The sequence below is a fragment of the Suricata suricatta genome, chromosome 10 (genome assembly GCF_006229205.1).
Source record: "Suricata suricatta isolate VVHF042 chromosome 10, meerkat_22Aug2017_6uvM2_HiC, whole genome shotgun sequence".
NCBI lineage: Eukaryota > Metazoa > Chordata > Mammalia > Carnivora > Herpestidae > Suricata > Suricata suricatta.
In genome coordinates, this window is record NC_043709.1 from 95,196,579 (window position 1) to 95,251,033 (window position 54,455).

Below are 54,455 nucleotides of genomic sequence, written 5' to 3' on the forward strand. Positions count from 1 at the left end.
AATTCAAGTTACGTCTTACGGGGGTTATATGTGCCTCTTGAATTTGAATGTCTATTTCTTTTCCCAGATTTGGGAAATTCTCAGTTATAATTTGGTCTAGTATCCCTTCAGGCCCTTTCTCTCTGTCTTCCTCTTCAGGAATTCCTATGATACGGATGTTGTTCCACTTGATTGTGTCACTCAGGTCTTGAATTTTCTTTTCCTACTCCTGGATTAATTTCTCTCTCTCTTTTTTTCAGCTTCTTCTTTTGCTATAACTGTATCTTCTAATTCACCTATTCTTCTCTCTGCCTTGTCAATCCTTGAGGTGGCTGCCTCCAGTTTGTTATTCACCTCACCTATAGCCTTTTTTAACTCATTATATTGCCTAGTCATTGTCTCAGTTGATTCTTTGATGCTTTTTTCAACCCCAGCGATTAATTTTATGACAAGTTTTTTAAATTCTTGATCCAGTATGTTGTCTAGATCTGTCTTGAGCAGTTCTGTGACTGTGACGTCCTCTTGGAGGTTCTTCTGGGGAGAGTTCCTTCGTTTTGTCATTTTTGCTAGTTTTCTGTCTCTTGTCACCTTTAGAAAGCTCATTGTGCACTGTGCACCTATTAATATTTCTTTGTTAAAGGAGGCTTATTGACTGTCTATGGCCTGTCGTTTCAGGAAATATTCTCTTAATGGTGTCTCTCGGTTTCTCTTGTTGTGCCTGTGAGTATTTTATTTCCCTACATTGCAATATTTGGGACTCGCCTTCTTGCACACTTTGGCTTGTTTCTTGGTGTAGTCCTAAGAAGGAAAACAGACAGACACACACAGAGGGAACAGTAACACACAAACACACAGACAATTCAAACAAACAAACACATTAACAGGGGGAAAGAAAATAAAGAGAATGGAGAAGAAAGAGACAAAAAGAGGAGAAGAAGAAAAGAAAAAGTAAAAGAAAGAAAAAAAGAAAAAAAATAAATTAAGGGGGTCAGAGACAACAAAGGACAGTGGACAGTCTAAAAATGTATGACCAGTTGAGGGGAGAGGTAGGGATGAGATATAGGAGAATATATCTGGATTGCAAGAAGGTAAAGAAGAAAAAAAGAAAAAAAAGGGGAGAAGGAGAAAGGAAAATGAGGAGTAAAAACCTTAAAACATTTAAGTAAAAAAAAAGTAATAATAATAAAAAATACTTACAGAAAAAGACAAAAGGAAAAAAAATGAAGAAAAAAAGAAAAAATTATAAAAAAAGCAAAACAACAACAACAACAACAAAAACAGCAGCTCCCCCTCGTGGATAGGCGTGGTTTGATGTGATAGGTCTCGGAGGCTGCTCTTAGAGCCTCCGCCTTGGTGTCTGCAGAGATTAGATCATTGGCAGGCCAAACTCTGCTGAACTACAGAACTGTAGGCCACTCTAATGAGTCTGATCTCTTTTTTGCCGCGGTTGAGCGTGGTTGAGTTATATTTTCCAGGCCTGCCTTGGTTCAAAGTTCCAGTCCATGCACTTTTTATGCTACCACAGATGAGATGTTTTTGTTTTGGTTGCTGGCTTCTTAAGGTGAGTAATTGGTTTGTCTTGGCTCAGGCTGGGATTCGGCTGCCCAGGCCTGAGGCGAGATGCACAGCAGGAAGTGAAGTATGTGCGCACTGTCACAGACCCAACCCCCAGCGGGGACCACGTTAGCATTGAGGGAGGAATGAGGGCATAGCTGTTGCCAGAGGCGGCGCCGGGAGCTGCTGGAAATGAGCTGAGAGCTCCTGCAGCCTGAGTGCGCACCCGTGTCTCCACCGCCGCCAACTCTCTGCTGGGATCACGCAGAGGTGGGAGCTATTTTTTCCCTGTTGGCACCCGGGATTCAGGGTTGGCACGGCCAATGCTGGGGGAAAGATGCTCCGTGGAAATGAGGTGCGTGTTCCCACTCCCAAAACCGAGGTTGAAGTGAGCACCCCTGACACCACCACTGCAGCAGTTGCCGACTCCTTGCCAAGATGGCGCTGGGCTGGAAGCTGTTCCTTTCCTTGGACCACCTGGGTTAGGGATTTAGGCTACCCAGCAGTTATCTATGGAGTGAGCTTCTCTCTCCAAGCGCGGTTAAGCGTTCTTTACCTCTTCCCCAGAGACAGTACTATGAGCGTGTTCAGTCTCTCTGTCTCTTCCCTTTGTCTCTTGGGCTCCACGCGCTTGCCCCATGTTGGGCTGGGGCTGCCACCTCCCCTGCCCATCTCGGGCTGGCCCATTTTCCAATCTCCCCAGTTCGCACTCACTCACTCAGGTATCTTTCAGGTTCTCTTCCTTCTGGAGTCCGTGTTTTCTCCTTTGGCTCTTGCAGATGAGAGTAATGTCCTTCTCAGTTCAATCGATGGGGCAGACGAAGTTTACAGGGCTCCCTTCCTCTCCGCCATCTTGGCTCCTCCTCCTGTCTCTTGTAAGTTTTAAAAGCTTGTCATGTGCTCTGCACCTGTGAGTTCTGCTATATTAAAAGAGGCCCATTGACTGTCCAGGGCCTATCCATTCAGAAAGTATTCTTTTCATGGTGTCCTTTGGTCTCTCTTGTTGTGCCTTTGGTTATTTTATTTTCCTACTGGTAGTGATATTTGGAACTCTCCATCATGTTTACTTTGGCTTGTTTCTTGATATAGTCCTGGAATGAAAAAATCAGGTAGACAAACAAACAGGGAACAAAATCACGCAAATGCCCAGACAAATCAAGCAAACAAGCAACCAGAGTAAAGAGAAAAAAAAAAAAAAGAAACCAAAACAAAAACAACAAAAGACAAAGGTGAGTCTAAAAGCGTGAAACCAGAAGCTACAAATAAAAAGGAGGGTGGAGACAGTGCTGATGGAAGAGTATATACAGAGATAAATGACAGGGGTAGTGAGAAAGAGAAATTGAACATTGACCAGGAAGAGAGACTAAAAGGCTTAATTCAGAGACAGAAAAAGGAGAATATGGTAGGAGGTGAAGAGAAATCAATGAAGATAATGCTACCCAAGGAAATTATTTAGTCTGATAATTCCAGAGAGAGAGGAAGGTAAAGACAGAGGTATAGAATATGTATCAAGAGAGTGGATGAAATGTGACTGTTTAAGTAAACCTATAACCAGAGTACCCAGTCTAGGAGGGGAGAGATAAAAATGAGATAAGGGAGAATTTATCTGAATAGGAAGAATTGATCTAGGGTTAATCACGGCATTGCATCAATGCAGGTCTTGCCCTGGGGGCTGGTAAGAAAAAAGCAGCTCTCCAGTGGGGATGAGCATGGTTTGGTGTAGGCAGTTCTTGCCTCCACTGTGGGTCCCATGCTTTGGTGGCTGTGGGGAGAAAAATGGCTTCTTGAACCAAGCATTACAAATCACTCTTTTGGGCCCAATCTCCCTGTACCATGGGCACAGCCAGGTGGGCTGTGTTCTATGATCCATACACAGCCTCATTTCCAGATCTTAGTCCATGGGCTTTAATGATACCACCAGAAATTTAATCCCACAGGCCAGGGCGCTTCCTAGCCAGGGATGGAGTAGGGGAGCAGTTCCTCCTAATGCTGACTGTGTCCTTCAGGTACTGTCTAGCCTGGAGGGAATTTCTGGGACTGGGGCACCCAGCCCAAAGAAACTTCCTTAGTTAGAGATAGGATCTCCCTCCAAATGCCCTGTGGTTAGAGATGGGATAATAGGATCTCTCTGTGTCCCGGGATGAGGTTTTTCTCTTCTCTAGGGACAGTTCTGTGAGCAGTTTCAGCCACTCTTGCTTTTACTCTTGTCTCTCCACAGAAGGGGCTCCCTCCCCTCCATGCCTCCAGGTCCTGGCCTGTTTTTATCTTCCCCAGATGGCAATTACGCACCGATGAGACTGTCTTCTTAGTGGACTATGTCTCTTTTCATCCCAGACTCTTGTGGTTCAGCATCCTCTGGTTTCAGCCCTCTTTGAGAGGTGCAGGTGGGAAGTACGGAGCTCCCTATTTCTCCACCATCTTGCCCCTTTTGTAGATTGCTTGGGTAATATGGACACTTTGACAATATTAATTCTGCAAATCCATGAGCATGGAATATCTTTCCATTTGTCTCATCTTCAACTTTTTTCATCAGTGTTTTTTTTTAATGTTTTCTATTTATTTTTGATAGAGAGAGAGAGAGACAGAGCATGAGAGGGGGAAGGTCAGAGAGAGGGAGACACAGAACCAGAAGCAGGCTCCAGGCTCTGAGCTAGCTGTCAGCACAGAGCCTGATGCGGGGCTCAAACCCACGAACGTGAGATCTGACCTGAGCCGAAGTCGGAGGCTCAACCGACTGAGCCACCCAGGCGCCCCTCATCAGTGTTTTTATAGTTTTCAGAGTACAGGTCTTTTTCCTCTTTATTTAAATTTATTTTTAGATATTTTATTCTTTTGTTGCAATTGTAAATGGAGGTTTTGTGTGTTTTAAAATTTCTCTTTCTGGGACTTTGTGGTTAATGTATAGGAATGCTACCAATTTCAAGGTATTAACTTTGTATCCTACCACTTTACCAAATTCATTTATTATTTCTAGCAGTTTTTTGGTGGAATCTTTAGAATTTTTCTATGTATAGTATCATGTCATCTATAAATAATGATAGTTTAACTTCTTTGCCAATATGGATGCCTCTTATTTCTTTTTTTTCCTGATTACTGAGGCTAGCATATCAGTACTGAGTCGAAAAAAAGGTGTTGAGAATGTACATCTTTGTCTGTCCCTAGCCTTAGAGGGAAAACTCTGTTTTTCACCATTAAGGATGATGTTAGCTGTGGGTTTTTATAAATGGTCTTTATTATTTTGAGGTTTGTTTCCTTTAAATCTAGTTGGCTGAGAGTCTTTACCATGAATGGATGTTGAATCTTGTCAAATGTTTTTTCTACATTTATTGAGATCATCATATAATTTTTATTCTTTGTTTCATTGATGCTGTGTATGATGTTGATTTATTTGCAAATATTAAAACTTCCCTGCAGCCTGGGAATAAATCTCATCTGATTATGGGGAATGATCTTTTTCATGGACTATTGTAAGTGTTTGTTGTCATTTGTTTTCCAATATCTGTCTGGTTTTGGTATCAGAATAATGCTGGCCTTGTAGAATACATTTGGAAGCTTTTCTTCTGCTTCTATTTTTTGCAATAGCTTGAGGATAATAGGTATTAATTCTTCTTTAAATGTCTGGTATAATTCACTGTGGGTCCAGTCTAGCCCTGGACTTCAAGTTTTTTGATAGTTTTTTTTTTATTACCATTCAATTTTGTTATTTGTAATCGGTCTGTTCATATTTTCTTTTCTTTCTAGTTCAGTTTTAGAAGATTGTATGTTTTTTAAGGGATGTATCCATTTCTTCTAGGTTGTTTATTTTGTTCACATATAATTTTTCATTGTATTTCTTATAATCCTTTGTACTTCTGTCATGTCAATTGTTACTTCTCTCTTGTTTCTGACTTTATTTATTTGGGTCCTTTCTCTCTTTTTTCCTAATGAGTCTGACTAAGGTTTTGTAAATTTTGTTTATTGTGGGCAATAAGTTTAAGAATTCTTTATGCTTATGCAAATGGGTTAACAAGGCCAAAAGCCGGCAAAGTGCCCAAGGTTAGCTTATGAGAAGAGTAACTTGTTATCCTTAAAGCTTCATGCTCCATCAATCTTAAACTTTAGAAATAATAGCCAATTAGTTGTATCACCTACTGAAAAACACTTTCCATCTGAAGCCAGTATATCATTTTTGTGTGTGTGCAATAGTAAATTGCTTTGATCACAACTTCATATGCCACTTGCCCCTCAAACCTTTTGCTTCTTATACAAACAAGTTAATGGTTATTATCTGATTGTTTTTTACTGTAAGTTCACCATGTATGTAAGCTTTCAAGATTGTAATAAATATGGAGAAAGGACCCTTCCTCAAGGCTCTTGCCTCCCCACAGACTTTAACCTCTTTAATTTTCATTTTTGTGTCTGCTCCCTTGCTAGACAAGAAAGAACTCTAGACTCAAAGCCTGTGACAGTTTATGTTTTCAAAGAAAACATGCTTTCATTGATTTACTTTTTAGTCTCTACATTATTTATTTCTGCTCTGATCTTTATTTCTTTTCTTCTACTCACCTGTGGTTTTGTTTGTTCTTATGATGGTTCTTTTAGGAGTAAGGTTAGATTGTATATTTGATTTTTTTCTTCTTTCTTAAGGTAGACCTGCATATACTTCTTTCTTAGAACTGCTTTCACCATGTTCCAGTAATTTTGGACCATTGAGTTTTCATTTTTACTTGTCCCGTATGTATTTTTATTTCTTCTTTGATTGCTTCATCGACTTATTGGTTGTTTAATAGCATGTTGTTTAGTCTCCCTGTGTTTGTGTTTTTTCCCCCAGTTTTGTTCTTGGGATTTATTTCTAGTTTCATACTGTTATGATCAGACAAGATGCATGGTGTGACTTCAGTCTTCTTAAATTTATTGAGGTTTGTTTTATGGCCTAATATGTGATCTATTCTGGAGAATGTTCCATGTGTACTTGAGAAGAATGCATATTTATCATTTGGAGATGGAATATCCTGTGTATATTTATTATGTCCCTATTTGTCAATGTGTCATTCAAAGACATTGTCCCTTCTACATGGCAAAGGCAGAAGCAATAAAGTGAAGCAAAATATGCAAGGACATATAAAATTTCTGATTGAAGTGGCATATACTACATCTGTTCACAGCATATACTACAACAGTTTCACAGTTCATGGCCAAAAGTGACAATGAGCTGGGAAAGTGTACTCTTATTAAGTAAACACAGCAAAGGAAGGGATATATAATATTCATAAAAGGAAGGAGCAGAGAGATGGGAACAATATAATCTCAACTGATGGAAGTTCTCAAATGATGTGATTAAATTTAGGACCTATGTAGATATCTAGAATAATATCCACGTGCCAAGATCTTTAACTGAGTCACATCTCCATAGATCTTTTTTTTTTCCTTACAAACTAGCATTTGCAGGTTCTAGGGATTAGCTCCTATTATCCTAAATTTGCCATTCTTCAGTCTACCACAATCTGGAAGGGGTAAAATTCCAAGTGGTCAAGTTCATCTGTATTCCAGATTGGGACTATAAAATGGAAACTTTAGGAGAAGACTATGGAAGCTACTCCTTTGAGGGAGTAATTGTCTCTGTGGAAAAAGGTTTCTCCACAAACGGCACTGTCTCTCAGGAATCACTGTGTCTGCAGAAGCTGCTTTGTGAGACTGAAGCCACATACCTGATAACAGACCTTGAGGTACTATGGGTTGGCAGAGTAAGAATTGAGAAAGATGAGGTGACTGGGTGTGGAGAAGGAGGAGATAGATGATGATCTGGGGCCTACCAAACACTTCAGCATCCACCTGCCATTCTGTTTGACTTCAACATCCTTTAGAGATTAATGATCTCTGCCTCAGTTTTATCTTCCAGTTATCCCTGGAGCTCCTCTCATTGCCCAGCTCTGACAATAACCTAACAGGGGAAGGGATTCTGGGAAATGCATTTCCCAGACAGGAATTTTGATGCTAATTTGACCACAGAAAATCCAGCATGTTGCACATTTCTGTTGATATTTAGTGTTGCCAGCTTTCAATGTCAGCCATTTTGGTAGGTGTACTGGTACCTCACTGTAGTTTCATTTTCTTTTTTTTCCCCTGGTGAATAATGATGTTGATCACCTTTCCCCCCCACATATTTTCATGGTCATTTGAATGTCTTCTTTCAGGAAGTGACTCGATGTCTTTCTGCCCATTTAAAGAAATATTTATTTTGATAGAGAGAGCATGAGCAGGGAAGAGGCAGAGAGACAGGGAGAGAAAGAAGCCCAAGCAGTCTCCACACTGTCAGTGTAGAGCCCAAGTGGGGCTCAATCCCATGAAACAGGAGGTCAGGACCTGAGCAGAAATCCAGAGTCAGATGCTTAACCTACTGAGCAACCCAGGTGCCCCATTTCTGCCTGTTAAAAAATATTTTGTAATGTTTATTTATTTTTGTGAGAGAGAGAGTGTGAGAGAGACAGAGCATGAGTGAGGAAGGGGCAGAGAGAGAGAGAGGGAGACAGAATCTGAAGCAGGTTCCAGTCTTTGAGCTGTCAGCCTGATGTGGGGGTTTGAACTCATGAGCTGTGAGATCATGACCTGAACAGAAGTCAGACGCTTAACAGACTGAGCCACTCCAGCACCCATGCCCACTTTTTAATTAGCGTTTTAAAAAAAATTACTGATTTGAAATTCTATCCTGACTACAAATCCTATCTAAATTTGGATATGCATTAATTCAACCCAGCATATGGCTTTCCAAGGGTAACTTGCATCTTCACTTTCTTAACATTATTCTTATTTTTAATGAAGTATAATTTTTGTTTATTTTTATTGTTAGTGTTTATTTCATCCTGTTTGAGAAGTCTTTGTTGTAAACCATAAAGATATTCTCTTATGTTTTAGCTACAAGCTTTATATTTTGAACTTTCAGATTTAGTTCTATGATCATTTTGAATTAGTATTTATGTATGATATAGGGTAGATAGAAAATTTCATTTATTTCCATGCTGATATTCAATTGATTCAGCTCCATTTACTGAAAAGACAACCATTCTCTACTCTGATGTAAGGGACAACTATTTTTATATATAAATAAGTCAATTTTATGCACATGAGCCTATTTTTTTTGGATTCTTTATCTAGGCTTGTGGATGTATATTTTTCTTTTTTTTTCCTGTGGATGCATATCTATCCTGGTATTAAATCATTCTGTTTTATTACCATGGCATTAAAATAAGTATTGGTATTCAATACTATAATTTCTCCAAACATTCTTCTTTCCAATGTTATCTTAGCTATTCTAAATCTTATGCATTTTATGTTAGTTTTAGAACTAGCATGTCACATTCTAAAAAAAAAATCTATATGAAATGTTCAGGGATTGTATTGACTCTATAGGTAATTTGGGGAGACTTTCCATCCCAAGAATATATAGAAGGTTCTCTATACAAGGTTACCTCTGCCCTTACTAAGGTTGTCTTTTATTTTGTCAGCAACACTTGCAAGCTTGATTTCCCAGAAAGCAGATTCTGAAATCAAGATCAGTGAGCTCAAGATCAGGTTTATTACAGAGCACCCTCAATGTTACCACCTGTGTGAGAGAGGGAAAGGAACCAGGATTGGGCAGAAAGTTTTCCACATTTGATTGCATTTACTACTATTTTATTTGTGAACGCTGTTATAAACAGTTTTGCTTTTTAAATATTTTTCCCATTGTTTACTGCTAACCTACAGAAATATAATTGATGTTACACATTAAGATGATATTTTGAGCCTTTATCCAACAAGTCTGATAAGTTATGTATTCTAATATTTGTAAACTATTAGTGAGCTAGCGGTTTATTAGGGTAACTTATAAGTTATATCATTTTTACACACACATATACACAAATATATTCACTACAAATAAAAATGTTTTATTTCTTCCTTTCTCATTTTTTATATATTTAAATGTATTTTTCTTGCCTTAGTTTACTGTGAGGGCCTCCAATAATAGACAGTATAGATTACTGAATAATATGATTGATAAAGGCCATTGTGATCTTATTTCTGAATTCAAAAGCAAAACATTCACTTTTACCAGAAGCACGATGTTAGGTTTACAGTTGGTTGTTGTTAGTTTTTGGTTCCATTTGTTTTTCTTTTCCGTCTTTTGATGTCAACATTCTTTACCAGATTAGGAAAATCTTCTGCTTCTAGTTTCTTGAGAGATTAGGTATAAAATTTTCTCAAATGCTTTTCTACATCTACATAATAGATTTTTTCTTTTTCTTTCTCTTTCTTATTTTTTTCCCTAAAATGTAAATCCACCTGTATTGTAGCAGAATTCTCTCAGAGAGAGTTGTGACACCTAGGTTTTTTAACTTCCAGGAAGCAACTTTATTCATGCCAGCACTGATCAGTTGGGTTAGTACTCAAAGAACTGAGCACCAAACATCACGTGGCATAGTTTTTTATACGTTTTCTATTTTTTGTCTCCCATATATGGTAACATACACAACATGTAGTCTGATTAAGTAGTCTCAGTTTACAAGGTCATGAGGGATGTTGTCACATGGGTGCATAGCTAGGTTACCTTGAAGTTTTCTCTCCCTTTTTTTTCTCTCTCCTTAGGGAGGAGACCCTACTGCAATATTACCAAAATAAATCCCAGTTGGTTGTGATGTATTGCCCTTTCTATATAATTAATTTCTAGATTTCATTTTCCCTGATGTCCTATAAGGTTGACATTTGCCTTGTTTATTTCTGGAAAAGCAGGAAAAGTGAGTTTCAGTTTTCTGTATGTGCACCCAATACACTGAATTTATGCTCAACAATATCTGGCATGTATTGAGACAATAAGGTATGACTGTAGGCTCCTTTTACATAGCAAATGAAGAGAGAGAAGGTTGAAAAATGTACATGGTAAGGCAAAGATTTAGTCTCCAAGCATCTGTATTCCATTTGTGTCATCTCCAAGATGTATGCTCCATACAGTTGCCTAGATGGCAGAATAATAGCAAACTACATGCACTAATTATATTTTCTATCTGATGTTTCACTCATTAGTGTGTTCTCAATCTTTACTGGGTTAGCCAGCTTCTCACATATAATATTCTTTGTGTTAGTGCAGTATGTATAGTAAATATATGTTGTGTCTAAATATCCACAAAGCTTCCTATTATCTACCTCATTTGCATTTCGTATAAACCTAAAAGAGAAAATAAAGAATTACGCTTAGCAAGTCCAAAGTTTGAAACATATTCACAGAAAACAAAATTACTTTTCCAACACATTATTGTTCCTGGGTCTACACTGTCTAAAATAAATTTTAATTATTTGGAGTATGAAGAGTGTCCCATTTACTCATGTTTCTCAACAAATATGCAATATCTAATGATGTCTTATTTCAGAGCAGTTTTTCCACATTTTTACATCTAGAATATTTGCTGTCTTTACTTCTAGATGTACCACCTTTCTCCTCCAATACTTAATGTAATTCACAGTAATACATTTCTATTAGATTCTCTAGTCTGGCCTTAGTAGTAAATCTTCAACAGTGTCCCTTCAAGTATTTTTCATAATCACTCAAGTCAAGAATTAACCTAATATATGACACCCTCAGTTCAATGTTACCTCCAAATGACATTTCCCTCAAGCCATTTTTCAGAGATTTTATTCTGAAGTTCTGAATAATTAGAAGCTCCTAATCCAAGATTACTGAGCAAGGACTATGCATCAAAGACAAACTTATAAAATGAAAATATGATCTTTTGGAAAAAATGTAGTATCAATACTTGGGTCCACAAATAATGATCATCAATAACCATTATTAATGATTAATAAGTTCACCAACTAGTAACAATAAATAAGTTCATCAATTAAATTTTCAAAAGTGAAATTTCCTATTTGAAGTGACATAATACAGATGTCATTGATGACAGCCTCTTTCCAGAAATAAATCCCAAAATAACATTATTAATTAAAAACAAAAGGAAATATATTACTTCATATATAATTATATTTTATATACATATATAATGTACTACATATGCATATATGTTATTATATACTTTTTAATTTTGGTATTATTTATTTTTAACTTTTTAAATGTTTTTATCCATTTCTAAGAGACAAATACAGTGCGCTAATGGGGGAGAGGCAGAGAGACAGAGGGGACACACAGAATCTGAAGCAGGTTCCAGGCTCTGAGCTGTCAGCACAGAGCCTGACACAGGGTTTAAACCCATCAATCGTGATATCATGACCTGAACCGAAGTCAGACACTTAACCAACTGAGCCACCCAGGTGCCCCATATTTTGGTATTATTTCTTAATAATTAGAAATATATACTGTTTTCTATTTCACCATAGATTATCTTCCCATTAACAATAAAAACAAATAAATACATGGAAATTCTTTCTTTTCAAAACAAGATCATCTGTACTCTCTTGTGATATATGCACCTATCTTTACCAATAGTCCTTTGACGCCAATGAGATCTTTAAAATATATATCCTTGGTCCTCCAGTTGTACACATAGTACCCCCCGCCTTGTCATGTCATTGCCAACTCCTAAAGACATAGCTGCCTTGTCTTTCTGACCCATATTCTAACATCTACTATTCCTATCTGAAGGGAAAAGAAAACAAAACAAATCAATCAACACTTGTATTTGCTTCTGGCTCACTGTGGGGAGTGTTCAGGAATCTAAGGGTATTTAGTGTGGCTGGTCCCCAACATAACTGCCCTGCATTCACACCTGTCTGATGTGTCCTCAGCCTACAAAAATGTATAAATTTGTGGGCTTGTGGCAGTATCCAGCAGGTTGAGGCTCTGGCTTCTTTTCTTTAGTTTAATCCTATCTGTTTCCCAACTTTAAGGTATAAAATACAAATGGAAATTTTGACATTATTTTTATGTATGTCTTGTCTGTCTTCCCATCCCGGATTATAAGTAGAACAAATATAACATATGAATCGAGTTATAATGGTATATTTATAAGCACATTTCTTAATATATTACATAAAAATATTTTAGATAAGTTATATGTGTAATTTACCATGCTCATGCTCATTTTATTCACTCTACTGGAAATGTTTTAGTCTATTTCTAAATTTTTCATTTAAAATTGCCATATTAAATGTCAATTACAGCAGAAATTTCAGAGCTAAAATTTATCTTTGGTTATTCTATGTATTCTTAATGAAGAATTTATCACATAATATCTTTTTTATGTATAGAATCATTTAATTAGTCTGTGCCTATAATCAATGGTTAAGTAACAAAGGGAAGAATCAGTCTTTCTTTCATCTTTGAATCTCAGCACTTGGTAAAATTTTAATCACATGATTAGGGCTCAGTGAATTTTGTTGGCTTCTATAATTTTCTTAGAGAAAAGTCTCACAGATATTTCCCTTTATTTTACTACTATAAATAAGTTCATTAGTGACTTGTCAAGATAATGAGAAGACATCTGTGGCAACTTTTTTGAATCATTAAGTGCATTAAAGAAGCTGAGGGTGCAATTTCAACCAAAGCTAGTTTTTTGTTTTGTTTTGTTTTTTTAATTTACATCCAAGTTAGTTAGCTCATAGTGCAACAATGATTTCAGGAGAAGATTCCTTAATGCCCCTTGCCCATGTAGCCCATTTCCCCTCCCACAGTCCCTCCAGCAACTCTCTGTTTGTTCTCCATATTTAAGAGTCTCTTATGCTTTGTTCCCTTCCCTGTTTTTGTATGATTTTTGCTTCCCTTCCCTTATGTTCATCTGTTTTGCATCTTAGTCCTCATATGAGTGAAGTCAGATGATATTTGTCTTTCTCTAATTTTCCTTAGCATAATACCCTCTAACAACCAAAGCTACTTTTAGTTCAAATCTACAATGCTTCTGGGGAAAACACCTTTACTCAAACCAACTATAAAAGTTTAATAAGAATAAAGACTTACCAGTTGGAGGATAAAATTTTCTCATCCAATATCACAGAATTATAATCTTCTCTGGGAGGTAATCCCAGCCAGTAGTTACGTAACCTCCTGGATTTTACAAATTCCTACAGGAAATATAGAGGTTAACAACAACAACAACAACAACAAAAACAATGGTCTCCCATTTCTGTGTATTACTTCACAATATAATTGCTTACAAATTAGTATTGTTTTAAGATAATAGTTTTGACATGATACTACTACTTTTTGATGTCATTAGAAAAAAATGAAACAAAGTGCTCTTTACTATAAGATTTCCTCCAACATTTATATATCGGTTACTGCTTCACATGGAAAAGTAGCTACCAGTCCATCCAGTCTTACTTTAACTTACGGCCCGTGAAGTTCACAAACTTCACAATTCAAATATAGAGCAGTAGTCTAGGGGCAAAGGAGGTGGTTAATCACTAAAATGCCAGTTAAGAGAAACAGAAAAAGTAGGACAAAAACATAGAAAAGTCAGATGAGAAGTGGTTATAGACTAGAATTTAGATCCAGTCCAGAAATTTGTAGCCAAAGTAAGTTTTTTTCCCTCATATTCCAGACATTTTTTTATTATTATTTTTTTTTTTAGTAAATAACTATGAGTGGATCATTTGAGAAGGATAGGATGAGGAAGAGACTATGGTTTCATTTCCCCCACTGCTATAAAGATAGACAAAGATTCTCACAGTAGGGAAGCTGAGACTTTTAGGAAGATTCATGTTTTCCTTAAATAATACATGAATACTCTCTGAGAGAACATAAATGCTGAGAAATAAGTAAAATATGGAGATAACATTTAGATAATAGAGAAAATGAAAATACATTAACATAAATACGTATATGTATACATAAATATTCTAGAGAATTCATTTTTTTGGAACCCAGGGAGTCAGTACAATATATTTGCTTGGCACTTGCCTTTGACATCCCATCTTGACTCCTACTTTTTAGACATATTTTATCCAACCTATCTTCTTATTCTGGTATATGTTGGATTTTTCTCTTAGTTAAAAAAAAATACAAAATGTTAGAAACAAAGAATCTTTTCCTACGTACATTTTATGGAATTGATAACTCAAGAATGATTTCCAGGTCTTCAATTTTTAGATAAACTCTCAGAAATTGTGTTCTGAGAAATGCTCACAGCCCAAAAGATTCTGGGTACCCCATATCCACCCATCTGCCCAGCCTCTGAGGTTCCTTGGATGTTAAGGTCTTAAGCTACTGTTTTGGATGAAACCTTGGCTATACTACCCTGCAATAAAGGTAACTAAGTCTCAGTCACCTCATACTCTAACTAAAATAAGCAAGAATCATGTCTAGATCAGTACAAATTTTCTCCAACATGCCTAAATCCTCTCTATTCTCTGATGGAAAATGAGACTTCCTTTCTCACATGCAGAGACACAAGGGATCTTACCAATACATGTTTATTCTTAATCATCAACAGGCTGGCATTCTGAGCAGAGCAGAACATGGCACTCTCTTGCCATGTTACATAATCCATAGATACTAGGTAACAGTTGTCTTCATGCCATATCCATGTCTTTGGACAAGGTTTACATTTGTGCTCTGAAAGAAGAGCATACTTTCATTTGGATTGTGTTAATAATCTTCATTATTGTCATTATTCCAATGGTCCTCCATGCTGAATTTACCAAATTTACTTGTCTTGCTTTTACATGAAATGTGAAAAAAATGAATCTTGCCTTCCAGGTCCCAGTATACTTCCGCTATATGTCCAAAACATAATCTGAACAATACACTTCAAATTAAATGTCCAGGGTATTCTAGTGTGTTTTCTTAACTTGGGAGCCCTGAATAATGATTAATGAATTTACTTTTCTCTCTTTGTTGTTTTTTTTTTAATTACTAGATGGCAATAAAAGCTAATCACAAAAATTGTGTGGTAAGAACCAACCCCATAAACCTACACCAACCTATCTCCAACTACGGCATTTCTGGCTGTCTGACATTAAATATTTGAGAGCGTTCTCAAAAGCACAAAGGACATGGTTCAGTTATAATACCTATAGGAACTCTGAAGATATTGAAGACCAATTTCTCCCAAACCTAATGGCAAGACCTAACTACTTCTTTTCTGTTGACTCTCATCAAACATTGACTGAAATTTAGGAACAAGGTCACTGATAAAGTGGTGACCTATCTTCTCTTCTTATGCTTTAAAAAGGATATAAAGAGGTGACCTGCCCTCTCCTTATTTTCTATTGACCTCAGTGCCAAAAATAATCATAAATTTCAGATTAGAGAAATTCTATACTGTCTAATGTTTTATTGTCATCCTCTGATAATTTGGGAACCTACAGTTATTATTACTTTTCTTATTTTTCTTCTAATTGCACAGTGAGTCTTCTGTCAACCACATTTAATTCCTTTCTCCAAATAATGGCATCCTAGGGAAAGGCTGCTGGCTATTGATGAAATAATTCTGTGACTCCAAGGTTTTGTTCTAATAAAGAGCTTACAGAGGAATATAGGATTACCTGGTTGTCTTTTATAGAGCTCATAACATAATTTGGTGGCTATTTCTTGCAGAGTGAGAGATAGGTCCCTGATCATCTTGGAACTATTCATGCTATGCATCAATTGTAGAGAAACATTTCTCTGAAGTTCTTCTTTGAAATTTTGTAGGTTATTCAATTTTCTCATTTCTTTCTTCAAAGTCATATAAACTTGAGATAAAAAAAAGAAATGACAAAATATTTTAATCTCTCAACCCAACCATCACCTTCTTTCTGTTGTACTACTATTATGCATGTTAGAGATCTAGGAAGTCACTTCACGGAAGTAAAGGAAACAGACTACTATATTTAAGTTCCTAGTTATCAATACCTTTTGCAGATATATCACCTATAATCATTCCAAAGCTTCAATTCAAGAGTACGCTGTCTTTCAAAAACTCATATAATTCTAGGTGTTTTCCCTTTCGGTAAAAACACAGGTAATACGTACATATGCTGCCTAAGACTCCCAGTCCAATCAGCAGCAGAAGGCAAAGAAGAGTCAAAGCCAAGGCTCTCTGATGCCATACATGGGAAGTAGCAGGAGGTGCTGTGGAAAGCAAAATTAGTGAACAGACCAGAAATGGTATGCGTCTTCATTTGAATCATTCACTCATTCATTCATTCATTTTGCCTTTATTTCTTGCCTAATATGTCTCTGGTAATACAATGGTTCTTCAAGAAACTCAAGGGCATTTTGGGGCACCTGGGTGGCTCAGTCGGTTAAACGTCTCGCTTCAGCTCAGGTCATGATCTCACAGTTTGTGGACTGAGCCCCGTGTTGGGCTCTGTGCTGACAGCTAGCTCAGAGCCTGGAGCCTGCTTCAGATTCTGTGTCTCCCTCTCTCTCTAATCCTCCCCTGATCGCGCTGTCTCTGTCTCTCAAAAATAAATAAAAAACATTAAAAAAAATTTTTAAAGAAACTCAAGGACATTTAAAAATACCTTTTTAAAGAATAAGTAAAAAACACTTTGTTAGTTGTTTGGCCTACAAACTAGTTCTTACAGGAGAGACTATTAATTGGCAGGCCAATTCCAGAAACAAAGAGGCAAAAATGGGATTTAAAAAGGAGACTTGAGAAAACCAATATAAAATATGTAATATATAATATATCTTTTCTGTAAAAATTTGGGGGAAATGGGTAGCTAGGTGACTAATAGATCAATTAGGGCAATCCTCTTGAGTGGACAATTGTGATTGTCAAAGAAAATAATTTGTTATTTAAGTTCTTCCTTTCCAGATCCTGAGACTTTGGCTGTGGGACAAAATTGATAGGCTGCCTCTGGTAATGTCTCCATGTGTCTGTCCTTCCTTCAGACAAACCTTAGGCCAGATCTGCATCATTTCTACATCTGAATTTCTTCATATTTTAGCAACAAACTTCTGTTGAATGTTTCTCTTTTTCTAAACACAGAAACCCTCAAATAAATCATTTCCCTTTTATTAAAAAAAAAAGGAATGACAAATGTTATAAGTTAATCATTACTAAGTCACTACCTGATTTAAATTATCATCATTCGTAAATATGGATACTAGATGTTTCAAAAAATGTAATTCAGGAATAACATGATAACTTATATTTCTGATCTGTCTTGTGTCCTACATCTCTTAGTTGGTGATATAATAATATTGTAAAGTACAGAGAGAATTGAAAGTATAATGTAAAACAAATTTTTAGACTTTGAATAATAGTTAATAGTGGAAGAACTATAAAGTCAAGATCTTATCTAAGGTTAGAAATATAACTTCAAGTGCTGTCTTTCATAAGAATTGTGTTCTCATCTATTTATGTATTCGGTTAGTCAAAAGTTATCTGTTCAGTACCTTCTATATTAGACATTATTTGGGGTGTATCCTTGCTCTCATAAAAGATACATTTTAATTGTGAGAAAAAATAAGTGGATAGATAGATAGATAGATAGATAGACAGACAGATAGATAGATAGATAGATAGATAGATAGATAGCTGATAGGGATCTCAAATTGCCCTGTAGTATGGACAGTTTTGAAAGAGTAGCTTTGATCTTATGTCCAGTGGGAATCAGCATGCACAATCAATGGAAAGAACATTATAAGCAGTAAGAATATCTAGTTCAAAGAACTGAATTTGGGAATTTGGGAAAGATCTTTACCTGTTTGAAAAACAGAAAAAATTCAGGGGCTAAAGAACTGTGGCCAAAGTGAGAAATGATGTTGAGGAGCTCAAAGAGAAGGCTGGAGACAAATTATTTGCAGGCTTTGTTAAACCAGAATAAGGAGACTGGAGTTCTTTTGGAAAACCATTGGAAGACAGGAAAGACAGGAAAATAATTGAGTTGTGTTTTGTTTGTTTGTTTTGTTTTGTTGGAAAGACTACTGTTACTGCATATGGACAACAAAATAATCGTGGGGCTGCGGTGTTGGAAGCAGGGAGGAAAGCGAGAAAACTATTGTAGCATGCCATTTGAGAGAGAATAGTAGTTTGTTTTACTAGGATTAGAGAATGTGATGACCCATGAATTGATTAAGAATACATTTTGAAGTTAGAATCTATAGTACAAATTTCTGAAATGTTTCTGAGAGATTTTTTTATAGAGGTGGTGAATAATAATCATGTGCACTTATAGCCAGTATAGCAAAGTGCCAAAAACATGTGCACATTCCTAGGGCTTGGACAATGTGAGCAGCACATTCCTGGGACCTTGGACATGTCATTGACTGTCCCTGGGCTTAGTTTCTGCATTGGTTAAAAAAGAAAGCCCTAAAATATCAGAGATTAAGTGATCTAGTATTGGCAATACAATTAGAACAGTGCTGGCATATAAGAAACACTTGGTGATTGTACTAAATATGTATTTGTATTTTTATGTAATGTGATGAGGATGATTGGGAAAAGGAAACAGGTTTAGGGGAAAATTTAAAAAAAAACAAAAATTTCAGGTACAATGTGGTTTTGAATGTTATATTTTTGAATATTTCTTTACCTTTTTTCTCTCTTTAGTCCTCTATGTGTCTTTTCATTTAATTTAACCTCCAAAAGAAATAAAATTTTGAGGATGATAAACGCTTACTTGGTAGAAAATCATATGACATTTTTTAAAGACCTCTCTGTCTGTCTTTTTGTCTGTTTCTGTCTTTCAAACAGACAGACTCACACACACACACACACACACACACACACACACACGCACACACACACACTATTATGTGACCATTATCTGACCATTCAAAGAATGAATAGATCTAACAGTAAGCTAAAGAGCAGTGATAAAATCTGATTTTATGAATAGTATATCTAACAGAATAGTAATATGTTCATACACAAAATTCCAGTTAGTAGATCTGAATACTATTATCGCACTCTTTATCTACAGTTGTAGTTTAATTTTAAAGTAAATTTTCTCACCTTTCAGTTCAAAGTTCATGTTCTCCTACTTAGTTACATATTGCTACAGAGGACTGTTTGGCAGACTTCTCTGAACAAAATTTGATTTCTCAGATGGAAATGGTCAAATTGAAGCAACTGTTAAAAGTAATAGAACTTAAATTCCTTCTAATATGCCTTTCCGAAAAATATTCTTGACCTTATCTATTATTGTCATTCTTTTTGAGAGCCTTTCATTTTCATTTGTGGCATCTGGAACTGAAAAGTATGGTCAACTTTAAACATTAAAGAAATACGTTCTAGGTTAAATGAATAAACAAAAAATGATGAGTGACATTCTGGCCAAGAAGAAAACATTTTAGGGGCACTTGGGTGGCTCAGTTAGCTCAGGTTCTGACTCTTGGTTGCAGCTCAGGTCATGAACTTGCAGTTTGTGGGTTCAAGCCCCATGTCAGGCTCTGTACTGGCAGCGTGGAACCTGCTTGGGATTCTCTCTCTCTTTGTCCCTTCCCCCTTCTCTCTCTCTCAAAAATAAATAAACATTAAAAAAAGAAAATATTTTATTGATGTATTTCTCATCTTTATTTTTCATTTAAATCTCTCCAAATAATCGCTAAACATGTTAGCCTTTTTCAAAATGGCACAATTGGCATACTCTAAATTATGGCTGCAAACTCATAACTGAGCAGGTATTGTTATCCCATTTAATAGATGAGAGCACAGAGCTTCAAAAGATCAAATGATTTATTCACATCTGATCATTTCCAGACCCTCTCCTCCATAATTCTGGCAGGTCAATGAAGTAGAGAGTCTTCCCCTATCCACAGACATCCATGTGACACTTAAGCATACCATGCTCTCATTGAAGCCTTGTTTCTCTGCTGAAAATATGGAAACGCCCATGACTAGGTCATAAGACTATTAGGATAGTGCTTGTCAGAGGGGGGGAAATGAGAGCCAGTTTTATTATTGTATTTGTGACTTGCATTTTCTTATAAAAACAAAGAATATACAAAACCATGACTTTCCTGGACAACATGTGCTTCTTGTTCTAAGGCTTTGTTTCACTGAGGGCAAAAAAGTTTCACAATCCAGTAAAATCAAAATATTCTATCCCAATTATTTTGAGTATGACATTAAAAAACATAGACAATGTGTAAAAGATTGAGTGTTCAATGCACTAATCAGCACCATTAAGAAAAATCCTTTATAATCATTTTGTACATTAGTAGCTTTGGTAACAGTGAGAGGCTTAATTTAAAATTCATGGAGGGGCCTAAGTGAAATAAGTCAGGCAGAGAAGGACAGAAACCATATGTTTGCACTCATAGGTCTAACAGGAGAACAGGAGAAACCTAATGGAGGACCAGGGGGAGGGGAAGAGGGAAAGAGAGTTGGGGAGAGAGAGGGACGCAAAACCTGAGAGACTCTTGAATACTGAAAATGAACTGAAGATTGAAGGGGAAGGGGGAGGGGGGAAAAGAGGTGGTGGTGATGGAGGAGGGCGCTTGTGGGGAAGAGCACTGGGTGTGTATGGAAACCAATTTGACAATAAACTATTTAAAAAATAAAATAAAATAATAAAAATTAAAAAAATAAAACACAAAAAAATTCATGGAGGGGCACCTGCGTGGCTCAGTTGGTAAAGTGTCCGACCCGTGATCTCGGCTCAGGTCATGATCTCACAGTTTGTGAGTTCGAGCCCCAATTTGGGCTCTGCACGGACAGTGCAAACTTGCTTGGGATTATCTGTCTTCCCTCTCTTTGCCCCTGCCCCATTCATGTGCACGCTCTCTCTCGCACGTGTGCTCGCACAGAATAAATAAATAAATAAACATTAAAGTAAATAAAATTCACACTGAAGGAGCATGGCTAATTCATTAATACCTAAGGCCTTCAACCCTTCCATCTCTATCTACCTACAGGGCTTCCAAAGCTCAGAGTCTTACCTTTTATCCCAACTGTGCCAGAACCCTGGATACTTTTCCTTTTACTGGAGTCCTGAAAATTTAGATCTGCGTAAGTAACTTCTTCAGACATTGAAGCTATGAAAAGAAATCCCCCCAAAATTATTATTATTTTTTTAAGATAAAGGTGAACTAAAAGAGCTGAACGTAAAATAAGAGTTGTGGCTTTAAACTTCTGTTTGTGGACCAAAACTTAACATTTATAAGCTCACACTTCTCCTTTCACTGTACCAATCCCGGGCATCTATGATTGAGCTGCAGCCTATGAGAGGCCTTACATGAGTACAGACACAGTGGCAAGAGTGACAGTCTTTTTTTTTCACTTATCTCTTCCTTTTTTTCATTTCTCAATACCTACCAACTACCAACAGTTTTAAAAACTGTGTTGGATGTTATTTAGTGTCATGCAAGGGGGCACAGATCACGAGCAACACATGTGCAGATAAAACATATAATTTATTGGAGAAAAACCTTACAGAAGAAAAAGAACAAAAGGACAACTCACTATTCTATAGCAATGGTTTTTTTGTTTTTTTTTTTTGTTTTTCTACAGCAATGGTTTGGCACAGACATCTCTCTCTGTCTTGGCAAAGGTCCCGATACAGAGGATTTGCCATTTTGGGAGACCGTACATACCCAGACCTCTCCCAGGGAGACACAGAGGATAAGCCCCACTCTGTAACTCTGTTACGTAGGGATAAGTTAGCCCTAGAGGAGCTAGGGGATGTCTAGTTTCTCTAGTAGCAAAAAATATATTAAGGGATCTGTGGCCCAGGAATCACACCAGGGAGTACGCCTGCTAACGGCCAAGGTGGGTATACCAATGGCCCCAGAAATTGCTTTGTAGTCCGGGAAAGCTGAGGTCAGTCTTGCTGTTTCTCTACAGCCTGGCTCAATCTTTTTCGAGCCAGCTCTCAGCTAAGGTCTACTAAAAAGGAGTAAATGTCTCCTGGGTCTTGGAAGTCAGAATCTCAGAAGGTTGACACAGCCTTCTTAGGAGGCAGGGGTCCATTCATTCATGGATCAAGTGTACAAAGTGAAGGTGGGGGTTGGGGAATGATTACTTTGGGGTCAGTTTTTTCCTCATTCTTATTAATAAATTGAATGTTTTCAGTCACATCATTGAAGAGTTGAGAGACCATGGTGATAGTGACACACTCAGGTTCAAAAAAGAGACTTAGAGTCAGGATCCAAAGAGAAAAAACAAGTATCTGCATTAAAAAGGGAGTTTGAAGAGGATAAAATAAAAGTACAATTTGTAAGATGTGGGTAGGATCAAAGAATATAATAATAATAATAATAATAACAACAATAATATTTATATATTACATAATATATAAATATACTATAATATATTTACCATTATGGAACATATAAAATTATTATTATTATTTTCCCTTGAGCCTATACACATCTTGCAAATTGTCCCTTTAGTTGTAGTTGATATTTGAATCTATCACTGTGAATAATACTACCTGTTGCTTTAGGGATATGGGAAACACTATTGCCAATAGTGACCTGTCTCAGTTTCCAGTTTAACAGAAGCATCATTGTATTCCTGGTAGAAGCAATACAACCTTTGGCTCTGGTATGCCCAAGCACACCAAAATTTAGTCTGGCAAACCAGCTGCAAAAATTTGTCACGTGAGCTCTTGCATATAATACACAGAACTGCTATTTCCGCTTCCACATCAGTTCCCAGGCAACACGTGAATATAGGGAGCTGCCCATATTCTGACAGGTGTTTTCAAGCATGTACAATAGGTTATAAGGGAGCACTACAACACCCTAAATGACCATCTCCCAGGTTATTGTCTTAAAAAGCATTCTGGTTATTTCTCAGTTCTACCAAGCTACCTGCTTCGAAGTAGTGTGCCATGTATTAAATCCAATGAGTTGTCATTCATGGATCCCTTCCTTTGCCTTGAAATAAATTTCTTTGTCAGGAGGCATGTTATAAGAAATGCCATGAAGATTAAGGAATCTATCTGACTAGTGGTGTTGACTGATGCATTGACAATAAGGAAGACAAATCTGTGTCTGAATCTGTCCCAGTTTTTGAAACTCAATTTTCTCCTGTTTCTCAAGAACCCCCCCCCCACACACATATACACACCTTCCCTTTACCTAGAGTCTCATCAATCCAGTCCAATCTGAATTCTTCTCTTTCATTTAACACAACAGCAAAATGGATCCCATTAAGATTATACTTTCACTATATCCATTGAATATTTCTCATATATTAACTTACATGCAAGTAGGTTATCTGGCACAACATTTCCTAGGGAACAGCATCACAGATGAAAAGGCCAAAGCAGTCCCTTAACTTTCCTTTGTTAAGAAGTATTCAAAGCCAATGGCTGGCTGCTCCTTCCTCTTTAAACGCTTTTATTTCTTGAATTCCATCTTGCTCTCACTTAATCTTTGATTAAATTATTCTTCATTTATTATTATTTATTTCTGTTCTAGGGTTTTCATCTGACCCTTGAATTATTTCCGTGCTGTTGAAATTCTTTATACTTTTTTCTCTTCACTTAAACACAATAACCATTTTTCTTTTAAATTTCCTGTCCAATAGCATCACTATCTGAAAGTATTTGCAGATCATTTTTTTAAAAATATAATTTTTTGTCAAATTGGCTTAGTACAACAAACACCCAGTGCTCATCCCAACAGGAAGCTGATTTTTTTCTTAATTTGGCTTGTCAATTGGTGTTTTGCCAGTTAGTCTTTTTTGTAGGAGGCCTCAGGTCTCATTTTTTTAATTAAATGCCAGACATTGTATGTAAAAACAACAGAGACTATGAATATTTTTTCTATCAAAAGGTTGTTTTTGCTTTCTGTTTTCCTGGCAGACAGGTACAATAGAAGCAGTAAGCCTTGATCAGTTGGAGTCCCTCAAGTTTTGTCTTATTGGTTCCTTTTTTGTACATTTTGTCCAAGGTTTACACTGATCTTTTTGTAGGAGCCTTCATGTGATACTAGCCACAGTTCTAGGGACAGAACTTGAGATCTCCTGGGTACTCACTGTTATACAGTGTATACAGTGTTATACACTGTTATACCTGCTGAACACATGTATGAGAGCTAATGGTGAAGCAATACATCTATGCCACTGTTTTCTGAAACAGCACATACTAAAGACAGTATCACAGATGCAGAAGCAATAGCGGTTGCTGTACTCTCCTCCCACCTATTACACTATGGGGTGATGCACAGGAATCTGGCAGGTCTGGGTGTATCAGACTCCAGGTAGGGAATTGTGATGCTGAGCACAACTGTTAGAGGTGCAAGCCTGGCAGATCATCAGCTCCTCCACAGGATCTAATGAAATCTGCCAGGAAATTTGGTCACAACATTACGGCATCATGGTCGAGACGCCTCTTGGGCTGCTGCCTCAGTACTTTCACCACAGAAACCACCAGCCCACTCCTTACATTTGTTTCTGGAAGATGTGTCAGAACCTATCATGTGAGTCCTCACACTATCCAAATGCAGTCTTAAGCACTTAACCTTAGCTAGTTTGCAGAATTACGAGAGCTGATGTGGAAGCATATCAGTATTGGAGGAGTTAATGCTTTCCTCTCCCTCTTGCCTTGGCTCTAAAGTGTGGCTGATGTTCATTCCACTGCAGCTGAGCAAACACTTCAACCTGTAAAGGGTGTAAGACTGGATCACTGGAACAGACACCAGAGGGGAAGACTCAATTCCAGTTAGCAGGTAGAAAGCTGGAAAGTACGTCACGCTTGCTTTTACAACAGAGTCCATCTGGATATGCATAATTTCTCTTAAACCCCTCAATGATCTGAAGTCAAGGGCAGAGAGGTAAGCTAAAATCTAAGGAAAGTGACAGGGCTTACTTACTTGGGGTAAATACTCAACTCTCAACTTGTATAAGCTGTTGTAATGAATTAGGCAAAAGTTTTTAACAAGCTGCTAAAGATAAGAGTGTGGGTTTCTATGATTACTGCAGACACAAGGGTCTATCATACTCATATGCAGGCATTTTACAGACCTTACCAAATGCTGAAAGTTTGAGGACAATTTGGGAAACATTAGAAAAGTTTCCTTTATGTTGAAGGATTCTGGGGAGATGAACAGCAGTCACTGTATGAATGACGTGAAGTCTCATCTGGAAATGTCTCCCCTGTGGAACAAATGTGTCTCTCTCAGGCCACAGGTGGTCTCAGTATAGCTCAAAATGAAGCAGATGTGTTTATACTGCTGGGGAAAGAACTGGAATGAATCCTGATAGTATTTACACTGGCTTCTAGACTGGCTCTGCTAAATGAAGTTCTAGTTATTCACAGTGGCTACTTGACACCCAACCTGCCTCACTTCCCATTTCTTCATTGTTTCTCTCACCTTTCAAATAAACAGCCTACACCAGATTCTTGGGTCTCCTATTGCCTTTTTCTGTTTCCTTTTTCTCTAGCCCTTTCTACCCTTAAAGGGGCAACAACCTATCTTTCCTTTCTTGCATAGTCCTCGGTCCCTGGGTTGTGTCGCTATTTAAGGTTCCCAGAGAGCTGTAAGAAGGGAATCAAGAAGAACCCCAGACCAAGCCCTGGAGCACTTATCAATGTAAAATATAAGAAAAATTGTTGTGACCTAAGTAGGGTTGTCCAATAAAGTACAAGACCTCTAGTTAAATTTGAAATTCAGCTTAAAAATGATTTATTTCTGTCACATGCGATGTTTTCATTTATTGTGTTTGCCATGTTTGTTATTCATCTGAAACTCAAATTTGACTGGGAATTCTATATTGTAATTTGCTAAGTCTGGTCACCCCATCCATAAGCCCAAGGAGTGGAGTGGCTAGAAAAAGAGAGACAAGTATGTATCGGTTGTAAACATTCTTTCAGCGGAAGGAAGGTTTATTCTGACCACCTATCCTAAAGCATGTTCTCTCTACACCCCACACGCTTACCAGTTGGCCTATCCATTACCCAATCTGCATCTTTCCCTAGTATTTATCAAGTACTTAGGTGTCTAATTAATATTTTCTGAGTGACTTAAAGGCATCCAGAAATTATTGGTCTGTTGTTTTTTTTTAATGGAATGGCTTCCTGTTACTTTAGGCTCTGGCCTTCACAAGTCACAGAAAGCTTACTGAATGAAGGAGCCCTGCTACTGAGGTACCTGCCAAGTCAGTCAGCTAAGAAAAGAAACTACATAGCATGACCCTCTAAACCCAGCCTGTCACAACAAGTGGAATAAAACAGTGCAAAATTGAAGCTTGTGTACTTCTATACCATAAGGTTATATCCAGTAGTGAACATCTCTACCTTTACTTACATCTCAAGGTAACTGGGGGTCTGGTGGGGAGCCAGCACTCCACAACTTTAGTGCAGGGGTTGCAGGAGAAGAGATTGGCCGAGGGAATTTTGCCAGGAAACAGACTCAAGCCTAGACCATATTTTGATCATTACTCATGAGACACTGGTCAAGCTTGTTGTCTGGACACATTCTCTTTACCAATCTCACTCTAGCACCTGTTGCAATGCCATATTCTTGGTTATTGAATTCCACATTTCACAAAATATTGCCATGTATAATTGTTTTATCCTTTCCACTTTGTATCTGAAATGTTTAAACACTCACCCTAAAATAACTCAGCTCAACACCCAGTACTATAAACATGAGCAAACATGAGGGAAAAGGTTTAGAAGATACGGTAAATTCTGAAAAATCTGAAAACATTTCCTTAAGGAACAGTTAATGAAATAAATAAAAGAAAACCTCAGCCATGAGACTCCAGGAAAACACTGTTTATTTCGAAAGTAATTTGTACAGCTAGGATATTTCTTAAGGATCCCTCTCCCTTCCCTCCTGCCTAACTAGGAACTGATCACCAAGTTTATTGTCAAGAAAGAACCATTAACCTTCAACCTTGAGCTATGTTCATGAAAACGGGAAGAATGTACAGACGGGAATCAGAGGCTAGGAAAACAGACGGATCTGGTGGTTTGTAAGGACTGTAGCTCTGCATATGCAAACAGAAATGAATTTCAGTCTTTCATTGCATAAAATTCTTGGGACTTTTTTCCCCACATTTGGACAGTTTGGGAAACTTCTGCAGTTCTTTTCAGTAATCAAAAGAGTCTCATTTCAGAAATTACTCTGTACAGCAGAATCTCAAAACTCCAAGCTCTTCTATTCAAACTTAAACTTAAACCTCACTTTAAAAACATTATTCTCCTCCTCTGCCTGGGTGGCTCAGTCAGCTAAGCATCCAACTTCAGTTCAGGTCGTGATGTCATGGTTCATGGATTTGAGCCTGGTATTGGGCTCTGTGCTGTCAGCTCAGAGCTTGGAGTCTGCTTTGGATTCTGTGTTTCCCTGTCTCTTTGCCCCTTCCCTCCTCACACTCCGTCCCTCTCTGTTTCTCAAAAATAAATACATATTAATTTTTTTTTAAGCACTACCTTTTCTAGCCTTTACTATTTCAGACGTGGTAGCCCACAGAAAATGGGATGTGCTGTTTTTTTTCTGACCCCACATGATGGAAGAGAAAACTGGAGGAGAAGCACAGATGTATGCTGCTGATAGCTTTCTTATTGAGTGATTTTTGTGGGTTTTTCAGAAATCACCTGATCTGTTGCTCACTTCCTGTCAGAGATCTTTCTCTTGAAATGGAAGATACTTTTTTTCTGCTTCATCTTTTGGAGTTCTATGAATTCTCTTTTATTAGGATCTCATTGTCTAGTCTTCTTAGATACTATTCTAAAAATATTTGTGGCCAAATATGCATAATATAAAATTTCCCATCTTAACTGTGTAGTTTAGTACTGGGAAGTACACTCACACCATTGTGCAACCAGTCTGCAGAACATTTTTCATATTGCAAAACAGAAACTTTAAACCTTTAAACGACAACTTTGCACTTTCTCTTCCCCTCTCCCCTCCAGTCCCAGGCAACTTCCATTATACTTTTGTCTCTATGAATTAGACTAGTCTGCATACCTCATGTAAGTGGATTCATACAGTGTTTGTTTTTCTGTGAATGACTAATTTCACTTAGCATTATGCCCTCAAGTAATATAGCCAGAAATAGAATTACTAAATTGTATAATATTTCAATGTTTAATTTTTTGAGGAACCACCATATTGTTTTGCCTAGTAGCTGCACCATTTTACATTCCCACCAATACTTACCTTTGTGCATACATTGTTGTAATGAGTCTTTAATGTTTCCCAATCATCAGATGAATAGACAAAAATAAGCATAAGTAAGAAGTACACACACACACACACACACACACACACACTCCATTACGGGAGCTCCATCCCCATTATCTCATCTAAACCCAATTACCTCTCAAAGGCCTCATCTCCTAAAGCCATCACATTGAGAGGGTAGGGTTTCACCATATAAATTTTGTAAGTATACAGACATTTAGTCCTTAACATAAGTGTAAAGTTTATAGGAATATAATGTATGTTTATACACACACACACACACACACACACACACATATATATACATATGTAGGTGTGTATGTGTATATACTTTTGTTTTTATATGTACCCTTCCAGAGAATGAATGTATGTTTTGGGGTTGATTGCATTATTTTTTAGGGTCTGATATGCACAAATTTCATTTATCATGGTTTAGTTAAATAATACCATGCTCTAGTTACATGTCTCAAATTTTAGTTTTTCAGTGTAGTTATGCATATTAATTATATATTTATAGTATATTTACTCTAATTGCATAAAGTACAAACTTCATGGCTAGTTTTTCAGCCTACAAATCATTATGTATAAAATAGATATGCACTGTGATCAAAGACCAAACAAGTCATGTCCTGGTAAGTCTGTCAGTGACTAATTAATGTGCATCTGTCTTCAGTTAACACTTAGACAATTAAATGTAAAGTTATGTTACCTCTGCATCTCACAATGATAAATTCATGTGATATCTTACAAAAATAAATAATCAAAAGAGGGGACTGGTAAAAAATGACTAAAATTAAGCAAAGAAAAAAATGCTGAAAATCAAAGTCAAGTAGAAAATAGAAAGTCAAGTAGAAAGAAATAGCTGATTATGAGCATATTGATATTTATACTTTTGGGGAGACTCTAGACAGGCAGCCAGAGGAATTTTGAAGGCAAATATTAACAAATATAAAGCAAGTGGTCATGATGAAAGAAATGGAGATGTTCTAGAGAAGTTATATTCACAAAAAATTTTTACATAAAAGGAATTCTCAGAAATATTTCATGACACTCCAGATGCAAAAAAATTAAATGTGGAAAGCCCATTCAAACTTAGAAGTATGAAAGTTTAAGAAAGCATGTTGCTTCATGCTACAGATTACATAACAAGAAGGCAAGCCTGTTCCACATTTTTTTAATGAAAAAAATTTTTATTTTGTTTTTTAATTTAAAAAAGTATATTGGAGTATAGTTGACATACAATATTGTATTAGTTTCAGGTATATAATATAGTGATTTGACAATTCTATACATTATCCAACGCTCACCATGATATGTGTAGTTATCATCTGTTATCATATTAAGTCATTATAATATTATTGACTATATTCCCTATGCTGTACTTTTTCATCCCTGTGACTTATTTACTTTATAACCAGAAGTTTTTACTTCATCAAATCGCATGCCCCACTCTGGTTACCTCTGGTAACCCCACTTCATTATCTATGTTTAGGAGCCCATTTCTGCATTTTTTGTTTGGGTGTTTTTTAGATTTCACATATAAGTAAAATCATATGGTGTTTCTCTTTCTCAATCTGACTTCTTTTACTCAGCTTAATACTCTCTAGTATTGTCCATATTGTCACAAATGGCAAGATTTCATTCTTTTTTATGGCTGAGGAATAATCTATTGTGTATATGCTATATCTTTTTTATGCATTCATCTATTAGTGGACGCTTAGGTTGATTCCATATCTTGGCTATTGTAAATAAAACTACAGTGAACATAAGCAGTGCACATATCTTTTCAAATTAGTATTTTCATTGTCTTTGCATAAATACACAACAGTGGAAGGGTGCGTGGGTGGCTCAGTCAATTAAGTGCCTTACTTTGGCTTATGTCATGATCTCACAGTTTGTGGTTTTGAGTCCCATGTCAGACTCTGTGATAACAGCTCAGAGCCTGGAGTCTGCTTCAGATTCTGTGTCTTCCTCTTTCTCTGACCTTCATTTTTTCATGCTGTCTCTCTCTGTCTCTCAAAATAATAATAATAATATAATAATAATAATAAACATTAAAAAATAAAAAGAAAACAACAGTGGAAGTACTGGACTCTATGACATTTTTAATATTTTCAGGATCCGCCACACTGTTTTCCACAATAGTCACACCAATTTACATTCCTACCAACAGTTCCCAAGAATTCCTTTTTCTCTATATCCTTATCAATACATGTTATTTCTTGCCTTTTTGATACTAGCCATTCTGACAGGTGTAAGCTGACATCTTATTGTGGCTTTGATTTGCATTTTCTTGGTGATTAGTGACACCAAGGCACTAATATGTCTGTTGGCTATCCTTATATCTACTTTGGAAAAATGTCTACTCAGATCCTCTACCATTTTAAAACTATGATTACTTGGGTTTTTTGATGTTAGGTTAAATGAGTTCTTCATATATTTTGGATATTAGTCCCTTATCAGATATATCACTTGCACCTATCTTCTCCCATTCACGAGGTCTTTTTGTTTTATTGATGGTTTCCTGTGCTGCGCAAAAGCTTTTTAGTTTGATGTAGTTCCAAAAGTTTATATTTGCTTTTGTCTCCCTTGCTGGAGGAGGCATATCCAGAAAAATATTGGTAAGTCTAATGTCCAAGAGATAACTGTTTACATTTTCTTTTAGGAGTTTTATGACTTTAGATTTTACAGTAGGCCCTTAACCCATTTTGAGTTTATTTTTGTGTATAGTGTAATAAAGTGGTCTAATTTAATTTTCAAAGTACTATTAATAAGTTTTTAGGCTTTAAAAAAACAAAATAAAACAAAGGACTTGAATTCTCAATGTTTCTGATGTTTTAAATACAGTGTTATAATAGTTTTATTGGTTTTTTATTCCCTGTATGTTTTTGAGGGAGAGTAACAGAGTTTTAAATATTTCAAAAACATTTTTTAAATTGAGGAACAATCATATTGTTCCCCTTTGATTACTGGAATAAAATGGCTTGGTTTTAGCTTGTATGTCATTTTTAACATCCTGTTCTACTGTGCAAAGGGAAGACTGCCTCTATATGAAACTACTTTTCATTCAAGCACTAAAATTTATCAAGTTTTCCAAAGAATCCATAGGTAAGTCCTGGAACTCAAAAGTTAAAAAGAATTGGGGGGAAAGTATTGAAAAAAAGGAGGGGGTAGGGCAAAGCCACCTTGTGGTGTTGGCAAATATGCCTAGGTTTCAGTCCACATGTTGTAAAATCGTCTTAGATTTGAGGTTTCAGGGCAATTATATAAAGGCATCCAAAGTGAGGAGTATTGGCCTGTCCCTGCTCAGCTTTGGGAGATTAACAGGTGGGAGGGAAGGGGCCAATCAGAGACTGAATTCTCAGAGTCTTCTCTATGGTCCAGCCAATCCCAGGCTATGGAGTCAACGGCCTCTAAGAAAAAGGTAGCAGTTGGTGCCTGCCGACAAGCCGTTACTTTCCCAGCATCATAACAGAAGAACCTTACCCGTGAGCCTTGGAGATGATAGGCAGAGGGTTTGAGCATAGTGGTTATAGATTGACAAGATAGAGGTCATGGAGCAGGTCATGAGGCCAGGTAAGGGGCACCACAGAGCTCGACCTTGGGTACAGGAACTGAGCCTCCCATGATTATCCTACCATCCTTTCTGGATCCCGGTGTGCAGTATCAGCTGTTTTTCTTTAATTGTCCATAAACTGACCTGTAAATAAAAGCAGTCTTCATTAATAAAACAAAGTCTTCAAAGAAATGGTGGACCCACCCCTCTCCACCGATTACTTTCCTTCTTAGAAGACATAGCTATTCATTAAAAAGTCCCAGGATGAAGTTTGGTTTTCTATTCCAGAACCAGGGTAAGAACAATGGTTAGAAATGGTGCCAAAAAGTGGAAGCAAAGCACTTCTGAGACTCTTGCTGCTGAAAAGTTAGCTCTTAGTACCCTTTCTCATTTTCCCATTTTCCAATTGCTGGGTTGTGAAGAGTAGCACACAGAGCAGGTAGAGAAAAAGACAAATCTTACATGTGTTGTGTTTGTTTGCTTGTTGTTTGTTTTTCTTTAGAAGGTAACAATGACACACATCTTCCTTAGGTGGAGTAACAAAGAAAACACTAATCATGTCTACTATGATATGTGGAGGCATTGCTTTACTTTTGTGGGCAATGTTAAGATTTCCTATAAAAAGTAAGTAAACAATTTCTGCTAAAAATATACTAATTGTATTATCATTGATTCAGTCTGATACCAGTGGCTAGCCTGTTCTTCCCTAAAATTGAACAATTGGAGTCAGAAAGCATTCTCCTCACCAGAGGCTCTAATTGTTTTTCAAACCCAGTCACCTGCTTTGCCTTCCAGAATGATCATTCTTTTAATAAATATCTGTTGAACTTCAGGTACAGTGCTAGGTGATGATGTTACCAAGATGAAAAAAAAAAGAAAAGAAAAAGGAAAGGGGATTTTGGCCTGAAAGGAATTAATCCTTGATGGAAGATACATGAATGTAAGCAAGTAGTAACTTTAAAGTAATTGCTAAGTGCATGTTCAACTTGACGAGGGAGAAGAAGATTATGAATCTGCTTTTGGTAGATAAGACTTTATGAAGGTAGGGGTATTTGTGCAGAAACTTAAGATCACATACGTAGAAGTAAGTGCCTTAGATGAGAGAAAGAACATGAGTGTCAGAGAATCACACCAGGAATAATTGTGATAAGAGTTCAAGAAAAGTAGAGTGAGGACTAACAGTCCTATCACATTTTCCCTACTGCATTAACTCCCATACATGATTATTTATATTTTCTCCTTTCTCTCCAGACCTTTAATGCCTCTTTCTTCATCTTCACTCTCAAGTCTGTATTTTGCTTTCAGTTTTACCTCATAAATTATAACAATGACTAGAAAACTTACAAGACTCCCATCACCACATCTACTTTCTATCTCTATCTCCACCCATATACTCTGTCTAGATTCCTGGTACTGTAGATGGAACATTCATGCTCTGCAATAGATTCTATAGCCTCTCACCGATTAGTTATATTACTCCTGTAATATTCCCCTCTCTCTCCTACATTACAGGTATTTTTTCATATTCAATTGAAACATCTCCATCAGCAATTCATTATGGTGATCTCTGTCCTACCTTAAAAATAAAATTCATTAGCCCTTACTCATTCTTTAGCTACCAGTTTATTCGTTTTTCTTCTGTTACAGCAACCACCTTGAATTTCAGCTATTTTTTTTTCTTAATTCTATCTTCCCATTTTCTGTTGAATAATCTCTGGTCAAACTCCACTTCATTTTCCTTCTGCTGAATTTGTCTTTCAAGCTCATTGGCAACTTCTGTGTTGCAACACAGTATGCTCTGTAACTAATTTGTTAGCATCTTCCAGCTTTCCTTTGCTTATTCCTTCTTTTCTTCCTGACCTCTTAACTTTGGAGTGCCCTGGGGCTCAGACCCGGAGTAACTTCCCTCTTTATCTGCCCTTGAACCCTTGGCAATCTGCACCCTACTTACAGTTCTAAATGTCACATGATTCTGATGACCTCCAAATATCCATCTCCAATCTGGGTTTCTTTGCTGAATTCCAGATTTTTAAATTCGCCAACTGGACTGTCTAATACATTGTCCAAGTTGAAGTCTTAGTCTGGCTCTCTCCCATAACCTCTTCTATCTGGGTCTTCCTTACCTCAGGAAATAGCAATTTTGTCTTTCCAGTTTTCAAACGAAAAACCTTATAGACATGTTTGAATCTTTTTTTCCTTGCCACTACCCCCAAAATAATCAGTAACATCTTCCTGGTATTTTAAAATATAACTAGAATCCGAATCTTTTTCACCTCTTGTACTGTTACCACCTTGTACCTAGCCAACATCCTCTTTTCTAAGTGTTCTTTACTTTTCCACCCTTTACCTCTTAGAGTAAAATTATCCATTGAAAATAAGATAGGGGCCACTAAAAAAGGAATAAACAAATGAGAACAGTTTTAATTTTATTTTGTATTTAACCCAGCATGAAAAATAAAATGATATGGGGTCATTTATGTCAAGGTGTTTAAAAATGAATCCAGGAGTCCACTAAGGAGGTGGGCCTTATGCATGTCCTCCTAGACTTTTGAACTGGGCCAAACCCCAAATATTCCAAGGACTCCTCAAGAACACATGCGATGTGCCACAGTAATGACTTTTCACTCAGTGAAAGCTTTAGCAACCACCCGTGCTTAGCCGAGATTAGTGTTCAGCTACCAGCACTAATCATAATCTTTGTAAACAATATATAAAAACAGTCCTCTTTTGTCTTAAAAAAAAAAACACCCTGACTTTTGTTTTTTAGTGGGATTCTCCTTGGATTGCTACTCAAATCTGTGTACCCTGAATTGCAATTCTTTGATTCCAAAAAAACGCTTTTGCTTAATTATTGCCTCTTGAGAAATTCAGATTAACACCTGTATGCTCAATATATTATCATTTCACCATGTATCAGTATATTAATTATTCATGATACTTAAAAATGTTGGTACTATGTTTTTGATATTCAATGTGTATTTTATACTTATAGGACATTTGAAGTTGGACTAGCCATATTTCAAATGATTGATAGCCACGTGTAGCTAGTGGCTTCTATACTGGCCAGTCCACTTCTAGAATATATTTTAAACAAATTTTTAAAAACAAATCAGATGTGTTTAAAATGCTGCAATGGGTTTTCATTCACTTTGAGTAATGCCACATTCTTGAGGATGGCCCACAGGTTCTATTGGATCTAATTACCCAATTACCTTTGTGATCATCTCCTACTACTTACTTGCCCCATCACTCAGTCTTTTTCAGTCATACAAGCATCCTCACTCTTTTTTTTTTAATATTTATTTATTCTCAGAGAGAGAGAGAGCGCTAGGGAGGGAGGACAAATAGAGAAGGAGACACAGAATCTAAAGCAGGCTCTAGGCTCTAACCTGTCAGCACAGAGTCTGATGCAGGGCCGGATCTCACAAACCGCGAGATCATGACCTGAGCCAAAGTCAGACACTTAACTGAGAGAGCTACCCAGGCGCCCGCAAACATCCTCAGTCTTTCCTTAACAAGCCAGGGGCTTCACCTTGGTCCTTTGTACTGTTTTTTTTTTCTTCTCTTTGCTTGGGAAGATCTTCCTGTATATGTACATATTCTTCATTAGCTCAGCTGGTTCAAGCTTTTTGTAAATATTATCCTTTGGCTGAACCCTAGCCTGATTACTGCATTAAAATTGTAAGCCTTTCCCCTAATAATCCTAATCACCTTCACTCTAATATATTTTATGACAAACTATTTAATTCAGTAGACATTCAAGTCCCATAAAAGCAAGGATTTTGGTGTTTTCTTTTTTGTATGTGCACTGTTGTATTCCTAGACCTACAAAAATGTCTGCCACAAGAGAGAAACTCAACTGGTAGTTGTCAAATGAATGAATGAATGAATGAATGAATTAGTGAATGAATGACAGAATCTGGCTTTTTGGTAACCGAGGTTCCAAACCAAATACTTGTGTTTTGTACAAGTCTTTTATTTCAGCATAAAACTTTAAAATCACTTTGAAATTGAAACTTTCAGATAATTCTGGTGACTGGATTTTTCCACTTGGCTTTTATACCAGGACTCATATGAATAGTCCTACATTGCTGGTTTCTTTCCCATTTGAAGATACTTCCATTCATAGGCCTATGAATCCATCATATATTGCAGCTATGAAGAGGTGTCCTTTTGGTGAGCCTTGTTTTTCTCACGGCTGTACCTTAATGAGTAACTTCATCTATCTAGAGGCAGTAAGTTGGAAAGTAAAAAGTGGATAGTAGAAAACTAGTAAAATCCCAAACTGTTTTCCCCCTTGCATTGTTCTGTGTTTAAGAACAAAGGAACAACTTCAACACCTGGGGAATGTTGTTCAAGAAAGACGATCTAGTCTCAATAAAGCCTGCAATAGGAAGCCATTCCTCTGATGTTATGGATATCAACAACTGGTTTATTTACAATGGAAAGGAAGTAGATGAATAGGAAAGAAATGGATTAATAGAGAAAATGCCAATAGTATAAAAAATGGGAGGAAACTGGTTAGAGATTAATTTAGTTTCTGGATGTTTATTTGTCTATTATTGCTATCTTAAATTATGCATCCACCTGCATTCTTCAATGCTGATTCATGCTATGTTCTTGATCTTTTCTTTTTCTGAATTGAGGTTTGAAGTTAAATCATTTAAATTGAATATGGAAGTAAAATACATTTTCTCAATCTGAAATATATATTTTACCCTGAAGGTAAGACTCTCTTTATCTTACTCTTTCTTATTTTTCTTTTTCTATTTTTTTCCTACCACCATATTTTTAGTTAAAAAGTCAAAGCTGTTGAATGCTCAGAGGTATGCTCTGAGGATGAAACTGTATGTCCACAAGACTGGGACCAAATCACTAATACTTGCTTCTTTTGATCTGAACATGAAAGAACTTGGATAGATAGCCAAGAAGACTGCATAGCCTATCATGGATCTCTGGCCACATTCAGCTCCAAGAAGGAAGTGGTTAGATTTTTCCTTTGCAGTATAAATCTCATTTAGTTTATTTAGTAGCTATTATATGACAGGTATACTTCAAAGTTGTAATATATCAGCCAACAAAACAAAGGTCTTTGTCTTTATGGAGCTTATAGCCCAAAAAGGAAGGGATAGAGAATAAAAAATAATCATAATAAATATGTTAAATTACATAGTATTTTGGAAGTTAGTAAATTCTTATATACATATACATGATTTATGTAAATGATATATATCAATATATGATATAGTTATAGATAGATATACATAAGCAATATTATAAGTGTCCTGGGTGAGTAGGCTGCAACTAAGATAGTCTTATCTCATTGAGATGATGGCACTGAGCAAAACTGTAAAGTAGTTAGAGAGTTTGTTAGAGGAATATCTGGGGAATGAGCTTCCCAGGAAGAAGTAACATCTAGAGCATCATCTTAAAGTAGGTGTATGCCTGGAATATTCAAGGAACAGAGAAAAAAACCCCAGCCAGTGTGCCTAGAATGAAGGACTGAGGGAAGAATGTGGATGATTAGGGTCTTGGAGGCTATAGTAAATACTTTGGTTTTCCTCCAAGTAAGATAGGGAGCTATTGCAGAACTATGAACAAAAGTGAGACATGATCTGACTTAAGTTTTAAAAGAATCATTTGCTTTGCTGTGATAAGCTGATAAGTGGCAATATAAAAGCAGAGTGCCATGTTAGAAGGCTATTGCAATAACCCTAACAAGAGAAAACAGGACCCAAAGAAGGACCATAGCATTGGAGGTAGTGAGAATGAGAAAACTAGGAGTGATCCATGACAACACCCTATATTTCATAAAAGGAAACTTTGATGCCCCTTCTGGGAACTTCTTCATATTGGATTGGACTGAAAAAACTCAATGCAAGCACACCCTGGATGTGGGTAAATGGAGATGCATTTAGCTATTGGTAAGCCTTAATAACATTTATTATTAAATGTGTTAAGTATAGTAAGGATTCTGAGTCTATAATCAGCTACTCCTGTAGCTTCCTCCACATTCTGTCCCCCAAAGACTGTCAAGATATGGATGCCATATTCAGACAAATATATAGTCTTTAGTCAGGTCTTGCCATCAAATATCAACTACTTCCATAAGGTAAGTTGGACTGTGTATGCGACATCTGTATCTCAAGTGTTCTTTTTTCTCATAGACTAGATAAAAATCTAACTAGTTTGATTCTTGCCTGTTTCCTCTTGAGTTTTTCTGTTGCTTTGGTCTGTCATTGATAGGGGAGTCTGAGAAAGCATACTCAAGCTTAACTTGCCACACACTGGTGGCCTGAAATGGAAGAGAATGAGTGAGAAACAGAAAATGTATGCTCTATTTTCCAAAAAATGGACCTTTGTTTAAAATTCTTTGACTTCTTTTCCTTAGCTTGAAGAGAACTCTATTTTTGCTTTTGAAACATTTAAGGCATTTTCCAGCTCCCGAGAGGAGAAAGGAATAGAATATTGAGTTCCCTATGGGAGGGAACCTCTAGCTATGGTTTATTTAGTACCTACTTAAATAGGTACTGTACTAGTTTTAGGACATATTATGCTAGATATTATATGAGGCATATGACATGATAAGGAAAACAGCAGGCCTTTCTAAATATAGAGAAACTTCTCCTGTTATCATTGTATTTATATTCAACTTGGAGTGAAAATCCCCACACAATGATCTGAAGATAATAATATAGCCAACTTTGAAAAATGTAAGAAAAAGTAGGACATAAATGAAATTTTCTGATTATCAGATCTAACACTTACAGTATTATCTTGAGAAAAAATGCTGGCAGTTTAACATGATATTACATACTTTATATAGTCCCATTTAAAAAAAGATGAGGAAGGAGTAAAAATAGATGTTGGTTAAAGATGTGTGTCAGGGGAACCTGGGTGGCTCAGTTGATTAAGTGTTGGACTTCAGCTCAGGTCGGGATTTTCTGGTCCGTATGTTTGAGCCCTGTGTGTTTGAGCCTGAGCTGTCAGCACAGAGCCTGGACTTCAGACTGTGTCTCTTCCCCTCTCTCTGCCCCTCCCCACCCACCATGCTCTGTTTCTTTCTATCTCTGAAAAATGAATGAACTTCAAAAAAATGAATGAAGTTTTTTTTAAAAAAAGATGGTGTGTTAGTTTGCTAAGGCTTATAACAAATACCATAGACTGGACATTGTAAACAACAGTTCTGGAAGCTAGAAATACCAGATCAAGATGTCAGGAGGGTCAATTTTTTCTGAGGTTTCTTCCTAGAATGACACCCATAATATTGCATTAGGGCTCACTCTCAAGAACTTCATTGCCTCTTTAAATACTTCTCTTAATATGGTCATATTCTGAGCTACTATGGGTTAGATCATAAACATATGAACAGGGTGAGGTATATGATTAAGGCCATAACAGTTGGCACTAGGATATGTGAAGGCACAGAAATATACCTATATTTTAGAGATAAGCTGGATATAGTTTTGAAGGTAACCTAGAAATTAAGGAAATTTGCACCAGTGTTACAAAGTTCCCCAAATATGAAGTGCTAAAAGCATATTAACTGCCGTATAACCATCTATTCATCATAACAACATTCTATGTTTCTTTTTCTCATTCCGAGTTTTCAGTTTTATTGAATTTTAGGTCATATTATGTATGACCTAAAATCAGAACTTACAAAATCCTTTCTAGATATTTTATTTATGATTATTTAAATCTATCATAGTTCATCAAGTGAAGAATATCTATTTCACTACTACTATGGTAATGGTTTCAAAAAATGGATCAGTGAACACCTATTTCAGCCTTAAGATATATCAATGTTTTACATGTATGCAAAAAGGTTCAATGAAATATCAGTTACATTCTCCCTCTATGTGATCTTTAAATGGTTGACTATCTTTACTTACTGTTATTTCAATGTATAAAAGGAAGAATCTAATCCTTCACAAAGTGATTTTCCATGTTTACTACATTATAAAACAGTTCCAGAATTCTTTGCTGTTACTGCAGTAAGGTTGCCTGGTGTTGGTTTCTTCCCACGCCCCCATCCTGGGGTGACTTTTGGAGGCTGAAATGGAGAGAAGCAGCTCATTTCATCCCTCTATTCCTTTTACATTGCATGTTTTGGTTTGGTTTGATTTTTTTCTTTTAAAAGTTTTTTTAATGTTATATTTATTTTTGAGAGAGAGAGAGAAAGAGAGACAGCGTGAGCAGGGGAGGGACAGAGAGAGAGGGAAACAGAATCTGAAGACAGGCTCCAGGCTCTGAGCTGTCAGCACAGAGCCCGACGCAGGGCTCTAACCCAGGAACTGTGAAGTCATGACCTGAGCCGAAGTCGGATGCTTAACCAACTGAGCCACCCAGGTGCCCCTTAATTTCTTTTAAATGTTTATTCATTTTTGAGAGATCGAGAGAGGCAGAATGCAAGCAGAGGAGGGGCAGAGAGAGAGGGAGACACAGAATCCAACGCAGGCTTCAGGCTCCGAGCTGTCAGCACAGAGCCCGATGCGAGGCTGGAACATATGAACTATGAGATCGTGACCTGAGCCAAAGTCAGATGCTGAACTGACTGAGCCACCCAGGTGCCCCTACATCACACATTTTGAAACATCAGCAAAGTTACATATTTTAGGCTGTGCCTATTTTTTCATGGGTTTTGGTAAATAATTAATCTCCTTATTTTGTTCCAGGTTCAAGATTGAAGGTGGTGGAATGTGTGCCTTCATGTTTCAAAAGAACATCAGCAGTGCCAATTGCGATAAGTCAATGAAATACATATGTGGCAGAGAATCCTTTTGTCCTTAGATAAAGAGTTCCCCTGTAATAGAGCAAATAAAGTAATTAAAGAAAAACTTTTTTATGCCTTGTAAATTCATATGGATACATTTTTCTTCTCATCAGACATATGCTTTAAGTTGTTTGATAAAATTTTCAATGACTTTCATCTTCATTTAAATACTAATTTAAGAAGTCAAGAAACTAAACTGAATTTTTAAATGATGTTCCTAAGTCCCCTGAGCTGTTGTGTCTAAGCCTGTGGGTATAATGGTGGTCTTGCTCACAACTGATTCAATAGCATGCCTCAGTGGAACAGATTGGAGGGAAAAGGAAGGGACTGAAAGACTCCTCTACTCCTCTGACATTCAATTATATCTGCCTGCAAGAGATAAAAGATGAAGAATGGAGTGCGCTTTGGGTGTTCCACTCAGCCTCCGGCAGTATGTGACTCATTTAGAATTTGGAAAGAAAGCCATGGGCGAGGTATTCAGAGATTAACTAGGGTTTCTTACTTTGCATCACCATCAAAGACCAAATCCCCTGAAAATAAATGTATACAGAGCCTTGTACAATTTTTCATGGATTTTTAGATCTTTACCTGAAGAATTCTATCACATAGATTTGTTGTTGCTGAAATCGCTGAAAGAATCAGGCTTTGGGACAAAAGTCATGGTGAGCAAAACAACATGAATATTCAGACACCAGAATGTGAAGGAAGAAGTCTTGGGATTTGAAGAAGGAATATATAGTTCTATTTTAGTTAATATGTATGCTGTAATTCATAAGTAGATTTTAAGGTGATAAATGTACCAGTGTGTGTGTGTGTGTGTGGGTGGGTGTGAAATGCCCAGAACTCGGGAGACCCCCAAAAAATGAACCACCAGAGTCCAGAGTCAAAGCCAAACAGCAAAGATGGTTTATTTCAGGTTCGAACCCGGACCTCTGCTCACTCCCAGCTGGTATAGCGGAGAGAGAGAGAGAGCCCCGTGCAGGCGGCTCACGTCCTTTTTATAGGCTGGCCCAAACAAGTCAGGGGTGTTCCATGGTCACAGCACTTACACTGGCCAAGATCTAAGTTCAGACATTCTGCATTCCCCGATTGGATCCCGCCACAGTTTGAACATCCAGTACTCCCCGCCCCAATGTCGAGCCACATGGCTGACCCCACCCTACACACAGCGCCCCAAGCGTATGTACAAAAGCAGAACAAGCGGAGCAGGTTAAGTTTCGGTTTGCCTAGGTCTAATTTTTAAGTGCCCCACAACTCTTAGGTTATTCAGGTGTGTGTGTGTGTGTGTGTGTATGAATGGATGAATAGAGATAGATAGATATGGATAGAAATTGATAGATGATAAAGAGAAAGAGAGAAAGAGAAAGGGAAAAAGGAAGGGGAAAGGAAGAAAAGGAAAGAAAGAAAGAAAGAGAAAGAGAAAAAGAAAGAAAAAAAGGAAGGAAGAAAGGAAGGAAAAAGAGACAGAGGGAGGAAAGAGAAAGAAAGAAGTAGAGAAAAAATATTGACATAAATGCCAGGCAATGATTATTGTAATATTCTCCATGTAGTACCTCATTTGAAGGGAGAACTGAGTATCAGAGTTTAAATAGCTTTCTAAAGGTAACTCAAGTAATAATTGCGTTTGAACCTATAGAGACTGAATAACGTATATGTGTGTAGGTAATTACTATTAATTATTTGACTATCTATAAAAATAAGAATTGAGATAATTCCAAGATATAATATGGAATGTGATAAGATGATGAATATTATTTTCCATGTGTTCCACTCAATATGCTACATAGGATATTTTTATTATTTAAGGACAAAATATTTTGCCAATTTCATGACACACCTTTGCTTATGGATGAGTCAACTTCTCACTTTTATCCTAACGAGTCTGTCTACTTTTATCTCTGGTCTGATTCAGTTTGACTATTTCCTCATACCACTTCTTGATTCAGATGAGTGTTGATTGCAATTTTTCCACTGCAGGTATAAGAGCCTGCTCCCTGTTAGCCTTCTAGTTCTCTCCTGTTAATCTGGATCAATCACACATGTCATGATCACCGCAGACCTGCGTGATGGGACACATGATAACGGAACATGCAAGACAAGTAAGTTTCAGTGGGTGAGGGAGAATGAGGGGAAAATAAATAAAAGACAAAATATAGGACAGTCTAAAAATGCTGAACTCTTTTCTAAGGGAGGAAAACTACTCAAGTTTATGAGGTGGAGGAAGCAGTCTGTAAAGTAATACAAGATTTGGGAGAACATGTGCAGTTTTATATCTGTAAGAGAAAGCATAAGCTTGTGCATATGAAAATATTTGGGGTAAATTTAGCGTTTTTTAAATGTACTTTTACAACAAAGAAAAGTAACTTGCCACAGTTTTGCCCAATCCTGTAACTGAGATTGCTTTCACTCTCAACCGGCACAGACCAAGGATGCATAGAAACAGCTAATGTCTTGCTAAAGTGAGTGAAGTAGTTTCTAAATGTTTGTGTTTGGGTCAGGGGATTTTCAGAATCATTCAGAGCTCAATGTCTTTGTTTCCCCAACATTATCTCGATTAAAGTTGAGAAAATCCGGAAAGTGTCTTGAAGATACTTAGTAAGGCTGAAAAGGGCTTTTGAAGTGTAAGGATTGACTGAGCCCTAAAAATTAGGCTAATTTTAAGTGGATTGCAATACAAACAGGGAAACTAACAAATGACACAACAAGGCACAGTGAAACAAAACCAAACCCCACCATTCACAACAATTGATAGGGTTTCTGTCAGACAACATGAGTGAACTGTTTCGCCAAACTACATGGCCAGAGTAGGAAACATACCAAAACTTCAAGATAAAGACAATGAAGAGAAACGGATCATTTCTGCAGTTTACTGGTATGAATTCCAATAGCAGCTATCCAGTGATTCTCTTAATAAATAAATCTAGTAATCTTAAATGTTGAGGAGACTTCAGTAGTCAGTAAAACTTCCCACTTAATGTGACGTGTCTAGCTACAACATTTCCAGTAATTTCTTGTAGTGATAACATCTCTAGCTTACAAGGCAGTCTATTTCAGTTCTGAGCAATATTAATTAGAAGTGTCTTTAGTAAATGTAATGTATTACTCACTTAAAAGCAGTCCAAAGGCTAAATATTATTTTTATTTTTACCACAATAAAATAAATTCAGTCTTTCTTGGAGCATGGCTTTGGAGTACTCATCACACACACTAGGAAGGCCTATATTATATGTTATATTACTATAATATGTAATATTTGTCCAAAGGCCAGGTGGAAGGATGCAAAAGCAAAAATCAGAAACTTTCTGCAAGTGTATTTTTTTTTAGCTTCACGCCTGCTGTATCTCCCACCTGTCCTGAGCCTTACCTCTCATTAGCATTCATGCACACTCAAGCACACATCACACACACACTCACACACACACACACACTATTTAAAAAAATAGTGGAACATGTGCATGGCTTAGTTAGTCAAGTATCTGACTTTGGCTCAGGTCATGATCTCACGGTTAGTGAGTTCAAGCCTTGCATCAAGCTCTGCGCTGTCAGCTCAGAGCTTAGAACCTGCTTCAGATTCTGTGTCTCCTTCTCTCTCTACCCCTCCTCTGCTCACACTCTGTCTCTCTCTCTCTCTCTCTCTCTCAAAAATAAACATTTAAAAAATTAAAAAAGAAAAATAGCACAACAATAAATATATATGATAATTAAAAAGTTTAGAGGTGTGGTATATATAGGAGTCCCAGAAAGAGTAAAGTGTAAAGGGATGGAGTTACTTTTAGCAGAAACAGAAGAAAAAGTATCATAACTGAGGAAAAATATGAACCTAAAATTTGAGGCTTTCTTTTTTTATGTTTTTTTTTTTTTTTGAGAGAGAGAGAGCAGGAGAGGGACAGAGGGAGAGGGAGACACGGAATCCAAAGACAGGCTGCAGGCTCTGAGCTGTCTGCACAGAGACCAATGCGGGGCTTGAACCCATCAACTGCGAGAGCATGACCTGAGCCAAAATCACTGTGAGATCATGACCTGAGCCAAAGTCGGACGCTTAACCAACTGAGCCACCTAGGCGCCCCAAACCTAAAATTTGAAAAAGCATACACAGTGATGAGCAGAAAGATTAAAAGGTGGGTTTTTTTTTTTTGTAATTTGATAACTGGTACTGAATTTCAAAACATCAAGAATAAAGGGGAAATCTTGAAAGCCTTCCAAGAGAAGGAAAACAAACAAACCAGATGAACTCTAAGGTGAAAATTCTTCTCTGGATGGTTTCTCACCAGTAACAGCAGCTACATAAAGACAATAGTGCAACTTCTTCATGTTCATAAAGGAGAATGTTTTTATTCAGGTTTTTAATTCAGTCTATCAGATGTTTGAGCAAATTGTCAGATGTAAAAAATTTAAAACTATTGAAAATCATCTCTCTAAATGGATTCACAGAACACAAAATTAAGCAAGAAAAATACAAAAAGAAGTAGGGCACAGGAACAAATAAAAAACCAAAGGATTAAAAATACTGAGTGATTTTTATAATATTTCAATGACCTTGATGAAATTATTAATCTCTGAGTATTAGTGTCTGGATATATAAAAGGAGGATTATTAATCCCATTTTACAGAAGTTGTTATGAGGAATGAGACAGGTTTTCTGTGAAGAATGTTTAGTTCATTGCCTGATAAGTATGTAGTGCTTAGGAAAAAGTAACTCAGCATACATATAAATGCTTATGCATATTTGCATACAAATAAATAAAATTTAGAATAATTTTTAAAATTCTGTCAGTATTTGCTTTCCATACTTTGGATATCTGATGTTTGGTGTGCATATGTTTATAATATTGTTAGAAAGATTGAATTTTAAAATGTACCCTTATAGGCTAGCCAGGAAGCTTATTACATTAATTCCTCTACTTCTTCTCATTGTGATCCTCATGGATTGTGATTATAACCTAAAAAGATTGCCTTTTCCAGATACTGCTTTTTCATAGGCTTTAAGTTTGAATTCTGGACCAGAGGAGTTTTCTGTGAGGCAGAAACACAAAGAGGTTGCCGTCAGTAGTTTGTTGTGCTTATAACTCACAGTCTTGCACTCCAAGGTAAAGATGTCTCCTTAAATTTAAAAAATGGCCTTCAGTCATGATACTATATGATGTCACTGATGCCTGGAGAACATGTAAAGTAGCTGGGGACTTGTGAAATGTAACCCCTCTAAATACAATAATTCCCAGAATATTCCAAGAAGAAAAATCAAAGTGATTTTGAGAATTAAAATAAAAAATGCTCAACAAGATTATGAAAACCAAGTGGAAATATGAAGTATGTTTTCCCATTCTGTCAGTTGCCTCAGTTTTTTTTATCATTTCCTTTGCAGTGCAGAAGCTTTTTATCTTGATGAGGTCCTAATACTTCATTTTTGTTCTTGATTCCCTTGCCTTTGGGGATGTGTCGAGGAGGAAATTGCTGCAATTGAGGTCAAGGAGGCTATTTCCTGCCTTCTCCTTTAGGGTTTTGATGGTTTCCTGTCTCATATTCAGGTCCTTTATCCATTTTGAGTTTATTTTTGTGAATGGTGTAAGAAAGTGGTCTAATTTCATTCTTCTACATGTTGCTGTCCAGCTCTTCCACACCACCTGTTGAAGAGGCTGTCTTTTTTCCATTGGATACTCTTTCCTGCTTTGTCAAAAATTAATTGGCCATACACTTATGGGTTCAGTTCTTGGCTCTCTATTCTATTCCATTGATCCATGTGTCTGTTTTTGTGCCAATACCATACTGTTTTGATGATGACAGCTTTGTAGTAGAGGCTAAAGTCTGGGATTGTGATGCTTCCCATTTTGGTTTTCTTCTTCAATATTACTTTGGTTACTTGGGGTCTTTTGTGATTTCATATGAATTTTAAGATAGTTTGTTCTAGCTTTGAGAAGAATGCTGTTGCAACTTTGATGGGGATTGTATTGAATGTGTACATTGCTTTGGGTAATAATGACATTTAACAATGTTTATTCTTCTGATCCATGATCACAGAATGTTTTTCCATTTATGTCTTCTTCAATTTCCTTCATAAGTCTTCTATAGTTTTCAGTGCACTTTCTACAATAGCCAAATCATGGAAAGAGCCCAAATGTCTAGCAACTGATGAATGGATCAAGAAGAGGTATATATATATATATACAATGGAGTACTACATGGCAATGAGAAAGAATGAAATATGGCCATTTATAGCAAAGTGGATGGACCTTGAGGGTGTCATGCTAAGTGAAATAAGTCAGGCAGAGAAGGACAGATGCCATATGTTTGCATCTATCCTAACAGAGGACCATAGGGAGGGGAAGGGGAAAAGAGAGTTGGAGAGAGAGAGGGACACAAATCACAAGAGACTATTGAATACTGAGAACAAACCGAGGCCTGAAGAGGGAAGGGGAGGGGAGAAGGGGGTGATGGTCATGGAGGGGGGCACTTGTGGGGAGATGCACTGGGTGTTATATGGAAACCAATTTGACAATAAACTATATAAAAAATAAAATAAAAAATAAAAATGTAAAACTTCAAAAAAAGAAAAAGAAATATGAAGTATGAAAGTGCATTTGAAATCCCCAGCAATAGCACTGCTGGGGATCTACTTAAGGGATACAGAAGTGCTGATGCATCGGGGCACATTACCCCAATGTTCATAGCGGCACTTTCGACAATAGCCTAATCATGGAAAGAGCCTAAATGTCCATTAACTGATGAATGGATCAAGAAGATGTGGTATATATATACAACGGAGTACTACATGGCAATGAGAAAGAATGAAATCTGGCCATTTGTAGCAAAATGAATGGACCTAGAGAGAGTCATGCTAAGTGAAATAAGTCAGGAGAGAAGAACAGATACAATATGTTGTCACTCATAGGTCTGACAGAAGAAACCTAATGGGACTATGGGAAGAGGAAAGGGTGGGGGAAGAGTTGGGGAGAGGGAGGGAGGAAAATCATGAGAGACCTTTGAATGCTGAGAACAAACTGAGGGTTGAAGGGAGAGGAGGGAAAGGGTTGGGGGGGTGATGGTCATGGAGAGGGGCACTTTTGGGGAAGAGCACTGGGTGTTATATGGAAACCCAGTTGGTAATAAACTATTAATTAAAAAAAAAAGAAATAAAGGACACTTTGTAGAGTTAATCAGTAGAATGAATGCTATGAAGAATGAATTAATCTAAAACAGGAGAAAAGAAAACAAGATGGAAAACAGAAAAGAAAAAGCTGAGTGATATGAAAAATGCAAGTAGAAATGCCAACTCTAGATGGTAAGAATCTGAGAAAGAGAGAGAGAGATGGAGAGAGACAGAGAGATGATATGGAGAATAAATTAAAGAAACCCAAACGCGAAATTAAAATTGGTATTAGAGTGGTGTCTGGGTGGCCCATTCAGTTAAGCATCCAACTATTGATTTAGACTCAGGTCATGATCTTACAGTTTGTGGGTTCAAGTCCGGAGTCTGACTCCATGCCTACAATGCAGAGCCTGCCTGGGATTCTCTTTTTCCCTCCCCCTCTGCCCCTCCCCTCTCTCTCAAAAATAAATATTTAAAAACCATAAATATTAAAATTTAATAAAAATATTTTGAAAATGATTCATCAGTTCTTACAGGTTGAATTCTGTCTCCCTGCAAACTCATAGATTGGAGTCTAAACCCCCAGTCTCTCAGAATGTGACCTTATTTGGGGATAAAGTCTTTAATAAATTAAAGGGGAAATTTGGAGATAGACTCGCATACAGGGATAATGCCTTGTCAACATGGTGATAACTATCTACAAGCCAAAAAAAAATGAGGGGGTGTGGGAAGCTGCAAAGATTCAGCTACTCAGCCATTTACTGGTTACAAAAATAGGCAGGGAAGTGCCACTCCCTGTCAGGAGAAGCCAGAAGAGCAAAAGATCAATCACCTACAGGCAGGGTGGTATCGGCCCTTCACGTTCTGTGCTAAAATCACTTGACCCTGTTTCCTAGCAACCAACCCTGTTAGTTTCCCGCCCTAAACCCTATATAGGTATTTTTCTCAATAAAGGGGCTTGATCAGAAACCCTTGTCTTGTTTCCACTCTCTGTGCTCCCTGCCCCCCAATTCTCTCTCCCTCCCTCAGGAACCCGCAAGGATCAACCGCCCCACTGGCCGGGGGCGGACATGACAAGTGGTGCCCTAAAGTGTGGCTGAGTGAGGGAACATGACAGGGGGGCCTAGAACAGACTAGAACAGATCCTTTCCTTACATCCCTCACAAAGATTTAACCCTGCCAATACCTTAGTTTAAGACTTCTAGCCTCCAGAAATGTGACACAATTAATATCTGTTGTTTAAGCCACCTAGTCTGTGGTACCTTGTTAAGGCAGTCCTAACAAACTAAAACACTCATGCAGGACAGAAAACAAATCGATTTTTGGAAAAGATAAAGTGCCAAAATGTAATGGGAAAAAAGAAATAATTAAAGTAAATATGGAAGGAGCATCTGTGTACCTCAGCTAAGCATCCTGCTCTTGAATTTGACTCAGGTCATGATCTTACAGTTCCTGAGAACAAGCCCTACTTCCGGGCCTCACTGGCCGCAAGGAGGCTGCTTGGGGTTTTCTTTCTCCCTCTCTCTGTCTCTACCTCGCTTACGCACGTGCTCTCACTCTCCCTCAAAATAACAAAAACTTTAAAAATAAAATAATAAAATAAAATAAATTCCTATGGAAACGGAAGCAGCAATTAAAATAGATTTAATCTACCAATCTTTTGAGGAACAGCTAATTATTTTACATCTTTCTCTAGAAAAATATCCCCCCCCCAAAAAAAGATATCTTCTCAGTTCTTTCTGAGGCCAGTGAAAGTTTCCTTTTAAAACAAGCTAAGGACAAGACAAAAAGAAATAGACTGTCTTATGAAATTAGAAGTAGAACATCTAAAAAATTAGTTAACCAAATACAAGAACATAGTCAAAAATCCATATTCACATGGATTTACTTTTGGAATGCTTTGGTATCAGAAAAGCAGTAAATGTAGGCTAGCTACCTCATTAACAGACTTAAAGAAGAAAAACCACGTGACAATTTATTCCAATTTTAGTATATGTGCTGCTGTAGTGAGCACTGATTATTCAATAAAAGCATTTAAAGTATTTGATAACATCCAATGTCTATCTGGGATAAATCCTGTTAGGAAACTAGAAATTGGAGACTACTTCCTAAATTGCTAACATATACATTAAATTTATACATTTCTATAATGTTTAATAAAATTTTATAGATTCCTTTCAAGATCAAGAATAAGGAAAAGATTCTCACTCATTGGTGCTGTTTAGCACAGCATAGCAGTTGTAACCAGAGATACAATAAAGCAAACAAAATAAAAGCTAATTTTGTTGATATTTCTTTTTATATAATCAAACTGTCTAAAAATATTGCTGTTATATCTCTTCCATTAGAATCCTCTCCTGGAGCGCCTGGGTGTTTCAGTTGATTGAGCAGCCAGTTTCGGCTCTGGTCATGATCTCGCGGTTCATGGGTTCGAACCCAATGTTGGGCTCTGTGCTGACAGCTCAGAGCCTGGAGCCTGCTTCATATTCTGTGTCTTCCTCTCTTTCTGACTCTCACTTGTCCACAACTCTGTGTGTCTCTCTCTGAAAAATAAATAAATATTTTTTAAAAATTTAAGAATCCTTTCCCCTTTTAGAGCACCTGGGTCACTCATTCAGTTTTACACTGGACTCTTAATTTCAGCTCAAGTCATGATCTCACAGTTTGTGAGATCAAGGCCTATGTCAGGCTCTGCTCTGATAGCATGGAGCCTGCTTGCGATTTTCCCTTTCCGGCTCTCTCTGCTCCTCCTCCACTTGCACTCTTTCTTTCTCTTTCTCTTAAAAATAAATAATTTCTTAAAAAGACACCTTTCCCCTTTTGTTGTGATCATGAAACTGAGGGAAACCAGAATATGTACCCCAAAATATGTCTTTTTGACATAAAAAATATTCTGAACTGAAAGCAATTAGGAAACAGTAAACACAGGAGAAAATCGTCCTATTCTCCACCTTTTCTACCTAAAGATATAAATTCTCCTTTTACTACACGGATTCTTATCAGCCCCTAGAAAGCAAACCTTACTCCATCAGTTTCCTCACTCATATTTACCTTCCTACAGAGTGCCAACTTTGGAAGACTCAGACTGCTTTTCTTTCTGCTGTTACTTCTCTCCACAAATATTGTTCTTTGTTGAAGATGCTAAGTAGGCTGGCTTTCTAAAACCCCCTAAGAATTCCTCTTCATTTTGGTTTCTACCATGTGATGTGCTAGTAACTTGTTTTTCCCTTATTAATCTTTTTGTTAAAAGCCCAGCAGAAAACCTAAAACGGTAGGAGGTGAAGTTTTGTCTCTCCTTTTTAAAAGCTAATGAATCTTAGTTTTCTTTTTTTTAATGTTTATTTATTTTGAGAGAGAGAGAGAGAGAGAGAGTGCACATGGTGGGGGTGGAGAGAAGCAGAGAGAGAGGAAGAGAGAGGATCCCAAGCAAGCTCCACGCTGCCAGCACAGAGCCTGATGTGGGGCTTGATCTCATGGACCATGAGACCATGACCTGGACTGAAATCAAGACTTGGAACATAACCAACTGAGTCACCTAGGCACATCCTTTTCTTAGTGATCCTTCACCAGGTCTGCTCTGCAGTTCTGAACAGACAGAAAATGTAGAAAAATTTTGTTTTTTTCAAATCCTTTTTTCTTAAAGTTGTTTAAATTCTAGTTAGTTGAAATACAGTATAACATTAGTTTCAGGTATACAATATAGTGTCTCAACACTTCCATACCTCACGCAGTGCTCATCACAGCAAGTGCACACACTCCCTCTTCTTTATCCATTCAGCAGTAGATAGACACTTGGGCTGTTTCCGTAAGTTTACTATTGTAGATAATGCTGCTATAAACATTGGGGTGGATATATCCTTTTGAATTTGTATTTTTGTATTCTTTAAGTAAATAGAATTGCTAGTAGTTGAATTGCTGGATGATGAGGTAGTTCTACTTTTAACTTTTTGAGGAACCGCCTACTGTTCTCCACAGTGGCTGCATAGAGGGGTCCCCTTTCTTTGCATCCTCACCAACACCTGTTGTTTCCTGTGTTACTCATTTTAGCACATTCTGACAGAGTGAGGTGATATCTCATTGTAGTTTTAATTTGTATTTCCCTGATGATCATTGATGTTGAGAATATTTTCATGTGTCTGTTTGCCATCTGTGTGTCTTCTTTGGGAAAATGTCTATTCATGTCTTCTGCCCATTTTTAAATTGGACTATTAGATTTTTGGTTTTGAGTTATAGAAGTTCTTTATATATTTTGGGAAATAACCCTTTATCAGATATGCCATTTGCAAACATCTTCTCCCATTCCATTGGTTGCATTTCAGTTTTATTGTTTCCTTCACTGTGCAGAAGCTTTTTATCTTGATGAAATTACAATAATTTATTTTTGTTTTGGTTTCCCCTTGCCTCAGAAGACTTGTCTAGAAAGAAGTTGCTATGGCTATTGTCAAAAAAGTTACTGTCTGACTTCACCTCTAATATTTTTATGATTTTAGGTCTCACATTTAGGTCTTTCATCCATTTTGAATTTATTTTGCATGTATCTGACCAGTTTCCCAATAACGTTTGTTGAAAAGACTGTCTTTTTTACCATTGGATATTCTTTCCTGCTTTGTCAAAGATTAATGGGCCATATAGTTGTAGGTCTATTTCTGGGTTTTCTATTCTGTTTCATTGATCTCCCTGTCAATTTTGTGCCAGTATCATACTGTCTTGATCACTATAGCTTTGTAATATAGCTTGATGTCCAGAATTGTGGTGCCTCCAGCTTTGCTCTTCTTTGTCAGGATTGCTTTAGCTATTTGAGGTCTTTTGTGGTTCCATACAAATTTTAGGATTGTTTGTTCTAGCTCTGTGTAAAATGCTCTTTGCATTTTGATATGGATTGTATTAAATCTGTAGATGTATTGGATAGTATAGACATTTTAACAATATTTATTTGCCGAAACCATGAGCATGGAATGCCTTTCCATTTGTATCATCTTTCATCAGTATTTTATAGTTTCAGAGTACAAGTCTTTCACCACTTTGGTTAGGTTTATTCCTAGGTATCTTATGGTTTTGGGTGCAATTGTAAATGGGATTGATTCCTTAATTTCCCTTTCTGCTGCTTCATTATTGGTGTATAGAAATGCAATCAATTTCTGTACATTGATTTTATATCCTATGACTTTACTGAATTCATGTGTCAGTTCTGGTGTTTTGGTGTAGACTTTCAGATTTTCTATATAGAGTTCTATGTCATCTGTAAATAGTGAAAGTTTGACTTCTTTCTTGACAGTTTGGATGCCTTTTATTTCTTTTTTTGTTGTATTACTGTGGCTAGGAATTCCGGTACTACGTTAAAAAGCAGTGATGAAAATGGACATCCTTGTCTTGTTCCTGACCATAGAGGAAAAGCTCTGTTTTTCCCCACTGAGGATAATATTAACTGTGGGTTTTTCATAGATGGCCTTTATTATGTTGAGATATGTTCACTCTAACTCTACTTTGCTGGGTTTTTTTTTTTTTATCATGAATAGATGTTATATTTTGCCAAATGTTTTTCTGCATCTATTGAAATGATCATATGGTTCCTATCCTTTCTTTTATTACTGTGGCATGTCACATTGCTTGATTTGCAAATACTGAACCATACTTGGAAACTAGGAATAAATCCCACTTGACTGTGATAAATGATTTTTTAATGTGTTTTTGGATTCAGTTTGCTGGTATTTTATTGAGAACTTTTTCATTCATGTTCATCAGGGATATTGGACCTGGTAGTTCTCTCTTTGGTGAAGTCTTTATCTGGTTTTTGTATCACAGTAATGCTGAACTCATAGAATGAATTTGGAAGTGTTCCTTCCTTTTCAATTTTTCAGTCATTTGAGAAGAATGGGTATTAATTCTTTTTTTATTATTATTATTTTTTTTTTAGAAAACTGCCTTTAATCTATTAGTAGTTGGAAAAATTAACTGGTACAGAAAAAAGTTTAGTCAGCTGGAGAGGAGAGAGAAACTGAGTGCTGCCCAAGAGAACTGGCAGCTCCTCTGGAAAGGAACCTGGATACAGTGAGGAAAGGGAGCCTGTGAACTAGAGCCAGAGCCTGCAGTCCAGGTGAGACAGGCTATGCCACCTTCTGAAGTGTCTAAGTGCCTCAGGCATGAAAACAAATTCCTATTTCTTTAGCCCAGCTCTGGGGATGGGAGATTAGGATACATGGGGCCGAAAACAGGTGATATGGTCATCTTTTATCAGAGAAACTGACAAAACAGGAATTTTAAAAATGAATTTTCCATCTGACTTTATTTTCAAATACACTTTCTTTTTTTTAAAAAACCAATTCACTTTCTGTAAGGATGACAAATATCAGTATTAGGAAATCCAATTATACAAAAAATACTACATCTAGTCTGGGGTAGATATATTTATTTTTTGGTAACATACATTAAGTGGCACTAATTACACAGTAACTATAAGGTTAACTAACATGAAACCACAGAACTGTAACTCTGCCACAGCTGCATGGACTTGGACCTTTCTGGATGAGCA

The 54,455-nt window shown here is 37.0% G+C and overlaps 1 protein-coding gene and 1 long non-coding RNA gene across 5 annotated transcripts; one reads left to right on the forward strand and one right to left on the reverse strand.

The window, feature by feature from the left end:
• Positions 1–9,062: 9,062 nt before the first annotated feature.
• Positions 9,063–21,513, reverse strand: CLEC12A (C-type lectin domain family 12 member A). 2 transcript variants are annotated; one of them, XM_029954868.1, is made up of 7 exons: positions 21,311–21,399; positions 19,383–19,499; positions 16,448–16,546; positions 15,979–16,167; positions 14,895–15,046; positions 13,451–13,554; positions 9,063–10,711 (listed from the first exon to the last, which is right to left on the reverse strand). In XM_029954868.1, the coding sequence occupies exons 2-7, from the start codon at positions 19,399–19,401 to the stop codon at positions 10,534–10,536; spliced, it is 741 nt and encodes a 246-aa protein (XP_029810728.1). In that variant the 5' UTR covers positions 19,402–19,499; positions 21,311–21,399; the 3' UTR covers positions 9,063–10,533. The 2 variants fall into 2 exon arrangements, with proteins under 2 accessions (XP_029810728.1, XP_029810727.1); XM_029954867.1 differs by lacking the exon at positions 19,383–19,499 and having other exon boundaries at positions 21,311–21,513.
• Positions 21,514–24,861: 3,348 nt separating this feature from the next.
• On the forward strand, positions 24,862–40,906 carry LOC115304942. Of its 3 annotated transcripts, XR_003914683.1 has the most exons (4): positions 24,862–25,153; positions 31,545–31,618; positions 32,598–32,690; positions 40,745–40,906. It is a non-coding gene; the product is annotated as an uncharacterized LOC115304942 (long non-coding RNA). The 3 variants fall into 3 exon arrangements; XR_003914684.1 differs by lacking the exon at positions 31,545–31,618; XR_003914682.1 differs by lacking the exons at positions 24,862–25,153; positions 31,545–31,618 and adding an exon at positions 31,634–32,086.
• Positions 40,907–54,455: the final 13,549 nt, after the last annotated feature.

Excerpts from the sequence above, each read along its gene's own strand:
- CLEC12A (XM_029954867.1), bottom strand. The coding sequence starts at position 21,401 with ATGTCTGAAGAAGTTACTTACGCAGATCTAAATTTTCAGGACTCCAGT. Across the intron at positions 16,168-16,447 it reads GGGAGTCTTAGGCAGCATAT|TTTATATGACTTTGAAGAAA; the intron begins GTACGTATTACC and ends TTTTATCTCAAG. Across the intron at positions 10,712-13,450 it reads AAAATTTTATCCTCCAACTG|GTTTATACGAAATGCAAATG; the intron begins GTAAGTCTTTAT and ends TTTCTCTTTTAG.